The 72,089-nt window shown below is 46.6% G+C and overlaps 1 pseudogene; it reads left to right on the plus strand.

Moving 5' to 3' along the window:
* The first annotated feature begins 7,678 nt into the window (after positions 1-7,678).
* On the plus strand, positions 7,679-45,781 carry LOC146200922 (uncharacterized; annotated as a pseudogene).
* The last annotated feature ends 26,308 nt before the right edge of the window (positions 45,782-72,089 follow it).

Genomic DNA, 72,089 nt, shown 5'->3' on the forward strand with positions numbered 1-72,089 from the left:
AATATAGGAAAAGCTAAAAACACGCAGCTGAGATGCGCTAAATAGGCATCACTTCGCACCAGCTCTCAATTGGGTACTCTGATGATTGCATTATCTATTTCTCATTTTAAGTGTATTGCGAGGGGCAATTTACGTTTTATAGATAAAATTTTCAGTGAAGCTGGTAGATTTTAAAATTATGGAGCACTTTGAAAGGTAGCTGAAACGTTTAACTGAACGCCGTCTCAAACAGGTGTCGTTCTCCTTTGCAGTGATTAGTATTATGTGAATTTGTGCTCTGATGGTGCTGCGTTACAAGACTTGCAGAAGAGAGCTATTACGAGCTGGTTGGCACATGTTGAAGAAGGTAATAAAACCGCGAGGCAAGACGGGACACGTCAAGGACACACACATGCGCTAACTAGCAACCAAACAGTTTAATGCTACAGTGAGACTGCATATAGAGCAAACAATATGAGAAAACACGAAAAGGAAACCGCGCAACCACATTACAACTTTAAATGGTGCAACATCTGTAATTTAGATACTCATGTTCCTCGGGGATTAAGGTACCAACGGGCTGCTGATTAAGGTGTCTCCTTGCCTTGCTATATTGGAAGCATCATGAATGAGCAACTGGGTTTCATCTTTATGTGAGCGTTGATAGTGGATGCCGCTACCATCGCCTATATTACGCTTTCTTCTGCTTCACTGCCGCGTACACCTGTGTCCAGATCCCTCGAGGACAACACAAAAGCTACCTCTCGGTCCGCCAGGCGGCAGCCGGTTTCTGCTCCCACCTTTCCGTTAAAATGGCTGCCATCTCGTTGCAATTATTTGCCAATGCCTGCTTCAAGCATTTCTATGTTTATTTCTGCTACTTCTGACATTTTCTCCAAGCTTGAGTGCATGTGTTACTAAGTGCTTTATTTTACAAAGTCACGTGGCACTGCCGTGTCATTATGAATGGATAGCCACGTGGTATAGATACATAAGCCTATGTATATTGTTACTAACACGACGAAGCGGGCAGTGAAGCGGGCGGAGTGCTCGCGCTAGGCCCGCTGGCCATTAAAGCATATTTCGTCATAATGTCATCACGTCGTTCTGTTTATGTTAGGGTATGAAATTAGGGTGTTTCAGTGTAAAACAGCGGGTAAGGAACAAGTAATCACTGAAATTTCATAAAGTTAGCATATTAATCGGTTCGTCACAAACATATACATAATTCTAATCATTATAACCCGTCCGTGGAACATTGGATGCATCAAGAGTGTCAGTCTGAGTTGCGCCATTGGGCCCATGGGGCGACTGGCAGTAATTTTCGCGATGAAGTGCAAGCAAATCGAGGTGCTCTCACCTGAAATGGTCTCAACAATCGCAATGTGCGGGTAGATGGGATGTGGTCGAGCACCTTTAATGCCGAATGACACAATGAAGAAGTCGCAGGAGTCTGGCATGTTGACTAAGAGAAACTGGTGAACTCCAGTCTGGCAGAGGAGGCCGGTTAAATCTGCCAATGCCAACGGAGAAAGGCAAAATGTTACTGCTGAGTAATCTCGCGTTATTTTTTCTGCGCTTCCGGTACACAGGGATAGTGCCTTTGAGCGGCCCAGTTTAAAAACGACAGGTTGGGCATAGGGTCTATGTTATTATTAACGGGAACGCAGCAGCTATATACCCTCGACAATGCAATGTGTCCGGCTTTCTTACTATCGCAACTGAACTAGGTATCGTAGAATTGGCGTCATAGAGCCTCACATTATAATGAGTGCTGAAAGCGGCATTTTCGAGGATATTGGAGAGCGTCTGGGTAGTCTTAGTAAGTCCGGCATGATTGGGGGGGGACCTTGACCTTGGAAGCAAGAAACATCGAGAAAACAAGGCGATGGCAAAACGAGGGGGAAGATAAACGACTTCAGGGAAAGCAGAAATTTGTTAGAAAAAACGTAGTGGACAGAAAAGCAAAATAGAAAAAGCAGAAACAAATTGAAAAAGGGGAAATATACTTATAAAATGAAGTGAAAGGAACAGTGGGTAAAAATTTATCTCCGACAATTTAATATCACTTTAAGGGTATGACACGATAGCTTAGGGTACGGGACGACATATGAGGCCCACCGCGGCCTAGAAGTGGCGTTCCTGACTTCATGTGCAAGAGAACTGCAAGGTAACCTTTTATCACGCGTTATTAACCCATATGAGCAAAAGAGCTGCAGATCATCCCAACTTTATATGTCGTGGTCTCCTTATGTGGCAAAACAGTCGCAGAATCATTGCTCGGCTATGTGAGCTGCCGCCTGCCAGTGCACTGATTTTTCTCTCATAGCACCGACGCGGACGCAAGATATTCTGAGCAGCACGAGTTTTAAACCTATCAGGCTGAAACGACAAAGCGTTAACATGAACCAAAACATCTCACACCAAAACAACAGACACCCATTGATGCTAACAACTATAAGAAAAAAAATATTAAGGAAATAGAAAAAAACAAAACACGAAGCAATTTAGCGATGTTAAAAAAAGTGCAAGTACATGCACGACGACTAAGCGGCAAGGCAGTATGTCCACATGGCGGGGCATGTCCATGGCTCCCACAAATTCTGCGTAAGGTGCCTACGACTGCACAGTACTTGACAGAGACAGCAATTAAGTCTTCCGCATAATAATTTTAGGCCTACCTTTCTGCTTTTCACGTCTAAGTAATCAATCATAATTTGCAAATCGTTCCCTGTGTTCTCATCAAGTTAATGTCATCAACGAATCGTAGGTTAGTGAGGTATTCCCCATAGACCTTTATCCCTGTCTGGTTCCATCATATGCCCCTGAATACTTCCCCTAAGCAAGCTATTGATAGTACTGGTCAGATAAGCAAAAGGGTACAGCACACAAAAAGATAAGGACAAGAAGTGAATACCACAAGCGCTCAATTGCTGGCAGATACAAAAGATTTGAAGAGGAGCCGCAACCAGCTGGCACTTGAGATGGCCGAGGCGTTCTGTATAAAGAAAAGTGAAGTTTCCGCGAGTGACCCACCAATTAGATTGTGTTAGAATGAAGGCAGGTTTTTAGACTGCGCTTAGTGGGTGACTTGACAGGTTGAAGCTATTTAACTCACTTCTGGTGAAGGTGCTCACTTCTGGTCCTTGTCTTTTTTTACGCAGTACCCCTTTACTAATCATGATTGACGACTCGCCCAACAACGCTCTGTCTTAAAGTACTTGGCATATCGTGCCTTCTTGCCTAACTTTTTTCCTTTTGATGATTTTATTACTTTATTTATGCAGAACTTTGGTCCCTGTGCAGTCACTATAGATATCTTCCAGCGCTTTCACGTATGGACCATCTACGCCATGATTTCGCGATACCTGTATGACTGTACAGGTTTCGATTGAGTCAAATGATGTTTGCAATAAATGAATGTTATGTGTAGGGGTGGATTATAATCCGAGCATTTTCCTATCATCTGATTGATAGTATACCATAATCTATATATAGTATTGTATGCTTTCCGAAATCCGGCTTGATCCTTTGGTTGGTTGAAGTCTAAGGTTGCCCTCATTCTAATTTTCATTTTGTTTACCTTCGCTACGGCACCTTTTTGTGTGCGTTTTCACTCCCACTTTCCTACCTGCACTTACGGAGTGGTGGTGTGCAGGGCAGAAAGTGTGGCAGATTTGCGCCTTTACTTTCTAACATTTTCTAACACGCAACCCATAACGTGAATTTGACGAAATGAATATAATCGATAAGAACCCCAATCATTTCGTATGCTACTAATTAGACAAGAATTGTTCGACTTCAACAGCGTTCCACTAAGCTTCAAACTGCTCTCGGCTCGCCGAACGACTAATTCTTTAAAGCTTATGCCTTCTATTATTATCATCTAAAATTAGAAATCGCAGCCTAATTCTAAAGCCTTATTTCGTCCCTACGCGCGATTTTATTTAGTTGCTTCTAATACCTCAAAACATATAAGGCAGAAGGGTTTTTTACATGAGGGGTTGGCACGACAGGATTAAAAAAAATTGTTCAGTGGAGGTGTCAGCGCGAGGTGTAAGGTGTCAAGGATGATCTCAGCGCGAAATCACTCTAGTCGATGGCTGTCATTACAAAAAATCAGAGGGGTTAACGTTGCTGAACCCGATGTCGGACGACAGCGCTGTTGACATAAAACCTATTGTTGGTTTTTAGTTTTAGTTTACTTATTTTTTCATGCTGTAAGGATCACAAACATAGCCTTGTGACTGAACCTGGTGTGGCTTCAATGTTTATTAAAAAAACTGTAAACTGGTCTAGAGAAAAGGTAATACTTAGTACCTCTCCCATTCCAGTATCTGTCCCACTTCTGAGTGGGATTGATACTGACCCGTAAGTAAAAAGAGGTAGGGAGTGAAAGCAAGAAGAAAGAGCTGCCATAATTGATGATTCCGCAATAATTTTCACCAGCTGGGGATCTTTGATCTGCACTGACATTACATAACTACCACACCGTGTTTCGATGGAAAACACAAAGGTGACTGTATGCTGTATGATGTAAGTGCTCGTTAAAGGTCCCCAGATGGTCGAACTTATTACGTACTCGCGCTGGGCTACCGTAGGCTCACTCTCCTTTCGTTGTCCTCCCGTGTATGTAGTACAGTGCATGCGTGCGTATATACAAGTACCTATGTGTGTGGAAGACAATAAATTCCCTCTACTCCTTAGCTCCACTACAGAGTCTCATACATTACTTACGATTCAGCTTTGCCCCTACCTTACGGCAGGGGTCTGGTATCCTGACAGAACGCGCGAAACTTTATTTCACGTGGTAGTCTCTGTTGATATGCGATTATTTCGCGCTGTTGCCATACCAACCCCCATTTATAATTCTCGAAATGATGTCTCCTTGACGCAAGTGAGCATTACAGCTTACGCTCTAACTGGAGCCGAGAAGCGCTGTGGAGGAAAAACGACACCGGTAAGCCTCATGGAACCCGATATCCGGTAAAATCGGCGTAATGGCTGGAGTGCTAGGTGAGAAGGCGTAATAAAAATTATGAAATATAGTAGCAGATATTTTACGGCTCGCTTATAAGCGTGAAAGACAATCTTTAATTTTCAGATTAATGACGCTAGTACCGCGAGCTTAGTCAGTGAAAATAAATCAAGCTACAGGGTTTCCGGTTGATGGTTTCTTTCCGCGTGTCCTGAATGTTTGAACTTTTTGCCCAGCCATCTTCGTTCTCTTCCTTCATTCATAATGGGAGCGTAGCGCTTTGAAGGCAAGGAGAAAAAAGAGTGGACAGCACGTGCAGTGTCTTCAAAGCGCTGTATTTCCATCATGATTAACGAACTCACCGAGCAACCATTCTCATTTTCCTATTGTAAGGGACCGACGGGCACCAGATTAGCGCGGGTCCCGATGGAACGCTGAGGCGAAAGCTCTCGAAACGACAGGCGGGTCTTGACAAGAACGCTCTGTTCTTTTCTTTCCTTTTTTTGGGTACACCCGGTTGAACGCGCTGTCTCGACCACGCGGGGGCAGGTGAGACGCTCATTCATGAAGCGCCCAATGGAAGGACGTGACCCGAGGAGTTTTGCCTTACCTTTTTTGGTTATGAGAGAGAGGGTTTAGTCATCTTAAAGTTGAAGGGGGTGCTGGACATCAGAACCAACCAATACTGTCGATGTTTTGTGGTGATTGGTTGTGACGGAATTTAGGGCTGGACCTAAGGGAGTTAAACCAAGCGCGAGGGCACGATCCGGCGTTCCGGGAGAGGTTTTGATGCTCTGCATCGTCGGCTATGCCGAGGTGGGAATATTTCCCTTTTTGCCGGTTCCATCTTACATCTCTGTCGTAAATGTTGTCAATGTCTGCTGTGTGTATAAATATTCAGTTTTGTTTCTTCTCGTCAACCGCTGCCTTCAAGTCTTCACTCATACCGTCTATGACGGGACGCCTCTGGCGAAAAAAAAAAAACATCCGCTGAACCACATTACCGTCTCTGACGGCGCACCACTGGTGCACAGAGAAGGACCACCATTTGGGAACTTTACTGGAGCAGTCGACAGGATGTCTTTACGGGCCAAGTAGAGACAAAATAAGGCAGCGGAGAGGACGGAGGAGGTGCAGGCGGCGAGAAGCGGCAGCAAAGGAGACCAGAAGAGAGGTCGCAGCAGAGACTACAAGACGGACCAGGAACGCTGCACTGAAGCTGATCAGGAAGAAGCAGTGGGTCGAGTCCATAACTTGCTGATCACCAACGGGTGGAAGCAAGGCGTCGCCTCCCGCAGAAAAGGAGCCGGTGCCAGACGTCGGACGGCTAGCGGCCACCTATCGTGAGAGCGGAGCAACAGGAGGAGCAGCTACCTACAGGCGACAGCGGTGCTACACTGCAGTAGTAAGTCCTCTCCTCTCTTCGAACCGGCGCGAGTGCTACTGTCCGAATAAGGCTTTAGAGGTGCATGGAAACACGCTTCGCTTATGAGAATCCAGACAGGCGAAAACAGCAAGCAATGAGCGACGAAGAGAACAATGGGGCGCGAGACGCCGATCCAGGGGCGCGGCACCCAATCAGTACGGAGCCGGGCGCGCTGGGAAGCCAGATAGAGAGACAGATCGTGCTCGCCAGAGAGCAGCGGCTTGCCGCAGAACGACAAATTGAACTCGCAAAAATTCAGGCCATGCAGTGGAGAGGCGCTGGAGAGGGCTTGGATTCTACGGACGCGTGGGACGCGCACGCCGAGGTGAGACGCTTTTCAAAGCTACTCGCAGGAGCATTTCCAAAATTTCCGACGGACGCCGAGGAGTGGTTTGAGTCCACTGAGAACACGCTTCAGGTGTACGACGTCCCAAGAGGCCGATGGGGTCAAATAATTTTCCCATTGATAGCAGAAAAAGTACACTTTCTTTCTACGCGGCTGACACCATCTCAGCATAAACATTATGACGCGCTCAAAAGGATGGTGCTTGAAGAGCTAAAGCTTTCGACGGGCGAATGCCTAAACAGATTTCGAGGGTAAGAAAAGAGGGAAAATGAGGGGTGGAGACCTTTCGTCACATGCCTACAAAGTTACATTTGTACCTAGAGTCGCGAGGAGTCAAAACCCTAGAAGGGCTAACCAAATTGCTGGTGGCGGACCAGGTAAAATGTCATTTTTCAGACGAGGCGCTTAAGTACGTAATCCTTCAAGAAGGAAAGAGATGGGTGAAGGCACCCGAGATGGCTTCACTCCTACAAACGTTTGAAGAGGCTGAGGGCAAAAACAGCGCCGGGAAGAAATCGGAGCTGAGTAGAGGCCAGGGCGCTAGCGGAAGAGCAGTCACGCAATTGAGAGAACCAAGACGCTCTAAACCTCAGGTGCTGAACGCTAGATCTCGGTCCAAAGGCTGTTTTAGGTGCGGATCTACAGAACATCTAAAGGTTGCCCACATAACCAAAACCAAACCCATGAAAAGGCCCCCAACACGAACGGGGACAACCTTTCTGCAAGGGTCACAATGGCAGACGCATCAAGCGTGCGTAGTGAGCTCACACCTTTGACCCTTTATTGTAGGGACGAGAAAATCAGTGCTATTCTCGACACGGGGGCCGAGATTACAGTCGTAAGGGAGAGTGTTGTGCCAACCGGGTTGACGCAGCCCCACGGGTCGATAAACCTGGTTTCTTCCTTCGGTAAACAGGTAAAAGCTAAGCTCGCGCTGGTACCGCTAACTATGCGTAACGACACAGGGGTTTTTGCTGAGGTGGCGGAAGCCGTGCCAGTGCTCTGCGCCATCACTGATAAGCTGGTGGCGCAAACAGATTCTCTGTTGTCCCAAGAGGCGTGGGAATCCCTGAAGGAGGCAGGCGGATTCAAAGGAGTCGTAGCTCCCGGGGGCAAGGAAGCCACGACCTACACAGACGAAGCCGCGACTGATACAGAGGAAGCCGCGACCGGCATAGCGACGGAGGAGGCAGAGCGCACCACGGAGCAGACCGAAAGGGCCATAATTGCGGTAATTTCGGTACAACAGACAGAAGCAGACTCACAAGAGGTGGCACCGGCCGAGGTCACTGCGGGCGACACGGGGAAAAGCCAAGCGGAAATGTTTCGGGAGCAACAGCGAGCAGACGCAACTTTGGAAAGGGCATGGAAGGACGCGCATGCATGCAAGGGAGGTATGTCAGTATGGTAGAAGGGTTCCTTTATCACGCGGACAGGTTGATGGGACAACCAGTATCACAACTTGTTCTACCTAAATCTAAGCGGGAGGAGGTCCTACAGATGGCCCACGAATCGAGTTGGGGAGGTCACTTAGGATTTCGTAAGACTAAGGCTAGAATAAAATATAGTTTCTTTTGGCCAGGGATTGAGGAGGACGTGAGACGCCACTGCAATAGTTGCAGAGTTGCCAGATGAGATCGGACTTATGCAGGGCGGACAACATACCCATTCAACCACTGGTGAGACCCCGCTATCCGTTTGAACAGGTGAACGTCGACGTAATCGGGCCGCTTGAGCCTTCGTCGGGGAGGGGTCACAGGCATGCGTTGTGCATCATCGATCTGTGCACTCGCTGGCCTGAGGTGGTATACCTAGGCTCAATCAGCGCAAAAGCTACCGGCGACGCCCTCCTGACGGTGTTCAGCCGGACTGGTGTGCAGGAAATAGTCGTATCTGACTGCGGCACAAACTTCACCGCCGAGCTCACCAAAGTTTATCTGACAAGGCTAGGCTGTTCGCCGAGGTTTTCAACCCCAGGCCACCCGCAGAACAATGGGGCAGTTGAACGGTTCAACAGAACTTTTAAGAACATGCTTTATCATGTGATACAAAAGGAAGGTAGGAATTGGTACAGGTATGTCCCTTTTCTTCTGTGAGCCTACAGGGAAGTGCCCAACGATACTACGGGGGTGGCTCCCTTCCAGCTGCTTTACGGTCGACAACCGACAGGCCCGTTAGGTGTTATGAAGCGGGCGTGGACAGGCGAAGTAAACGTGCCCCCGACCCTTGCGACATCCCCCTCGGAGTACCTGAAGCAGTTGCAAACGCATTTAAGGCAAGCAGCCGAGACAGCTGAGTTGATTAGCGAGAAACAACAGAACGCGTATGCCCGCCAGTTTAATAAGCGGACTTCCAATAAAAGTTTCGAGGTGAGAGAAGAGGTGTTGGTCTTCGACGACCACTCACGGGGAAAATGCTCCCAAAATGGAAGGGGCCGGGAGCGGTTACGGGCCGGTATAGGGACCACTCATATTTTGTCGAAATGCCCGAAGGTAGCCGAAAGCTATTTCATGCCAGTAAGCTCCGGGCCTACCATAGTAGGGCAATGGCGTTGAGCGTCATGTTCGGGGAGGACGGTTCTTTCAGGGAGGTAGAATGCACACCTCGGCTGCCGGTTCGCCGAACAGATCCTAAGCTGTTCCCCGCGGACATGAGTGCCCACCTGCAGAGCAAAGTGCGAGAGCAGATCGTGAGGATATTCGGAGACTATCAAGACTTGTTTGACGGCAAGCCTGGAGTAGCCAATGTAAAGCAACATGACATCATCCTGGAAAGAGGCTTCACGCCAAAAGCATTGCGCATGTACCGGGTGCTAGCGAGCTTAAGAGGGGAAGCGGGCAAACAGGTAGATGAACTGCTGAGCCTTGGCTTAATCTCCCCGCTCGAAAGCCCACATGCTCATCCCGTCGTCTGCGTATCCAAACAAGATGGGAGCATACGGTTATGCGTGGACTTTCGCGTGTTGAACACGGGTACGGTGGCGGACGCCTACCCGATGAGTCCGCCACCGTACCCGAGAACTGATAATGCAAGTAGGCAGGGCACGTTTTATCACCCGTACCCCCGTACCGCGAGAACTGATAATGCAAGTAGGCAGGGCATGTTTTATCACGTTGCTCGACCTACGAAGGGGGTACAGGCAAATGCCGATGGCCCCCTCCGCCCAGCTCATAATAGCGTTCGTGTGTCACCGAGGACAGTTCGCGTGGAAAGTGATGCCCTTCGGGCTAAAGAACGCAGCGCGAACGTTTCAGAGGGCGATGGACAACCTCTTGCGCCCACATTCAGAGTACGCGTGCGCATACCTCGATGACATTGCGGTGTTCAGCGGAACGCTAGAGGAACACCTGCAACATCTACGCCAGGTTTTTGAGGCTCTAAGACAGGCCAACCTCAGGGTAAAGGTAGAAAAATGTCAGGTGGCGCGGGGTCGATACGCTACCTGGGACACATTGTCGGATCAGGGCGGCACGCGCCAGACCCCGATAAATCGGCTGCAATCAAAGGGCTGGAAGCCCCAATGGCTAAAAGAGAGCTGCGGAGTGTCCTCGGATTGTGCGGCTACTATCGGGAGTATGTGCGCAACTATGCTGAGGTGGCGAGGCCGTTGACAGAGCTCACGAGAAAAAAGGGGCCGAACAAAATTCCGTGGCCTGCGGAAGCCGAACGGGCGTTTCAGTGGCTCAAGGATGCGCTTTGTCAGGCCGCTGCTCTTGCGACGTCGGACCCGAGCAAGCCATTTTGGCTTTACACCGACGCCTCAGCGTTCGCCGCAGCGGTTTGCTTATCTCAGCGGGATGAAAACGGCGCAGAAGTCCCGATCGCGTTTGCGAATCACGTTTTCTCCGACGCAAACCAGCTGGTTTACGATCGAGAAGGAGGCATTTGCGGTCATTTGGGGATTAAAGAAGTTTGACGTCTGGCTCTTCGGCGCCCTGGTTACCGTGGTTTCTGACCACAATCCCCTTTCCTTTCTCTCGCTCAGCGCTCCGCTAGGAGCTAAGCTAACACGCTGGACACTAGCGTTACAAAGGTACAATGTAATGGTGCAGCACCGGAAAGGGCGCTCGCATGGTAACTCTGACGCATTGTCTCGGCTGCGTAATAGTTGCTGAAATTCGGACAGTGCCGCGCGGGCCAGGGCGGAGGCGGGGGAGGACCCCTTCTCACGGCAACAGTGAAGTGATCAAGAGACTCGAGGGTGCGAAACAAGTGAATGCATGTGGGAGTGGACGCAGTGGAGTTTCGTAGACTGTCCACGTATTCGTAGCTGTCATTGGGGCAGAGTTGTCCACGAATGTTGGTGTGAAGGGATCACTGTAGCCTTTTAGTTCTGTTTTTTTTTTTTTGTATGCTTGTGATCATGATACTTTGTTTTTTGTTGTGATGCTCCCACAATATGTGAGTATTGTTTGTCCGTATGTAGTGTTGGCGTTGTGGTCGCATTTGGGCAGTGAAGCTAGGTTCATCGGTCACTTGAAGGAATTAATTCTAAACGGCGCCCTCGGGCACCGTGTAGAATCTCAGAAGGGGCGTGTAAGGAAACGACGGGCACCAGATTAGCGCGGGCCCCGATGGAACGCTGTAGCGAACGCACTCGTGACGACAGGAGGGTCGTGACAAGAACGCTCTGTTCTTTTGTTTCTTTTTTTTGGGGGGGGTACATCGGGTTGAACGCGCTGTCTCGACCGCGCGGGGGCAGGTGAGACGCTCATTCATGAAGCGCCCAATCGAAGGACGTGACCCTAGGAGTTTTGCCTTTCCTTTTTTGCTTATGAGAGAGAGGGTTTAGTCATCCTAAAGTTGAAGGGGGCGCTGGACATCAGAACCAACCAACACGGTCGATGTTTTGTGGTGATTGGTTGTGACGGAATTTAGGGCTGGACCTAAGGGGGTTAAAACCAAGCCCGAGGGCACGATCCGGCGTTCCGGGAGAGGTTTTGATGCTCTGCATCGTCGGCTATGCCGAGGTGGGAATATTTCCCTTTTTGTCGGTTCCACCTTACATCTCTGTCGTAAATGCTGTAAATATTTGCTGTGTGTATAAATATTCAGTTTTTTTTCTTCTCGCCAACCCCTGCCTTCAAGTCTTCACCCATACCGTCTCTGACGGGACTCCTCTGGCGAAAAAAAAAAAACATCCGCTGAACCACATTACCGTCTCTGACGGCGCACCACTGGTGCACAGAGAAGAAGAACCACCATTTGGAAACTTTACTCCTATAGACTTATTTTTAGCCGCTATAAATAGTTTTGCCTCCATTTACTTGTTTTAGTTCGTTTCACTGATATTGTCTCTAAACACAATTATTAATAAATGATATGTTTGTATTCGTAGTCACATTGTATTCTTGCAAGCCAGGCTAGGTTTGTGAGCGAGGGGCAGAAAGAGAAACAGGGTGTTGGCCTGGAGAGAAACAGGAAGTTGACAGGGATCCCACGAGGGCTCTATCTTCCTCAGTACACAGGCACACTGCAAATGACACTTCACGCTGATGAGTGTCGCTTGTGGCGACACGTGCGTCCCACGGGAGCCAGCATGCTGGAAATTTGCGTTTACACTCAGTCTTTCAGATCACAAGGTTTCTCTTCCCCTTCGTCTTTAAAGATACGCGTTAAAAATTTCGTAGCGCACAGCAGAATCTGTATGCCGAAGGGCGAAAGCCTGACCGTTGCTGCTGTACACGGTACATCACGCGCCCCTTGTATTGATTTTGCTAACAATGCAGGGCTGGTGCCGTACAGTGGAAATTTTCTTTCCTTGGAACGCGTGCATTGAACGGTACGCCGTCGCGCCTGTCGGGCGGCGTTCCTTGGCGCGCGTCCGTTCTAAGTGTGGGATTGGCAATACAGAGCAGCGCAGCTGATCGTAGAGCCCCCTACGTTGTCATAAAGATGGCGATGACACATCTCGCGAAATGTACAGCATGTTGTACAATTAGAGACGCGCTGTAGAATGCTTCTCCCAGCTAAACCGTCGAATCCTCGCAGTTCAAATTTCGCACAGAAATGGCATTTTGTCGTTAGTATTGCCGTTAGTATAACATGGAGAAAATTGAGCATGCTGTAAAGAACGGGGGAAGCCTTAAAGCGGTAAAGAAGAAATTGGGCATAGGCAAAAACCAGATGTATGCGATAAGGGACAAAGCGGGCAACGTCATCACTAATATGGAAAATATAGTCAAAGTAGCCGTTCCAGACGTTCCACCAGTGACGAAGGACGAGGTCAAGAAAGCACTAGAAACTATGAAAAGGGGGAAATCAGCTGGAGAGGATCAGATAACTACAGATCTGCTGAAGGACGGGGGGGATATCGTGCTAGAAAAACTGGCCACCCTGTATACGCAGTGCCTGGTGTCATCGACGGTACCGAAACCATGGAAGAATGCAAACATTATCCTCACTCACAACAAAGGGGACTCTGAGGACCTTAAAAATTACAGACCAATCAGCCTACTGTCTGTTACGTATAAGGTATTTACTAAGGTAATCGCTAATAGAATCAGGACAACCTTAGACTGCAATCAAGCAAAGGATCAAGCAGGGTTTCGGAAACGGTACTCTACTACCGATCATATCCATACCATCAATCAGGTGATAGAAAAATGCTCGGAATATAACCAGCCCTTATGCATAGCATTCATTTATTACGAAAAAGCATTTGACTCAGTTGAAACCTCGGCGGTGATGCAGGCATTGCGAAATCAGGGGGTAGACGAGCCGTACGTGAAAGTGCTGGAAGATATATATAGTGGCTGCACAGCAACCATAGTTCTGCATAAGGAAAGTAACAAAATTCCTATAAAGAAAGGTGTTAGGCAAGGAGATACAATCTCTCCAGTACTACCCACGGCTTGTTTAGAGGAAGTATTCAGAGACTTGGAATGGGAGCAGTTAGGGATAAGGGTAGATGGAGAATACCTGAGTAATCTGCGATTTGCTGATGACATTGCCTTGCTAAGCAACTCGGGGGATGAACTGCAAATAATGATTGATGACCTAGACAGGAAAAGTAGAAAGGTAGGCTTGAAAATCAATATGCAGAAGATTAAGGTAATGTTCAACAGCTTCGGGAAGGAACAGCAGTTTGCATTAGGTAGCGAAATACTGGAAGTAGTGGACGAATATGTCTACTTAGGACAGGTAGTAACTGCAGATCCGGACCACGAAAAGGAAATAACAAGAAGAATAACATTGGGATGGAGCGCATTTGGCAAGCACTCGCAGATTATGACTAGCAGCTTACCGGTATCGCTCAAGAGGAAATTATACAACAGTTGCATCTTGCCTGTACTCACCTATGGGGCTGAAACGTGGAGGCTAACCAAGAGAGTTCTACTTAAATTGAGAACAACCAAGAGGGCTATGGAACGAAGAATGGTAGGGGTAACATTAAGAGATAGAAAGCGTGCAGATTGAGTCAGAGAAATAACTCAAGTTACCGACATTCCAGTAGAAATTAAGAAGAAGAAATGGACATGGGCAGGACATGTAGTGCGAAGAGAGGATAACCGATGGTCGCTGAGGGTAACAAACTGGATTCCAAGGGGAGGAAAGCGTAGCAGGGGGCGGCAGAAAGTTAGGTGGGCGGATGAGATTAAGAAGTTCGCAGGGGTCAAGTGGATGCAGCTTGCACAGAACCGGGTTAAGTGGAGAAATATGGGAAAGGCCTTTGCCCTGCAGTTGGTATAATCAGGCTGATGATGATGATGATGATGATGATTTTTCAATATCAAATTGGTAGGGGCACGTGCTTGATTCAATGAAAAGAAGTGGGATGTTCTTACTACATGCGGCGGCGGTGAAGCAACCATCGCAACGCTAACACCAGATTATTGAGGCTAGAACATTTGTAGCCAGATGCGACATCTTGTGCTGTTTCCCCCAACTCTGTAACAACAGAACAAAAGGCGACGGAAGGTTGTTGCACAAGATGGCGCCACCGGTGTTGTCGTTATGGCAATGGTTTCTTTTGATTTGCCGCCGCCGCGTACGGTAAAAACATCCTACTTCTTTTGATTGAATCAAGCAAGTACCCCCAAAAAAATTGGTATTAAAAATTTCTAAAGATAAAATGCCACTTCTGTGCGATGCGAAATTTGAAATGCGAGCATTCCGCGGTTTAGATGCGAGAATCATACTACAGCGCGCCTCTAATTGTGCACACGCTTTAGCGAACCAATCTCACGCACAGATCTCGCGTACGCGAGATTTTAACCATGAGCCAAGAAAAGCTTTCGCCTTAATAACAAAAACTTGCTTTTTTTTATTGCGAAAGCAATACAACACCAGGTTTCGAGCCTTCAGCGTAGCGTGGTTCGGTAGTTACGCTTTACAGCACGTGACTACTGACGTCATACCAGCGTGAGAGCTGGGCTACCAAGTCGGCTCTTCAGCGTAGCATGGCTCGTAGCCACGCCGGGCGTTTCGCGCTTCTCCCACTTCGTGCGCTGTAGTCTAACAGGTGGTGCGACGTCATAAGAGAGACGAAGATGGGCTACCAAGTCGGCTCTTCAGCGTGATGTGGCTCGTAACAACGCCGGACGTTTCGCGCTTCTCCCACTAGGTGTGCTGGGGTCTAACAGGTGGTAGAATCACCGGAGTGAGTGAGTGAGTGCGAAGACTTTATTTACACCGACATGGACCTCGGGGCAGGGGCTCCGCCAGGGGGAGGGTATCCTTGCCAGCTCTCCTGCGCCGTGGCCGCAGAAAAGGTCTTGGAGTAAGCCTTCTCCGCCAGGCGTAGGACGATCTTTTGTTCATCCACATTTGGGCTGCGGTGTAGGACTCCCAGGTAATTTGATCAAGGGGATCAGTTTTTTTAGCTCTCGGAAAATCGGGGCATTTTCCAGATTAGGTGATTTTGACTCAGAGGTACGTTGCAGAGATTGCAAGCCTCTGGGTCCCCTGTCAACTCATTATGGAGAGTAACATGAGGAAAGAAACGATTGGCCTGAAGTTTCCGCCAGGCCCTGCATTCCGAGGGAATCAGGGACCTATCTGGTGGTGGATAGATCCTTCTGTTTAGTCTGGGAGTCTCAGAGACCTCCTTGAAGGTGATGAGGGGGTCTTTGTCTCCGGGTAGCGGGGTCTCTATGGCCGCTCGGATGTACATCTCCAGCGAGGCAATGGGCAGCCTCATTGCCTGGTAGACCCTCGTGAGCTGGAACCCAGATGACTGAAACCTCCCGGTTTAGCGTGTGCTCTCTCAGTAGACTGGCCGCCTGCTAGGAAATTAGGCCTTTGTCGAAGTTCCTAACAGCCGCTTTATTGTCTGAAAGGATAGTTCTGGCTTTAGTGCCTGTACATGCTAGCGCTATCGCAGCCTCTTTAGCTATTAAAACCTATTAAAGCGTTACGCGTATTAATAGATCCAATTACTTTCTGGGAGTGGTTCCCATCTACCACTTCTATGACCGCGGCCCCTTCTAGCCCGCAGGCAGCATCGCAATAGGCTGAATCCTCTGGAGGGTCGTTTTTTAGTTTGCTTTGAATAAATTTTGCTCTATGCATTCTCCGTTCCTTGTCATGAATCAGGTGCATATTCTTAGGGATCGGCGCAATTTTGAATAGTCTCTGCGTCTCAAGCTCCAGGAGTTCAGCGACATAGGCTGGCTCACCTGACTGAAGCTGTAGTTCTTGCAGTAATTTTCGGCCCACTACAGTGGAGTTAAGCCGCCAAATCTGGGCCTCCCTGACCGCTTTAGCAATCTCTTCCCAGGTATTATGCATTCCCATAGCTAGAAGCTTCTCTGTCGACGAATTGGGGGGGATGCCTAAAGCCCTTTTGAACGACGTTCAGATTCTTTTCTCTAACTTCTCTACTTCACCAGGAGTGAGATTGAGAAAGGGGGTGGCATAAGCTATCCTGCTGATTACAAAGGCACGAAGCAGATTTATTAGGCAGCGTTCTCTGAGGCCTTTGTTCCTGTGAGAGATTCACCTGAATATCCCCGTTACCTGGTCGACATACGTGTGCAGCTTTTTCAGGATAGCGGTGGTTATCCTATTCTGCTGTAGGAAATACCCCAGGATCCTAATGGTGCTGACTCTCGGTACCTTGCTCCCTCTAGAATCACTGGAAATTTTTTTCAGAGTACCGCATTCCTTTTCGTCTTTCGTGTTTTGACCTTAGTCAGTGGCCAGTGAATTTTAGCCATGGTTCCTGACCAGACGATATGCCGTCAAACTATCGACTACACGGTTCTTTAAACCGGGCTCAGGTGGTCTCGAGTCCGGAATTCACGAAGGAGTGATTTCATTCGAGCGGACGCAGGCTTACACAGCACTGCGCTAACTCTGCCCCCACCCCTCCGTACACAGTAAACACGCAACATTATGGCGGAGCCTGCAAACACACTCTTCACTCACCCATTACCCTTGTTACGAACGCTGTGTTGCGAACGCTGTCCGCAAAAGAACGGTTGTCCGCGCGGAGGATGCTGGTACTACCGCACCGTTCTTTGAGGCGCTCACCGTTTCTGGGGCAGACACGTTCGGGGACAACGACGAAGGCGGCTGTCGCTAAACGAACTTTGTGTGAAGCAGACGCGTTTTAATGTGCTTCCTTTTAATAACCAGTACATTCAGTTGTTTGTTCATTCCTTTGCTTTTCTCCTTCAACGAGAACGTATTAACAAAACGATTAGGCATAACAATCCTATCGCAACACCATCCCTCCTTTCTCATTTCTGCCTGTACCCTATGCCCAGAGCCCTTTGCCTCTGCCCCAGTCAGCCGCTCCCAGTGCTCGGCGCTCCCCTCCCGCTAGGTATAGAGTACTTCAAGACCTGGGAAAACCATTCTGCACTCAAAGGACCCGGCCGTGGAGACAATCGCCACCGCACGGAATGTCAGTGTTATGAACCTTAGGGACATTAACAGTTGAGTTATGGTCGGGTCGTGCTGGGACCAGAGGCTTGTGGGCCCTTAACTCCTTGGTGTTATTAGTTTTTCTGTATGTCTGTCCTCTATCTGTCTGTTGTTCCTCAACGGAAGCGGCATAGTTGCCTGTCCTTTTTCTGTAGTCGATTCCAACACGAGGCGATGAGGTGAATGTTCGGGTAACAAGCACCGTGTGTCTCTAATTATTTTTCGCCTAGATGCGAGAACAGCGAAAAGGTTGTGTGTTGTTTAATATTGTGTAAATTTCCTGATAATAGCGGCATTATTATCTATTGGTCGAAGAGTGGTGAGAGAAATATTGACATACCCGATTAGGAGCGAAGGCGCGAGGCTTTCGGTAGGTGGCAGCCGTGAGGGCTGTTCACGTGGAATGTAGGACAGGTGGTGGCTAAGGGCCGTTGATTAGAGGAGTTAGGCCAACAAATTTAACACGGATGGTTTGGGTAGAGTCTGTATAATACTTGGCACCGAGTGAGCAAAAGCCAATGTTACGCAATCTTATTATTTGCATTTTGCTTATTAAATTCAGCACTGGAAACTTGTGTCACACGGAGTTTATCCATCCACGAATAACATCTACTGAGCCCAGCCAACCATCAGTCGCAAAATAAGCCCCACAGGGTTCATCACCATACCCACCGTCTCACTCGCATCACCATCAAGCCAGAGTAAAGCTTTTTCGCTGAATGAACAAGAGAAGGCAAGATGGAATACATCCGTTACCAGTCGCGAGACAAATGTCTGCCTGCGTGTGCAGATAGAGCAGCAATATCCTAGCACTGTCATATACTCGGTGTTTATGTTACTCGCGCAAGCGTGATTTAGACAAACAGAAATGATGAGCTAATCCAGTCGCAGAAACCGATGTTGCGTAAAAACAACAAATATGAATTTAAGTTTTGATCCGCGTACCGGTGTACTGACGTTTGGAATGGAAGGTCCACGCCGCAACGTTTTGAGAAAGGTAATCGCGGATGATAGCTAGACATCAGGTGCGGCGCGGGAGGCTATAGCGCCATCGCCTTTTTAGCCCCTGCGGAGCCGGTTGTGCTCGCTTTTTTTTCTTCTGCTGTTTGACTTATTCTTCCGCTTCGCACACCTGGTACTCTTTAATAACAAGTTAGCATTACAGGCCCCATCCACCGAATATCCGTTGCCGGCGCAGCGACCGAAAGGTCAGGAGATGGCGGGCGACATCTGGGAGCTGACGTGGCTGAGCCCTGAGAGAACGTAGGGTTGCCTGAATTTGCGTTCAGCCTCTCCTTTCATAACACGTTAAGCCGAAACACTGAGGCACGTAAATACGGCTTAGTTAGAAACACGCGGCTTGTATATGAGATAGCATATACGCTATCACGTTATGCCCTTACAGGCGGAGCCTATGTGTGCCCCAAACATTTTTGTACAGATACATACATCCACAACTATCCAACGTTTCCTGCCGCAATGTCATTCAGCTTTCCACGCCTAGACGCGGCAGCGGTGTATTTGAAGTACACAGACTGCCATGGAGCAGTCGTGCACTAAAACCAGTGCTACGGCTCCATTTTCGTGGCGTCCGAAGATTGCCAGCAATTATCGTTTTGTGTAGAATAGATTTTATTTCGACGGCCGGTGTCAGGTAGTAACTGCCACTTTCTCCAGTTTGCCTGATGATGAGAAAAAAAACTATAAACGTTTTTGGGCTCGGGGAATCTCTGACACTGCAGCGGGCTCATAGAAAGTTACATGTTTTAGCCTAGCATACAATGCCCCGTCTTCTACCTATCCTCCAGAGAATGCAAAATCACTCACGGAAGACGGTTCGACAGCCGATGCTGTTGGCGCCGGGGTATCTCAGAGTGCCTAAAGCATAGTTGCTTGTATTTGCCTACTAGCGTTTATATAACACCCTTCAGTTCAGCTCCAAAGAGCTGCAGATATTGTGTGACGGATTCTGGATCTGCTTTGAAGCATCGGCCATCCGGCACTGAAACTAGACACAGGCAAAACAGAAGTGATTTTGGTGATACCTGCAACAGAAATGCATTTAGATAATGATGGTTTATTTTTCTCTTCAGAAATGTACTTGCCGTATTTTTGCTTCTGGACACACAAAATTGTACACACTTATAAGTTCAATTTCAAAGGTAATATACCGCCTCCCTTAGTTTTTCTGATTTGCTTTCACAGTTGTTTTGCACAGCTACCTTGAATGAGTAGTAAAGTGCAGTATTTTACGCTACACTGTACTGTATTTGTAGCTAAGTGGTGCGTCCATTTAAACACGAAATATTCTTAAGGTACAGCCTTGGTGACAAGTTCACAAGCCAAAGGTTTTTTGTCTCAGCCACAAACTGAGGCCGTCATAGCGCAGTAAAGAATAAAGGGCTGTGAAATGTAATGAGCCAGTTTCTTGCTGTCATTAAAAATCATTTCCCAGCATAGTAAATGTCATTTTGACTTTATAGATGCCTTTATTGGTTCGTTTTGCGGCCGACAGAAAAATCCTTTAGCTTCAGGACTTTTGTCCAAGACATGCTAATAGCTCTGTCATCTTTCTTCGCGATGGAAGGAAGTGATTGCTGAACGCCAAAGCATGGTAATGTAACATGCAATAATGATTTTATCATACCGGTTTTTGTTGTCACTGTACGTCTTCTAATTTGTAACAACTTCCTCCCATCATTCTCAACACGATCGTTCGTTCTTTCTAACACTATTAGAGCAAGTGCTGCTCACTGGGGGCTGTTGAGCAATGAGGTACAATCAGTGAAAACTGCAAGAGGCACGCATCAGACGCGCTATGCTTAGCGCTCTTAGGTGTATTTAAAGCAGGCTGTTTGTGGTCTAGAGGGCAGCGACAAACGTACTCTAAGACGGTTTTTTGAATGATGGAAGATATAGATGGCGTGAAAGATCGCCTGCTAGGAGCACGTACGAGTAGCCCCGCCACTCATTGCGAGATAATTGTTTATATATTTTGCACCCTGCGGACGGCCAGCAGTGCTTTGACGCTATGCCTATCTCGCAGCCTGAAACACGGCAGGTGGATGTGACATTGACATTTGTTCCGCATGTGTGATGAGTGTTGTCTGCGGACGGCCAGCAGTGCTTTGACGCTATGCTTATCTCGCAGCCTGAAACACGGCAGGTGAATGTGTCATTGATATTTGTTCCGCATATGTGATGAGTGTTGTCTGCGGACGGCCAGCAGTGCTTTGACGCTATGCTTATCTCGCAGCCTGAAACACGGCAGGTAGATGTGACATCTATATTTGTTCCGCATATGTGATGAGTGTTGTCTGCGGACGGCCAGCAGTGCTTTGACGCTATGCCTATCTCGCAGCCTGAAACGCGGCAGGTGGATGTGACATTTATATTTGTTCCGCATATGTGATGAGTGTTGTCTGCGGACGGCCAGCAGTGCTTCGACGCTATGCTTATCTCGCAGCCTGAAACACGGCAGGTGGATGTGACATTGATATTTGTTCCGCATATGTGATGAGTGTTGTCTGCGGACGGCCAGCAGTGCTTTGACGCTATGCTTACCTCGCAGCCTGAAACGCGGCAGGTGAATGTGTCATTGATATTTGTTCCGCATATGTGATGAGTGTTGCCTGCGGACGGCCAGCAGTGCTTTGACGCTATGCTTATCTCGCAGCCTGAAACGCAGCAGGTGGATGTGACATCTATATTTGTTCCGCATATGTGATGAGTGTTGTCTGCGGACGGCCAGCAGTGCTTTGACGCTATGCTTATCTCGCAGCCTGAAACGCGGCAGGTGGATGTGACATTTATATTTGTTCCGCATATGTGATGAGTGTTGTCTGCGGACGGCCAGCAGTGCTTTGACGCTATGCTTATCTCGCAGCCTGAAACACGGCAGGTGGATGTGACATTTATATTTGTTCCGCATATTTGATGAGTGTTGTCTGCGGACGGCCAGCAGTGCTTTGACGCTATGCTTATCTCGCAGCCTGAAACACGGCAGGTGGATGTGACATTTATATTTGTTCCGCATATGTGATGAGTGTTGCCTGCGGACGACCAGCAGTGCTTTGACGCTATGCTTATCTCGCAGCCTGAAACGCGGCAGGTGGATGTGACATTTATATTTGTTCCGCATATGTGATGAGTGTTGTGTGCGGACGGCCAGCAGTGCTTTGACGCTATGTTTATCTCGCAGCCTGAAACGCGGCAGGTGAATGTGACATTGATATTTGTTCCGCATATGTGATGAGTGTTGTTTGGCATTTGCTCTCTATCTGCACCTTCAAAGGGAAGAGGTGAACGACCTCGTGCAATGAACATATTGCTCGCGAGTAAAGAGACACGTGCGCACTGGAAAGTATTAGTGCGATGAGTTTTAAAGAAAGCTCTCATATAGAAGCTTTTCCCATCGGCTACTAAAATGGTAACCGGAATGCTGGACAAAGTAATTTAAGGAGGGCCTTGGGTGCCCAGTGGAAGATTTTAAAAAGGGCTGTTTGTACAGGTTCAAAAACTATGTTTCGGAACGGGCTGAGCTTTGCGGGCTCCAAAGAACGAGTCGCACAAGCCAGACAGGTTATTGTCAAAAGCGTACTCTGGCCTAAAGTTCCCAATCATTCGGAATGGTAATACTTTTCTGGTCCAAGCGCAAAAAGCTGTAAATCACTAAATCAATTGAGTTTTACATTAGTGTCAAGTCCCGCGTTGTCATAATCGTCGCAAAAACAAATTGAAAACATCTCCACCTAGGACTAATACTGCGAAATCGCAATGTCAATATCCAGGAAGGTTACTCCAATCACATCGCGTGTCCTGTGTCTTTTTCTCTTGTGTGTGTCTTCCCGTGCGCTTTATCTTCAGTCAATTTACAATGCACCATCTAGCCCAACTTCAAGTTTTGTTAAACTTCCAATCACATCTACTAACGAAGAATTGTACAGGGCAACGAACTGGCGTAATTGCAGACATAATGAATACAACTCAATACCTCTGTTTTAGACGCGTGCGTTTTGCTGACATAAGGTTTGTGAATCCTCGCATATTTCTTTGAGCGAAATTAGACGAGAATTTTCAGAAAAGTCACGCATGACAAGACCGAGCACACACTACTTCCCGTAGTTTGGACAGAGCACGCGTGGCACACTGCGGATCCGCAGCAGCTGAAAATGCGATGATGCTGCATCGTGCATACTTACTCCTTTTGCTGTACGATGGATCATACGGCTTATCTGTATGTGGGAAAAAATGAACGTCATTCAATGTACTTCTTTGAAAGTACCCCCATTGTCGTGCTTGTTCTTCCGCAAAAAATAACCTAATAATTGCAGAACGGTTAAGATATATCCATTCGCAACTATTTGTGCGATGCAAATTTTTCTTGTAGCAATTGTTTTTCTAGAAGATTGCACTTTATGTTATCAGTCTGTCAGTCGTGACGGCACTTGATTACAAATACGCTGACTGGCGTGTCGTTCACGATGTCATGCGCAACGTCATTATACTCCAGTTCACTATTACAGCGTGGTGCAACGCCAACGTTGCGAAGCCGCAAGGTATACCCTTAACTGATGCCTTCAGGCGCTGTAATATCGATCATATACACAAGAGATCAAAAGACATCCACACCGGTGATACGCACACTACCAGCTAGCAATTTCTGGTATGAAGAACAATGAAACATTCTATTACAAAGGAAAGTAAGGGTAAAATAAGAAGAGGAAGAAAACACGAATAAAGTTTCAGAGAAAACATGTTAAAGCAACAGCAAAACGAAAACTATGTATAAACAATAAAAACATGCACCTCTTTTTTTTTCTTTTTTCCAGACTAAGCATTAGCACTTCCTTCCTGCTGAGCGCTACTGAAGGCACACTCACTCGCTCCCTATGCTGACCTGAAATAAAATTATCGATTGACTGAGCCAGCACCTTTACGTCCGCGAACCTGGCCGCACAATGCTTCACTCTTAGATATTGTTCAGTGCAATATTTTCCACATCAAGAGCAGTAGGTTGTTAACTTCTCCGGTGCCGACAATGCTTCACACGCACTCCCGCGCTCCCTTAGCCTCTTATCGTGGTAGCAGCTAATGTGCCCTACATACGCCATCGCGCTTGTCCGTGGAATCGTATATACCACTTAATCTCAGCAGTTGACGAAGCGCTCCACATGCAGCACGCCGCAGCCTTCATTGAGATCGGTCATTCTGTTTCACCTTCCTGCGTAGACCCTTTATCCTACTCGGTGCAGAAAGCACAGCCCCGACATTAATACGGCTCGCGATGTTCTTAAGAAGATGTGAAATTCGTGCGCGTAGAGCAGGACCACAACCTGTCTCCTCTGCCCAATCTTTTTATCCTATCTTGCCCGATGTCAAACAATCTTTAAACAGCTTTCAGCTGCAGATACAAAAATACTGTTAGGGATGCACTTCTAATCGACCACTCCATTTGTAGGTTAACACTCTCTCCCACCATGTGCAGTCGTGCCGCCGTGCAGGTGCGGCAGCGACTGCCGTAAACACGAGATAGCAAGCCCCTTCTTTACGAAGTTTGAATGGCCTTAGTAAGAACGCCTTTTGTCTCTCGTGTCCTGTATACCAACACGTATGATTTTCATGAGCACTAGCCTTGTATACAAATACTGTATCTGTGCGTTCTCGTGTAGCTCAAACATGAGCTCAAGGCCCGTATGTGCATTCGAGAACAGTGCCACAATGCTCTCAACCTTGGTCTCCGTATACACTCTCCATATACGGTAAGCAACCAAAAAAAGCATCTACATACCGGAATGCTTTAGCCACTCCAACTTCCTTCATATGGCTCAAAAGACTCCTGTCGCCCTTGGCAAGAAAGAGATCAATAAATATAGGAGCATTTAAAGACCTTAAGCAAATTCCATCTTTTTGCTCCAGAACACTTCCTTCAAATTCAACGTACAAGGAACGAAGGTATAGCATCAGCAGCCCTAAAAAACGACAGTGATCATTGCATTTTCATTTTGAAACTTCAGAGCTCCGTAACGTGCGATTGCTACTTCAACAGCGAGAATAGTCATCCGCTACGTGATGATGTAGAATAGATCTTTCGCAGCTGAGAAACACCTGATATATACTGCCCGTTGAAGGAGTTCAAACAGCTTATCTGAATTCGTCATCAGCAGCAAATGTTCTGAAGCAAAAAGATGGAATCTGTATAGGATCTTCAATTGCTTCTAATTGTGTGATCACTTCCTTAAATAGGGTGACAGGACACTTTTTAATCATATGAAGGAAGTTGGGATGGGCAAGGCATTCCGGCATGTAGAGGACTTTTTGGTTTGCCGGCCGTATGGAGAGTATACGGAGAGCAAGATTGGGAGCATTGTGGTACTCTTCCCGAATGTACACTCGTGCCTTGAGTTCACGTTAGCTGCTAGAGAACGTACACATATAGCATTTGGATATAAGGCTCGTATTTAATAAAGAACATAAGTGTTCGTATTGCAGGACAGGAGAGGCAAAAAGCATTCTCCCTTCGACTTAGGCCATACACAGTTGGTCAAGAGGGAGCTTGCTATCTCGTGTTTATGGCAGGCGCTGTCCATTTCCTGTCCAAACTTTATGGGAGAGAATGTTAACCTACAGATGGAGACGTTGAATAAAAGAGGATACCGTAAGAGTCGTTTGTAACCTGTAGATTAAAGCTGTTTAAGGATCATGCGACCTCAGGCAAGAGAGCGTAAAGACAGTGAGCAGAGGGGACAGGTTGTGGTCCTGCCCTACGTACACGAAATTTCCCATTGTCTTAAGGTGATTGAGAGCCGATTTAATTTAGTGTTGTGCTTTCTGCACCTAATAATTTAAAGAGTCTGTGCAGGACGATGAAAAGAATGAGTCAGCCCAAGGAAGGCTATGGCGTGCGAAATAAGGAGCGCTTCGTCAACTGCAGCAAATGAGTGGTGTATAACATTTATCTGATATGTGAGAACGCGTGTGTGAGGCTGACTGGCCGCTCCCTCAGTGAGAGGCTAAGGGAGCACAGGAATGCGTGTGAAGCATTGTCGGCTCCAAGGAACTTGGCAACCTACTGCTCTTGGTGTAGAAAAGGCACTGAACAAGATCCAAGGGTGAAGCACTGTGCGGCCAGGTTCGCGGACACAAAGGTGTTGGCTCGGTCAATAGATACTTTAAACAGAGAAGTTATCGAAGCCTTTAAAACTATTTGAGGAAAGGAAGGGGAGAGTGTGTGCGCCTTCAGTAGCGCTATGCCGGAGGGAAGTGATAATACTTGTTCTGAAAAGAGGCGAAGACGATAGGAGCATGTTTCCGTTGTTTAATTATAGTCTTTGTTTTATTGTTCATTCAATATCTTTCTCCGCATTTTCCTCTAACTTTTCTTCCTCTGCTTATTGTACCGGTGTGGATGTCTTGCTGTGATCTCTTGTGTATATGATGGACAATACAGTGCCAGAAGTCACCAGTTTCGTGTAACCAACAAGGCAACAAGACATTGTTCCCGACAACAACCTTGCACAGAAGTTTTAATCTCGAAAAACACCCCTTCTTATCACCCTGAACTTGAGAATATATGAAAGTTCTAGTGAGAGCAGGCAGTAAATTACACTACACACAATGCAGGCATGCGTAGCTCTTGTGAACATTCTATGAGCGCCTATGCTTGCCACTACTAACGTGGCGACAGTGTATGAAGGCATAGAGGACACGTTTCTTTAGGGCTACAGGGAAATGACAACAGAATGGACTGGCCCATCTCCAACGGGAAGAGTTATTCCCCTGATGCGACAAAACCGCACAACTCAGCGCGCTCTCTCAAAGCTCAGCTGGGGACAGAACGTCCCTCACCCCCTACATGCAACGCGCACCGACGTGCTAAACGTGAGTATTTCTGCGGCAATTGAAGCTAGGCGCATAATCTGGTCTATGAAACAGATTAATATATCGTTAACACGCAAAGTGATAAACAGCTCTACCGGCTGTTGGTAGACTTGCTATCTCGCGCAAGACACTACGAAATAAATTGTATAAACAAAACTTCGTAACATATGTCGAAATTCGATCCCGCGCTACTACTGAAAGCTGCGTTTGGGTGGCAGAAGCTGGTGCATGCGCGCGTCCGTGGGCGTGTGTGTTTGCGCGTACATGTGTGTGTGGGGGGGGGGGGGGAGAACTAGAGCTCCGAACAAAAGCTCCCGACGAGTCGCTCGTCGAGTATGTCACGGAGCAAGTGTAACGAGTAATCCGACAGAGCCACCCCACCTTCGCTCTTTACTTGCGGGGAAGTCGTTACAGGAACCTGAATGAGCTTGGCATGGAAGAGCGTCAAGTACAAGCTGAAATTCCAGCTGCTCGCGCGTACCGGCCCCCGCTACCCTCATTGGAATGTCTGGAGCTCAGCTGCGCCTGGAAGGGCAGTGCGCGCTCAAGGAATAAAAATGCTCGAACGTCATGTGTTTCAGATGAGGGCGCGTTTCCGGAAATCTCGGATAGCGCTCTTGATCTTTACTCGAACGGGAAGAGGATCATCGAAGCTGAGCGAGAGGATACGGGGTCAGCCTCACGTCGACCGCCCAATAGAGATTAACAAAAAAGGTCAAACGATCGCTCAAGGTTGGTTGGTTGGTTGGTTTGTGGGGTTTAACGTCCCAAAGCAACTCAGGCTATGAGAGACGCCGTAGTGGAGGACTCCGGAAATTTCGACCACCTGGGGTTCTTTAACGTGCGCTGACATCGCACAGCACACGGACGCCTTGCTTTTCGCCTCATACGGACGGACAGCATAGTGGTGGTACTGGCTAGACAGGCTCTCACGGATGATTGTACGCGAGAGCACCATCGTCTGCCTCAGGCTAGAGCCCGGAATCCCGGGTCATGCTTCACTTGTGGCCAAGTTGGTAACATGGCTCGTGCCTGCCCTGCGAGCTAGGTAAACGAGGTAAGCCGCCGGTAGCAGCGCCGGCAGCTGAAGCGGATCCGAGGAACGGAGCTGCAACATTGGCACCCTCACTGCTCAGGATCGGAACACCGACCACTACCCGGGCTCCGTTCATAGATCTTGCGAAGGCAGGGACTACGTTCCGAGCCCTGCTTGATACTGGGACTACGTTCCGAGCACTTCCCTAATCAGAGACGAAGTTGTTTCCCGCCTTCAACAGAGCGGCATTCGTGTGCGAAAGTGCCGCCTGCCCCTCCAGTTGACGAGCGGAGAAGTATGCTCCAGTGGTGATGTGCGCCTCGTCGCACGTTGGATTCAGCGCACCCGGCGACAATGTTTCATTCAACTGCTCGGACTCACGGTACCAGTTATTATCGACCGACATTTCTTGTACCGTACGGGAATCGTGGTTGATATCTGCAACGGTGGTTACCGGGAAAGCCTGTTCGCGCCACTCAAGTCGTTCGCCACAGCACCGACCGTGACGGCCGAAAGGACAGCTTCCAAGGTGTAAAAGAAGAATACTTCCCGAGGAAGCGGCGCTCCCCCTCAGCCACGGAATACAGCAGCTGAGGCCCGCCTCCATGCCGTGCGCGTGGATGCGGAAGAGCGTTTACGGGGTCTGCTGGCGAATGCCGACACCCTGACAGACTATGAGCGCGGGCGATGTTGATGGACCGCCCCGGCTGTACCAAGTTTATACAGCACCGCATTAAGATAGGAGAGGCGCAGCCTTGAACCTTAGACCGGTCAGCCAAGCCTAAAAGCAGGCGTCTGACGCAGGGCTGGAAGAAGTGATTGATGCGGGAATTGTTCACCTGCTCATCAAGCCCCTGGGGATTCCCAGTTGTGCTTGTCCCCAAAAATGATGGTAGCTCACGACTGGCGTGGACTACAGGCGGCTGAATGTGGTCACACAAAGGGATGCATACCCCTTTCGGAGCGTGGACGACATTATTTAGAACCTCGGAGCAGCGCGGTAGTTTTCTACTTTGGACGCTAGCAAAGGCTATCTCCAAGTAGAGATCCAACCGGGCGACGAGTGCAAAGCGGCGATCACCTGTCATAGGGGTCTCTACGAATTCGCTAGGATGCCCTTCAGTCAGTCCGAAAGTCCGAGCACATTTCAGCGGCTGAGCGACCCTGTACTGGGAGACGTCAAATGGCATCACTCCCTCGCCTAACTGGACGACCTCGTCATCTACTCCCGGACATTCGAGGAACACCTCGATCAGCTCCGAGACGTTCTGGGAAACCTCAGAACAGCAGGTCTCACACAGAACCCGCTAAGGCACAGCTGTGCAGAGCTGAAGTCAGTTTGCTTGGCTACCGTGTTCAGCGAGGACAAGTGTCTCCTGACCCTGACAAACTTCATCGCTATCCTGACATTCCTGGTGCCAGACGATGTAAAGGCCGTGCACCATTTTCTCGGCATGGTGGGCTACTATCGCCAATTCGTTCCCAACTGCATACGCCTGCAAGCCCCTCTAAAAAAATTAAGGAAAGCAGCCCCGTGGGAATGGGGAAAGGAGCAGCAATCGAGTTTTCGTCAGCTCTCGCAAGCCATCGCCGACACCGCGTAACAGAAACTCCTCGACCTAAACAGGCCCTATTTGATCCAGATAGATGCGTATAATTTCGGCGTGGGCGCAGTGCTTCTCCAAAAGGAGGACAAGAAACTGCGCCCCGTGGCATTCGCCAGCCGTGCACTGTGGCCGGTGGAGCTCAACTACTGAGTGACAAGAGAGAGAATGCCTCGCTGTCGTCTTCGCACTCCGAAAGTTCGAGATGTATGTTGAAGGAACAAGGTTCACGGTCGAAACCGATCACATGGCCTGGACATGGCTGACCCGCCTATGCGAGACGAGGCTCGCGCGCTGGGCACTGATGCTGCAGCGCTTCGATTTTGAGCTGCGCTATCGGAAAGGAGCCACAAACATGGTTGTAGACGCGCTGTCGTGCGCACCGGTGAAGGACCCGTCCCCAGCCGCGGGAGAGGAGGCGCGGCAACTTCCCGGCTCGTCGGGAAAGGAGGGCCGAAAGGAGAAATTCCTTCCTCCGGAGCATGCGCATCTCGTGAAAGCGAAAACGCCTATCGAGATTGCATTCAGCAGGGAAGACCTTATCAAAGCTCAACGGGAAGACTCGCATTGTCATGCGGTGGTCGCCAGTCTCGGTGAAGAGACGACCAACCGACGCCTCTTGTCAAAGAGCGCCCAGAATCCGCAGAGACCGCGGTAGGCACGAGTTCTAGTGCATCTGGTATTGCTGCGAGGTAGCTGGAGAAGTTCCGGTTTGACGCTGATGGAGCTTTGCGGAAATACGTGCCATGCAAGGAAGACTCAAACGAGTGCTTCAAAGGCGTCATCCCCAGCCAACTTGGCATGCTGCTTCACCACGACGCAGACGGTCATGGAAGTGCACCAAAGACATGAAAGAGACTATGTCGGTTCGCTACCTGGTCAGGAATGAAGGCTGGTGTATCTAAATATGTACAGACTTGCCACGTCGTCCAAGAAATGAAGGCGCGAGGTAGAAAACCGCCTGGTCTGTTCCAGTCGATCGTGAGCACAAAGCCATGGGAAACTATGGCGTGCGATCGAATCGCGCCGCTGCCGTGCAGCAAAAGAGTGCATCAATTTGTTTTAGTGATGACGTGCCACTCCAGTGGAATCGCTGAGCTCTACCAGCTGCGAAACGCCACAAAGAAAGAGAACCTGACGAAGCTCTCAGGATTGTTCTGCCGCTACCGGAGAGGCTGATCAGTGACAACGCCTCGTACTTCACGGCGTAAGTTCGTGATACGTGTGCCGCCATGGGCGTACGGCAGCAGCGAAGGACGTGTTATCACCCGTAGTCAAATGTGACCGAACGCTGCAATTGCGATGTGAAGCCACTGTTCTGGGCATGCGCTCGGACGCACGACTGGGATGAGCACCTCGACGCGATCATCTTTGCACTGCGAACATGCGAGAATCGTCTGCTTTCCTGATGTTCGGGAGCAAACTAAATACGCCAACTGACACCATTTCGACCAAAAGGCAGTATGCTTCATCAGGCGAAACGGCAATAGCCGATTACGCACGACGCATGCGTAACTTGATCGCTTGCAAAAGGAAGTGAGCGAGGCCAGCCAAAATCACACTACAGCCAGGGCTAGTCGGATGGCTGCCTATGATCGCGCACGTAGGTACGTGGAATTCCAGGTGGGAGACTTCGCTCCAAAGTGCAGCCATGTGCACAGCGATGCGAACCCCGTGCGGCAATTGTGCCTAAAAAGATTGGGCCGTTCATAGTTGCTGCGAAGCTATCGCAGCAGAACTGCAAGCTGAAAGATCCGAACAAGGGTCGACTCGTCAAGCCGATCCACCCCGGGTAGCGACAGCAATACTTCCAACAGGTAGTGATTGGCAGGACGGCAGCGCCGATTCCGCGAAGACGCGAGAAAAGGTCAGTGCCCCCACCTATCCCCAATGCTCACCAGTACAACACCCGCTCTAGGCGAAGACGACCATGACGCGGTGACTGGCCTCACAACAACGCGTTGCCCGCTAAGAAGAGCGGGCAAGTAAACAACCGGTTGTGAGGACGCGAGCTTGATATGAGAGGGTCGTATCTAGCAGTACTGTTGGTGCGTCCCCTCGACCCAAACAAAGGGGGGAGGAAAGGAAAGCGGACGGTGGTGAAGACGCCACCAAGCTGTGTCCCCTCTCCACCCACCTGCCGTAGGAACCTGGCGAAATGGCAGGGAACTATTGGCTAGGAGCGCCAAGGGAAAAGTAATCGAAAATCCGAAATGGGCATCCTAGGAGGCGCTGCGAAGAAAAGCGTCGTCGCCCAGCGTCCCCGCAGATGCCGTCGACACCGCAGGCATCGGGTAGTCAGCAGCAGCGACGCCGTGGGTGCCAGCGATGGTCACCGCTCTAGACTCCACACCTCAAGTCGCCACCGACCAGCCGCCAAGAAGCAGCTCCCGGCAACGGTTCTGGACAGCTGTAGAAGCAGCAGCTCCTGGCTGCAATGCTGTCTCGCGAGCGTCGGGTCGCCAGGGACACTTTTCTCGAGATGAGCGTTTCGGATATCGCCGCCATGTTTCCAGCAAGTGGCGTATGAGCGTGCGTGTGGCGTGTGTCTGTGACCGCGGTCGTCGCAGCTGCGTGACTGCATGGAGATACCGCCAGCGTACCGACGAGCAGTGCCATGTGCAACACGTACGATTTTCGTCAGCACTTGCACATTGTACTGAACTGTGATTATCACGAGCTTCGAAGCATGGGTCTTAATTCGCGCTCACGGCAGACACAGTAGCTGTGAAGCAGCGAACGGAAAGATTGCGGCGCTACCAACGCTCCAGGCTCTGGACGTCGCAAAACAGACGTGGCAGCGCTTTCAACTGTGACAGTGATGAAAGTGTACGGATGACGGGACTACCCGACCATTCCATCCAGCGACCTGGGCAGCGGCGTTGGAACGTTGGATGCAAGACAACAAGGCGGCAAGGAAGTCATTGCCGGCCTAACTTCTCTTAAATTCAGGTGACGTTCGGTCTTTAGGGAGGAGGAATGTAGCGATCGCGGAGAACCGCGCATCCCTCCGAAACACCGCGCGCCGTGGAGGACGAAGGGGACAAACGTATTCCTTTTCCTCCCAGGATGAGTAACCCAAAAGGGCTGCTCGATAGCACCGTGTTTCCCTCTTCCCTCGACGGGCGTAGGAGCGCACCGCTAGGCGTCGCAGACGCGACGCTCAATGGCCTAAAACGGACCAAGGGAAGATGCGCCGAGAGCGGCGGGAACCGGCTACTGCCGTGGAGAGACGACAGCGAGCGCGACAACGAGAAGGCGCAAGGTAAGCACCTCCCCGCTTTACTTCTTTGTTGTCGCTATCTTGACCCCATCAAAACGGATAGTGTCGTCAGCAACATCATCATCAGCGTTTTTGGGAAGACCCAATAAATATCTGGTCCCGGGCAACATTCCTGTTCTGTGTTGTATCGTACATCGCATTACTACTTTGCGGTCGTGAAAACGGCTGCCCGTGGTGTGCGATCGCTGGAGCTCGGAGTTCGCAGCCTAGAATTCAGAGGAGGCTCGACGGCCTGGTAAGTACCCCTTGTGTGTGTGTGTGCGTGTGTGTGTGTGTGTGTGTGTGTGTGTGTGTGTGTGTGTGTGTGTGTGTGTGTGTGTGTGTGTGTGTGTGTGTGTGTGTGTGTGTGTGTGTGTGTGTGTGTGTGTGTGTGTGTGTGTGTGTGTGTGTGTGTGTGTGTGTGTGTGTGTGTGTGTGTGTGTGTGTGTGTGTGTGTGTGTGTGTGTGTGTGTGTGTGTGTGTGTGTGTGTGTGTGTGTGTGTGTGCGTGTGTGTGTGAAGCGGGGTGTATACATACACCCCGCTTCACACACGCATACACACACATGCTTCATTAAAGGCCACATTTTATTTGCCTATGTTTCAACCGGAAAGCCGGTCTTCTTCAAGAGTGGTTTCTTTTCTTTTCTGCTGCCCTTTTTATAGGGGTTGGCAAGAGAAAAGATAAAACATAGTAAAAAAAAAACTGAAAACTGGACAAAAAATGTACATCAAGCAGCGAAAAGAGACCCGGAGGTATACAGAAAATGCAGAGTTCTGAGAAGTATCATATTCATGAGTGACCACTCTTTTACTGTCTCATTGACAGGCATGTCGCGCAGAGCTCATGTGGTCCGCAGGATGCGTGTCTGCGTAGCTGCCGCAGTTGAGGAATACGTGGCGTTGTCACTTCCACCGCGGAAGGACGGGGAAAGAAGCTTGATCCAAACACATAGGAAGAAGGCAAGATTTGAACTTGGGGGGGGGGGGGGGAGGACCTCATATATTAGAGTAACCAGAAGGGAGAAGTGGCTTCTAGGAATGAAAAAGTAAAATAATAGGGCGGAAGGGAGGTTCTCCTCCCATCCCATCCCAGTTCCCCCTGTAGCACTGACTCCGCACGCCAGCAAATTGTTGATGTACAACAAGTGTGATGTGACCAAAATGCTAACAAAGGGCACCTTTATGGCACTTCAGTGCGCAAGATATTCTATGAGGCTTGTCGCGCTGCTTCTCAGATGGACACTCGCCTGATGTTTGTGCAAAACGTTTTTTTTTTTAACGGGAGGAAAGCTCTTACAAGATTTAGGATTCATGAGGCCCCGAAACTTCACCGTGCGTTCATTCGCGACACCGCAGGATTGAATGCGGGATTGAATAGGGACATAACTGTGTGGCAAAAGGAAAAAAAAGACACAAGGAAACAATTCATAATGACATTATCTTCATTGGATCAGAGGCTAGCAGTGTGTGGTCACAATAATCTAAGACAATTTCTGGAACTTCGCTCCAATCGCTATCCGCAAATGAATCATTGCTTTCTCGAATGAAATACAGGTTGCTTAGCAGTGACATTTGAATCGAATTGTTGGGCATTATGGCCTCCTGATGATCTCCTATCACTGAAAATACGCTTCGTGAAGGAGACACTATGTCCTGATTATGGACGAGGCTCCAAATGTATCTGCCAAGAAGCAAGTGCCGATGTGCTCGTTTATAAGAACTTCCAATCACACAAACGGTTCTGAGAATTCTTTAACACTGCTGACACCACAGCGGCAAGCTTTTTGTTGTTCTCAAGGACGTTCCCTGCAGTTTTAACCTGAGCATTGGAAGCTGTTTTTGGCAGTGCTATGATGGCGCCGCAAACGTCAAAGGAACGCACAGTAGGCTGTCAGCCCTAGTACAACATAAATATCCGCGAGCGCCGCACACACACTGAATTGCGCAAATACTAAGGCTTGTGCTGCAGGATGTGTAGCAGAAAGTGGAAGTGCGTCACGACTTCCTAGACATATTATAAGAAATTATAAACATTGTTACACTCTTCCCAATATCTTTAAACGTTTTGGGGATATTTCACAAAGATGAGAGGCATGAGTTGGATGCTCAAGGCCACAACCGAGGTCGATTGTTCCACATTTTGGCTCCTGAACTTGTTTCGTCATGGCTTAGCATCTGGAGAACGGATCGACGCCTTAGCAAAAGCCAGCGGATTTTTGAAAATGCGGTCGAAATTCAACACATACGAGAACATAAAGGGGTAGAGACACCAAATTACAAGATTGTGCAAAGCTTGTCAAGCGCTTTCTTTGTGTTTGAAGATCATCATAGTCGAGTATTACACACAAGGAAGGTGTAGAAAATATTTTAATTATTTTTTAAGTCTGTGGAAATGCTCGCCTCCGCATTCTGGGCCCATCACTAGCGCATTGACGTTGACGTAGGTTTACTCAAAAAACCAGAATAAAGTTTTTTGTGACGTCATTGGACAGTTTTCTGACGTAAGACACGATGGTGCTAGTCGGCTCGTTTCGGCTGTGGTACGTAAACTACCCGTACGTATACCAGCGTGGCAGCGTTCTAACAGTTGTAACGCTCACTGTAGGAAAAATTTTGCTTGATGGCAATATTCACTAAAATTTGCTAATGCTGCCGCTGACGGCGTAGCAATAGTAGGCGGACGGCGTTTGTAACGGTCGGCGTAGCCAAGAACCCGGCAGTGCAGCAGTGGGGCAATGTATAGCACTTCTTGGCTCTGTACTAGAAAATACAAATGTCGTCAGGATCGCTGCTATACTCGTGCAACAGTAGTATGCCTGCACAAGTGCGGAGCCTTTGGCAACGGGGCCTCCTGCGGGTGCGCCAGGCGGCGAACTGCGCTGCTCCCTGCCTTCCCTACTCGTCGCTAGGCCTAGTCTGTTTCGCCGGACGGCACTTTGGAATGGGACATCGACTCAACGATGTAGTAAAGGTTCGTATTCGATCACCGCCTTACCATAGGAAGCGTATCTAATAATAAAATAAGCTTGTTAAATGTGTGTATGGCGACGGTCCTCAGTCTGCCTAATTTACTCTCCACAAGTAGCGCCGACGACTGTTCCGGGCAGTTTGCAGCATTGCTCGGTGCGAAGGGTCACGCGGGCGCTTCGTAGTGATTGTACGCGTGTTCTGCGATGTAAGCAACTGTTGATTTCCGTTCACTTTTGCCAAAACCGTACTCGATGACCATATTCAATCGCTAAAATTTGTGAATTTTTTTTCTACACTCACCAGATTAGCACATATGAAATGGGCGCACGAAAACGGTGCCTCGATTAGTGCGACTCAAACTATACACTCCCGAGTGTTTACACGCTCTCCTTCATAGTAAAACTTCTCTCGCTTTTTAATTTTTTCCAGCCACTCACATAGCGCAGGAATTTGGGCGAAGCGAGCGGCCGACATTGGCACTGCTACGAGCAACGAGTTGTCTGAGAGCGAGTTGGAGAACTGTTCGCAGGCGAAAACGGCGTATGTTTCCGAATAATTCGTGTTTTCGCAGCATGACAGGATCACCAAAACGACGCAAACATTATGGTTAAGGATGCATTTGACCAACTGTTTCCGCAGTGTAACTCCGCCATGAAAGCATATTGGTGGAGTCACCCTGCAAACAGAGCAGACGACGCGCCTACTTGTTGACGTCACAAATTTTCGGTTCACGGGACATTTCAGTGTTATCTGCTGTTTTTTTGAGGTCAAGTAAAAATATGGCAGCTATGAACCGAAACCGAAACAGCTGCTTTCTAAAAATACGATAATAATTTATGTAATGTGATTTCAGGCTTCTAGCACTGCGCTTTATGCGTACATAATCGCTGCGTACTATTTACAACGTAAAAGTACAGCACGAAAATTTAGTTTTCCTACCCCTGTAATGAACAGCCAGCTGAAATTACTATTTTAACGATAAGGAACCGTAAGCCGAGCGTAGCAGAATACATAACTGAGATGCACAAGTGGACTAGGCTATTTGGGAGGGTCTCAGTGACCTTAGGAAGCAAGGATTTGACTGGTTGGTTGCTTCACAGGAAGGGAAAGGCGCAGTATCTGTCATACTTGCTCTGTGGACACCTGAACCGCGCCGTAAGGGAAGGGAGGAAGGTGGGAGTGAAAGTGGAAAGAGAGAAAGGGGAGCCATAGTGGAGGGCTACGGAGTAATTTCGACCACCTGGGGAACTTTAACGTGCGCTGACATCACACAGCACACGGACGCCACTTCCTTTCGCCTCCATCGAAACGCAATTTTGCCGACTTTGGAAACAGGCACAAACAGAGACGCGTACAGAAGATTTGGATGCTAAAGCGAATTAAGCTACTGTGCCAACCGGATTGAAGACTTAACAATGGCATGATGATGAATCTGTGCCTCACGTAGTTCCATCGTCCGAGGAGATTTTCCTTCTGCGGTTCTGCGAGGTACTGGAGACAGTACATTCCTCGCTTAAACACAGGTATCTATCAAAAATGTCGCAGCACACGTCGCATATTGAGAGGTTTTTGACAGAAAATGGAGGCAGCACGTAGCTGTTGAAAACCTACGAAAAAGAAATTAGGCCTGAATGGCTCAACCTTACCTGAGTATGCTCACAGATGTAGAAAGGTAGCGCATTACACTCTTGAAAACATTTCAAGATGTTGTAGACGTTCTTTCGGTCGATATAACAGTGAGCAGCTGCGCGATCTTTTTTGCTCGAGTTAGCTAAGCTTGTCAAACTTGCTTTGACTATTTCATTCAAGTCATGCGGATCTGAGATCGTTTTCATGCATCATGACGTCAAAAAGTATTTGCGATCAACTATGGCAAAGGCGTAAAATTTATCATAAGCTTTTCCATCTCCCCTTCAAACTAAATTTGGTGACATCGCGGACATTTTTACCCCGCGATCTACTGTGCGGAGGAGCACAGTGTTATTGTGCGGTAGCCATTGGACGGTATGAAGGACAGCGAACATCATCGCAGAAAAAAAAAAAAAGTAGCATTCTTTACACTCTCCTGAACTAAAATTATCCACTCTTTTCAAATCGGCACTCAGTTCCCAGTTCGTCATTACAACCTCTGCTCCTGGATTCCTGTCTGCGTCTTCGTTCATTTTTCCGGAAGATGCAGCAAGAGTTCTCATTCAGTCTTTAAGCTATAAATTGTTATCGTATAGGGGAAATGTTAATGCATCCTATTGTGTCTTTGACACGAAGTGTTTAAATTCTGCTAATTTTGGAATGTTATTGCAGAAGGGTTTTTGTTGCCGATTTCTTTCTATTACTTTGACTAGGTACTTTATAAATGTCTCCGAAGACTTTATGTATATTTAAGTTTTTATCCTAATTCATTTTTAGCATATTAAAAATCATGTGGGTGTTTTTCTATTCTTAGCCCATTTACCAGGCCTAGGCAGGATACTTCAAAAAACTATCTTTGATACTGATATTCGATACCCTGAAAAATTAAATTTCCGATACCGATACAAGATCCAGAATTGAAACCGATTTTCGATACAGTTACTCGGTACTGTATCGGCGATACTTCGATACATCCCTAGAATCCCAACATAGTTTCGGTGATTAGCGACGTTAGTAAATTTACCGTGATTTCTGCAATCTTGAGTGCATTACTATGAAGTAGTTTTCCAGAAAGGGCTAAAACAAATCCGACAGCATGACGTTATTGAAGCTCCTCTGTCTGAGCAGCTAGCCTTGTAAAAACGTCACATTGTATTGAAGCCATTGTTGCAATGTAATGATCTCTTACACAAGCAGCCTAGCGAAAAACTTTCTTTAAGTAATGATTTTCATACGAACCTAACTGTGGGCACCTGGCTGTATATACTGTACATCTGAAACTTTTTCTGTTGCTTTTCATTTCATCAGACGCGTTACTTATCCGGCGGCCCCTGCGTTCTCTCTGTGCTAAAAGGAGCAACCTAGTGAGTTTGGAGAACACAGCAGTTATCTTGTCATTCGCGCGATAACAGAATTTTAAAGTTGTGCATATTGTTCAAAGCTCGAAGGAAAACAACCAAAACAAAATAGCTGCACGTTTTTATTATCCCGGAAAGAGCCTGATGTGAACGTACTAAAATATGAGGCAAAGGAGAAAGCCTCTCAGCATACGCACACGATCACGCCGCAGTGCTATGGATGAAGATGCCTTTTATCAATAGGTGAGAATGATTCAGCATCGCGTCGACTCAAGGATACTGATTGTAGTTAAGTAACTCAATTTCAATAGTATCACTGGCGAACTACGGCTGGTTGTAGATAAAAGATAGAAGTCTTTTTTTTTTTAGAGTGGCTCATATGCTGTCAATAAATTCGCATGTTTACTTTACAAAATGTTTAAAAAAACATTTGTTAGCCGACTGCATCGTGGCCGACTGAGGTATTAGAAGTTTGTGTTCTTGCCGCCAAGCAAAGCCGACACGCGGATCCCAGCGGTTTGGAAAAGGGTGAGACATAATTTACCGCGTTAAACAGTACACAGAGCACGCTGCTTGACGAGAATCAGATGCCGCAGACACGGACAGGAGTGCAGCAGTGTACATAGTTTGTACTACATGTTCGCCTTTCTTGCGTTGCCGCTTTGTTCTTTTCTTTGTGTGTCTGTTAACGGCTTAGCGGCTTTGTGATACACACTCAGTGCCCACAAGTAAAGAACCTCGTGAGCACCTACATAACATCGGCTCCTTTATTCTTAAAAGGAACCTGGAAATGTGGTTGATGCTGAGGGGACGGGGTATTTGGAGGGAACTCAGAGCAGAAGGGAACTCAGACGACACTAGAAGCCGAGCTGCCTCTGGGCTTGTGCAGAGTCGATCACACTTGTCTAAAGCGCTCTATCGGTGTTCTGTGGTTGAAGTAAAGTGAAACTTTGAGCTATATTCAGACGTTAAATGATAGCACTAGTGCTCTAGCATGACCTCAATGTCGTCAGAAGCGCTCAAGCACAAGAGCATGAACAAAGCAGCTGCGTTAAAATTCCACTTGATGTGCTGCGCGGCGAACCCTTTAATCGTCTAGACAAGTGTGATCGACCCTGTACTACCTAGTAGCCTGAGCTAGCGCCGTGAACCCAAACTCTCACAGCGGCTTCGATATTTGCAATTTTCCTAGGTTTCTTTAGAATCGAGTGTTGTTAAAATACACGATATACGAAAAATATATTTTCGATATTGATACTCCGATACTGTCATTTTCAGCACACAATGCGTAATACAGGTACACAAAATATATCTAAATATAGCGTCAAATATACATGTATCTTCGATACTGCACATGACTGCCATTTACTCCACTAAGACGAATAAAAGTGAATTTTGCATATTTAGAATCCCGATGTCTTGACATGGAGCGTGCGCTGATGAGTACGGGAAAGACGAATGAAAAACTAAGGCAATGGTATTCAGGCCTCAGCCCGACTCCCCCATCCGCAGGTTGAAACTCTGTGACTATGATTTGAGTCAAGAATTACTGACTTTCCAAAGCACGAATACTCCAGAAGTGTTGCTTACGAAACAAGGGATGTTTATTCGCCATTACTGTATCAGTTTAGTACTTAACGTATGGTCATTTCTATTTTCTTAGAAGCTACGGGAGCTGTTCAAGGCTGTCAGGCGGCAACACTTCATTTCGGTAATCTTTAAGCAAGGTTTCAGATGCCAAATAAGCAGCTTCTGAATACGGAACATTCAGAAGTGGCACAGGGTATTTCCTTTTTAAATGCAGCTTACCTAGTTAGGACTAAATGCTAACATCTACCGCAGACGTCCGCCTGAGTGAGTTCCGAACGAGTAGGATTTTTATCTAGTCTAGCCACGAGCTGCTCGTTTAACTGACCACAATATGAAATTAATAAAGAACACTGAAACTGCTACAGGAAGAGTGAGATATCTCCAAAACCAGAGTGCGCTTACACGTTGTTGACGTTGTTGACGTTGTTGACGTTGTTGACGTTGTTGGCATTGTTGGCGTTGCTGACGTCGTTGAAGCTTCAGTAAGCGCTGCAACAGTTGTAGAACTACTGGTAGCTATGGACGTCGTACTGGGATTCGTCCCCTTCGCACTCTCCGAAGAAGGTGCTGGGGTCCAAGGCGCGGTTAGAACTTGGCTGACCGCAGTTGACGGTGCGCTGTCGTGTGCCGCCAACAGAGCTTCCGTGATACCTTGCAAACAGTGCCACAAAATGAAAAACTAAAACTTGTCACATTCCTCACACCAAAGGAATGGACACGACTATGAATAAAATCACATTAATTCAGTGACTAGAAAACATCGAGAATAACGTTACACAAATGCTGATGACAGAAGCTATTATCCCTCATTTGGGTAGGCTACAGCATTCTCAACGAAATCGGGACACTGCAGTAAGTGCAAGGAAGAACGGAAATCTGAGCTAGTTGGTGCATTGCAAGATCAAAAAACATTAATTTTTGTGCAGGGGGACTTAATGGGGCAGGTTGGTGAAATTTTGAGGGTCTTTGATAGTTGCGGGCAGGGTTTGAAGTTTACTTTTGAGGTACCGAGCGCCAAGGGGTTGCAGTTTTTAGATTTAAGGTTAGTATTAAAGTTAGATCATGTATGCTGGGCTTTCCGGCAGCGTTCGGAGAAGCCGTTACTTAGTTACAAATCAGCCCACTCAAAATTGGTAAAATGTGGTATAGCTGTCGCGTGCTTGGGGTCTGCCCTTTCAAAATCGTGTGAGCATGAAATGATTAGTAGTTTTGGACAGCAGATTGACAGATTAAGATTGGCGGCATATCCGGATCAGGTAATCTCACTTGCCTGTAAAAAAATTTTAAGAAAACTAAAGTCGGTAGATAGATCTCAACCACAGGAGCAGGGCAGTAGAAAGAAGTACGCAGTCATCCCGTACGTACACCGGTTGTCGCATAGGTTAAGGAACATAGGATCAAGATATGGTGTTGATGTAGTATTTTCAGCCCCCAAAAAACTTGCCAAGATATGTGCCATAGTGGACAGAAGAATGAAGAATCAACAAAAAAGCGAGAGGAGGTCGTGTAAAATAAATCACCAGGTTAAGTTCGTACCATGTGCTGAAGGCGTGGTGTATGACATAGAATTTTCTTGCGGAAGGAGGTATATAGGCCAAACAGGTAAATGTATCAACACCCGGCTACGCCAACATAAGGCATCTTTGAAAAATGCCCCATCTTCGAACCTTGCCCTGCACTACAGGGACTGCCCTTTAAATAATGATCAGAGATATCCTGATAAAAAACTATGCACACCTCTTTTTAACAACACTAATGTAATCTACAGGCATAAGGATCAACTAACCAGGGAGTTATCGGAAGCCTATCACATCCATAAAAAAGGGGATAGTTGCGTGAGCACGCCATCGGTGCTTCTGCATGACACTGAGATTGTATATTTGGATTCCCATGATTAGACTGATGCTTGTTTGGGAGCGCATGCGTCCTGGTTCTTGAAGAAAAAAAGTGTATATTACCTGTGCTTTTTTCGAATAAACTTCAGTTGTTAGTCAGCGCTTGTCCGTTATTCTCCCTTCTCTGTTTGTCCCAAGTAGCCGCGCTGTTTTTTGATCTTTAAGTGCAAGGAATATCCTCAAATTATTTTGCCTGTGAGCGGCCCATTTACAAAATGTTTTTCACAACATCCGGCTATTTATATAAAACAACGAAATCTCCCCTAGAATCTGCCACACCCCCGAAGGAGGGGTGAGGAATAAATACAAGTCTACTTGTGAAAGCGTGGGCTTGGCCTATTCCACTGTTGTGTTCTCTCACATACTGGCCAGCTATCTGCTCTCACTCGTTACACCGAGCAAATAGACTCATAGCATATTATTATTGTGTTTATGTAAGTGTTAAGTGAACTAAGCTGGAGGAATCTGTGCATGCGTGGCCGTTAGTGTCTTGTGAGCACTTTAGAGGATCTGTTTCAACGTTTAGAAGAGGTAGCGCCCTAACAAGGCTGCACGCTGCTCGCGCGGCTCTGAAAAACTCCAGCGTCGCTCCCTCATTATTCGGTGCAATATTTCGCTCTAAGCGGCTGTAGTCGCTTTCATTTCGCACCGGATCGCTTATGCCTCGAAGTTATCAATACAACAATTTTTTTAGATAATTAGCAATTTTCGAGCTGTTAAATCTGACTACATCGTGCATACTCTCTCGCCTATGACAGCAATATTTTTGATTTTTTGTCGGCTGAAATACTGTTGTCTATTTTATTAACTTTCGTCGCTGAAAATGTAAAGCTGGTTATGAGCTGACCATTGGTAGGCAATAATACTAGAAGAAAATGTTTCTCCCACCGTAGCTTGAGTGATTTGACGTTGTGTCACTAAATGACGCCATGACACTCGAATGTGTCTCCACAGCAGGGAAAACCAAAAATGACGCGTTCGCATTGTTTACCTTTATGTAAGACACTAAAATAAGAACTATTTGTAATTGTACTTCATTCTACGTGCTATAATGGGTCTGCTGGAAAAGGTACAGCTAGTCTAGCATAACAGCAAGGAATATTTGAAAGCCAATTAGTCTGCTGTAATCTATCGCGTACCTCCCGAGGCAAGGATTATTCCTCGCGTGCAGCCCCTCACTACGAAACAAAGGCTTTAAATGCGCGCGTATTTATATTATTGTCGTAAATGCAGCGTCGTTATGCGGAGAAATGTTTGCAATATTTTCAGTTATGCTCGTACCGTTCATGGGCCCGTCTACCATCACCGTCACATTTTTTTTGTTGCACTAACCTCAAAACTGCCGACAGTAACTCGATACTGGGAAAACAGTATGGTAAAAGTGTCTACCTGCAATTTTCTGTGACAACCGTAATAAAGTTCGCCCTCCGGTAAGTCAGTGAAAGGTTACATAAGTCCGTAACGGTATGCTATAAGTGTCAAATAAAAGGATTACTTAAGGTTTTACATTTGCTCACTTTTGTTGATAAACTGCTGCTTGAACAGAATTAGGACAGGTATGCCATTTATTTCAATTACTGCTTGACCTAGCTCAGGTCGTTGAACCTGGCTCAAACAGCGCAGCAGTGTTAAATAATAAGCAATTAAGTGCAGTTACCGTATTCGGTAGCGACGAGGAAATGCCAGAGGAGCATTCATAATATATAATGAGCACAGCAACAGGAATATCAAATTGAAGTTCACGACGAACATTTATATCTGCTGAAACAAAAGTTGGTGCAAGAGCTGTACAAGCTTTAAAACAAATGAAGGAATATTTCTTGATTTATGCACGAAGCGATGTAATTGCACACCGAGCTCGAAAGGGCCATTTCGTAAGAGAATAATGATTTGTTCAAGGCAGCCGTGTTGCTTTTCTGGTGGCTGACTGTGGAGCGTATTGAGGCGGGAGAGCTTTCTTAGGGTAGAGTTTAATAATGTACTGATATTCAATTTATGGATGTTAACCGACTTAGAATTCCATCTCTGTATTTCTAATAATTCTACCGCTTTTAAAAGGCTACCCTAGACGGCTTAGTCTGTTGTTGCAGTAAGCGTAGATTCCTGGTATCATAGCTCATTATCGAGTCATAGAGCGATCATACAGACTTTGATGGGGAAACAGTGCCTGAACCAACGGCAGTAAAAAAGACCGGTCACCTCGCTTTGCACATAACGTAAGTGAAAAGTTCTTAGAGCACTGCATAATCCGCAGTGAACAAAGGCGAAAGCCTGTGCGTTGCTGCTGCACATGGTACAGGGCACCCCTCGTCGAACACAACGACCGTTTCGTTGAACGAATCAAAGTTCATCGCCGTTCTACGTTTGGGTTACAGGAAAGGAAAGGCACAGTATCTGTCACTCGCTGAAGCTCGCTAATGATGAATAACTTTATTAACACCCTTCAAGGAAAAGATTCCTCCCCTTCCAGCGGGCTAGAATCCCTTGAGATTTAGCGGTGTCCAAGGCCAGATGGATGATTTTTGTTTGGACTTCTTTGTTCTGGCTGATCAATAAAGCCTCTCAGGACTCCAAATTCATGCCTGGTTCATTGTTGGTTTCTGGTGGCACCGACCTGCTTTTCGAGCAGTACAGCATCAAGCAGATCCATGAAATCGAACAGAGTATTACAGCTGACACCGAGAAGAAGAAAGATCTGCGACTGATGGTTGGAGAGCGCTACAGATATTTGATTGAGGCTGCCGATACTATTGGAAAAATGCCGCGCACTTCGGCCAACGTGAAGCAGTACATGACACAACTGATGGAGCAATGCCAGAGCTTGCAGGACAAGCCTTAAGCACCAGTGGCCGCCCGGTCTGAACACTCGGCACTATCCCATCACTACACTGTCCTTGCTCTAGTGAAGCTTCTTGTGGACCTCCCCTCTAAGCTTTCGAGTGAAGCGGAACAAGAGTTCTAGGGTCGTGCGGCATGCTTCCAGTGCTTGGGACAGCACGTGGTCTGGCACCTGCAGCTGGGCACTGGCCTGGAGCCGTGGTAGGTACTGGTTGCACGTCAAGAGACCTCCCTCGCTTCCCTCGGACAGTGTCTGCTCCAGGGTTTCTGGAGGAGGTTGCTATCCTTGGAGCTGCCTCTATCCTTGGAGGACTCAGTGGAGTCGGTCACTGGGCTTGCACTGCTCCTGAACTTGTCCCCTACCCGAATTACTCACCCAGTAACTGCAGCACCGCTTGGGCCTGGTGGACCAACTCCTGGGATCAGACAGTGTTGCCACTAGAGAGCAGCTGTGCGATCTCGCCAACCTGTTGGTGTCCACCCTTCAGCGTGTGCAAGCTGCCTACCTAACTTCCCAGCCAAGTGCACTGGAGTCACGCATATCTGAGGTCACCAGAAACACCACCTGTAATCTGGTGAGCTTCTCAGAGAGTCCATTGTTTCTTTATGCTCCTGCACCCGTACGAGAATTTCAAGTGCAAGTTAACATTGACCCTCCACAGCTGAAAAGTCTTCAGCAAGGATGTCGCCAGTTTGTAAAGAACATGCAGAAGAAGAGTGTGGGGAGGGTTGTGTCTCGCCTGGCTGAGCTCCACTCGCTGCATGCGCTTGCTCAACTAGGTGCCAACATCAGGGAACGCCTGCCAAAGGAGGACACAGAACTGGGAACATTAGTTCTGGGAGAACGACTTTCATCGTGGGACCACTTTTTTTCTGCCATTTGGGTAATCGCATTACAGAGCTGGTAGCCTACAGCGTAATGCTGCCATGGACTCTTGCCTATGTTCTTTGAGTTCCATGAAGGATACCTCCAAGGGCTCCGTACTTGAGCAGCCATGTGTATCATACCTGCAATTTCGTTACAGTGTTTGCACCGAGGGCCCTGTATCGCCGGATGCCATCTTCTTAGTGCGAGTGGGTTGGGAAAAACCCCCTGCTGCAACTTTCTCCATATAACCTCTTCTTTTTTGCTTATACTTTTGCCTGGTCAAGGCAGTGTCTGCCTTTCTGATCTGTAATGATTGAGAATATCATGGTATGTTTTCACCTCTTCGCTCTGAAGGGGCTCTCTGCTCAACGAGACCGCACTGGTAACCCGGTATATAAGTCCTCGGGATAGTACGTGCGCTGTCTCGTTTCCTCGCAGGCACTCGTGGGCCGGAGTCCAGTTGAGGTTAATCAGCTCTGTAGGTGGCGGTCCTGCAGCCAGAATTTTAACTGCTTCGGCAGATACCCTGCCTGTGTTGTAGTTTTAAATAGCCGATTGGGCGACGATTACAATCACCTTATATTCTGTTGTATTAGGGCCAGCGCAATGGCCACCTCCTCAGCCGCTGTTGCGTCCCTCTGTCGAATGCTGCAGCACGAGACCCGGTCCTCGTCCTCCCTGTTTGCTAGGGTTAGGGAACCCGTTCTGCGTTCGTATTCCGCCGCGTCCGTGTAAACCACGTCCTGTCTATCTGCTACGTTTTTTCTGAAGAGCTTTCTCTCTGTCTTTCCTTCTGCGCGCATGGTGTACCGGGTTCATGTTCCTTGGAAGTGGTGAGATTTTTATTTTGTTCCTTTTGTCCGTTGCGATATTCTCAGTCAGTTTTAGGTTAGCTCGAGGTTCGAAGCCTAGCTTTTCTAGTATTTTTAATCCCAATCGGCTGCGTAGGCGTCTTTGCTGCTGTGCTATTTTGGTAGCCTGAAAGATCTCGTCTTAGTGTTTGAAATCCCCATGTTGAGAATTTTCTGCGTGGATGTATACGAAGGGAGGCCCAGGGCGGTTTTGGCACCTTTTCTAATTAGAATTTCAATCTTATTCTGTTCTGCTTTTGCCAGCAGTATGTATGGTGCATCCATGTTACCCCTGCGAACTCCTTAATCTCATCCGCCCACCTAACTTTCTGCCGCCCCCTGCTACGCTTTCCTTCCCTTGGAATCCAGTTTGTTACCCTCAGCGACCATCGGTTATCCTCTCTTCGCACTACATGTCCTGTCCATGTGCATTTCTTCTTCTTAATTTCCACTAGAATGTCGGTAACTTGAGTTATTTCTCTGACCCACTCTGCACGCTTTCTATCTCTTAATGTTACACCTACCATTTTCCGTTCCATAGCCCTCTGGGTTGTCCGTAGAACTCTCTTGGTTAGCCTCCACGTTTCAGCCCCATAGGTGAGTACAGGCAAGAGGCAACTGTTGTATACTTTCCTCTTGAGCGATACCGGTAAGCTGCTAGTCATAATCTGCGAGTGCTTGCCAAATGCCCTCCATCCCAATCTTATTCTTCTTGTTATTTCCTTTTCACGTGGATGCAGCTAGCACAGAACCGGGTTAAGTGGAGAAATATGGGAGAGGCCTTCGCCCTGCAGTGGGTATAATCAGGCTGATGATGATGATGATGATGATGATGATGATGATGTATGGTGCCACGTATGTGATCCTACTGATTACAAATGAATTAATTAGTCTCAATAGGTTCGCCTCTTTCATTCCCGCGTGTTTGTTTGCTATTCGCTTGATTAGCCGACACGTCTGGCCTACAGTCGATTCGAGGTTTTGTATCGTTTCGGTGTTCTTTTCGTTTGACTGGTTCCGAAAACCGAGCACTCTAATCATTTCTACCCAGGGTATTTTGTCCCCATTTACCGTTAGCGTTATCCTGTGTTCCTTGGGCTTTCGTTGTCTATTTTGTCGGCCAGGGAAGAGCGCGTCCGGTTTCTCGGGAGAGTATTGCAGTTCTATTTGGTTTTTGTACGACTCTATTCCCTCAATCGCTGTTTGGAGCGTGTTTGCAATGTGCTCATCACTACCTCTGGTACCTCAGAGGGCGAGATCGTCCGCGCATATTGCGTAGTTGAATCCTTCTATACCTGCCAGTTTCTTCGGTAGGTCAATGAGTGCAATGCTGAAGAGTGTTGGTGATAAGACTGAACCATGGGCAGTACCTTTTTTACCCAGTCTTGTTCCTTTCTCTTCCTTTTTTTTCTAAGCAAATAACTCTTCTATTTGGAAGTCTTTGACGTAATTTTACGACTTTCTACCTACATTTAGAGATTCTAGGCATTGTAGTATGGCTGAGCGGTCAACATTATCTGTCGAAATCTTTGGCTACATCTAGACCGACTATTACTCTTATATGTAACGTTTGATTGTCATACATTTGCCCTTTAAGTTGAAGCATGACGTCACATGCAGAAAGATGTGCCCTGAATCCGATCATCGTGTTTGGGTGAAGTTCCTGTTCTTCAAGGGATCTGTCTATTCTCGTTTAATTATGTGCTCCTATAATTTACATGCACATGAGGTAAGCGAAATGTGCCTCATGTTTTCTAGACTTAGTTTCCTGCTTGGCTTCGGAATAAAGATTAGGTTGGCCTCTTTCCAAGCCGGTGGGATTTAGCCCTTCTCCCAACTTTCCTGCATATAGGATGTTATCTATTGATGCATCATCCAAATTCCATAGCATGCGATTATTGATTCTGCTGAACCTGCCGCCGTTTTCGTTTTAAGCATGTTTATTTCGGTTCTTATCTCTCCGATCGTGATTGGCTCGTCCAGAATGGGATTCTGTGGGCCCTTGTACTCGGGCAAGGGTGTGGGGGACGTCCATCTCAAGTACCTGTCCCTCACTTCAGAGATCAGTTGGTCACTAGTGCCTTCGTATTTATGTACGAGTTTCTGTAGTTGTTGGCGTGCCTCATGTGTTGTCTTATCCGGGTCTAAAAGATGTCTAAGCCTTTTCCATGTGTTAGCTTTGCTCATTCCGCAATCCATCTGCTCGCAGATGTTACCCCAGTTTTGCCTAATTAAGTACAGCGCATGCTCCTCAATATCTCTGTTCTGTTTGGCCAGGAGCTTGTGTACGTTCCTGTTCCCCCTTTTCTGGGCAAGCTTTGCTTCTAGCTCCCTTTTCTTGCGCCACAGACCTATCAAGTTCTTGTCGACCACTTTTATTGCTTCGTCTACTTCCACCTCTTCGGTGGCTTCTTTAACTGCCGCAAGAATGACTGTGCCCCAAAATGCCATATCTGTAATTTCATCTCCTGTATGAAGGTTCTGCCTGAATAGGTCACAGTGTACAGCTGAGAACTTTTTGGGTTTCGGCTCGGGCGGTCCATTTTCTATCACGATCTCAATACTTTTGTGGTCGCTTCCTAGCTCCTCCCCGTGTTACACATCTCGCCTTGATTAGGCCTCCGATAAGTGTTGAGTCGGGTGTAGCGTCCCTACTCACGCTATTTCCCCGTCTTGTTGGTTTCATAGAGTCAGTGATTAAAGTTAGCTCATTCTGCAAAATGCTGTCTCAGAGTTAACTCCCCTTAATGTGCGTAATTTTGTAGGAAATCTCGCCGACGCCATATTTTGACACTGCTTACACACTTCTGATCACTATCACGCATTTATTCGGCTCGTGTGGCGACAAACACATCCCCTTTAGATAGGCATGACGTCACATCCCTTGTATGTCGACATTTGTCTTGTATGACTATTTCGACGTCTGTTTGATTTTACTTTTGGCTCTAATTAATTAACTACTCATTCTATAAACATGATTTTTTCTCCTGCATCCTCACATCATCCTCTACCAAACACAGCCATACGTTTGATCCAACTCTTCTGAGAACGTCAAAACGGCAGTGGACACGTTCTGTACACAAGACCCGGCCGGCATTGCTCGCATAGGCTTTAGTGTTAACCTTCCTTGCAGTGTTGGCTGCCAGCGCATGGCAGAGACAGCAGGTAGAGAAATGAAGGGCGCTTTGATACATCACTGTGTGGTTTTTCGCGGTATAAAAACATTACCACTTCAGGGCAAATATTTCACGTTGGCAAAGAAGTAACTTCATGTGAGCAAATAAGCAGGGAAATAGCCTATACGAAAACAGGTGAGAGGCACCAATGAGTGGCTCCTGCAATTGCAGTCGACTACACAAATGAAACTAATGCCAGTCGCAAATCGCTTTATACGTTCACCGTGAACAGCATATAGATTAAAAATACTGGTGAAGTAGTACATAAACCAGCCCAGCGAGCGCTCTTGGCTTGCGAGCATGCAGGTCATAGTCAGCTCCGTATGCCACCCAGTCTACCTGTATGACGCTGTTTTGCAATACAACATATGAAGCCAAGCACAAGGCGCAATGCGCTATTAGTGTTCCCAGACTTCGCGAAGTGGTCGCCGATTTGTTTACTTAAAGGATTGATAGAAAATATGCAAATCTGACCGCGGCTTTATTACCACTTTCAAGGGGGGAAGAAAAAATGGATCTTCACGTGCGGGCGGCTCAAATACGCCATAGCCAACAGATATATTTCAAAACACCAACGCCACCAGAGTCTGCGTAAATTATGAGTTTAGCCTAGGTTTTAGCTTCCACTATCCGTTCATACGCTTTGTTCCTTGAATGGGAATTCCGAAATTCTGTCAAGCCACTCTTTTGTTTTCAACAGGTAGTCAAGGAACCCGGCAAGCTATACACAATTTACTATACTCTAGCATTTCTTAATTGGCCTCGTACTTACCGAACACATCTGTTGTGGTGTGAGCACCTGCGAGCGAATAATTCAAGAAGTCAGCGTCATTTTCGAACGAAAATGCTCCTCCACAAATGTTTAATAAAATATTGTGGATTTCGAGCCCAATTTTTATTGTCAGGAATATTTTATTACGCCTAACTTGAAAATACTTCAGCGTTCAAACACAGAAGTCAAGAAGAGGGCTTTGTCGGGCTGGTTGGTTCATGCTCAACGGAAGGAAGAAACAGCTCAAACGAACGGGACGTGTAGAAAGGCGATACAGACACATGAGCTGACTAACAACCAAATGCTTTATTGCGACACAAGGAGCAATAGCAAAGAGCCAAAGCGCATAAGCAAAATCAATTGCGACACAATCATGCTTTTGATATCACACAGCAACTATCAAAACCGTCCTCGATTGAGATACGTAAGTTCTTGCGGGAATAGAGCAACGGACCGTTGGCTGGCACACTTGTCACCAAGTTCGTGAATGTGAAAAGCCTCAGATATGAGGCGTGAGGTCAGATCTTTATATTTGGCGATAATTGCGGTTTGGTGTAAAAACGCCTCACAGTCCTTGCAAGCTGTGGAATGGATGACTGTTATTTCGGCATGACTGGTTTTCTTTGTCTTTGGCATGTTCGCGTAGTCTATCATTAACGCACCGTCCAATTTCTCCGATGTAAAATTGGCCGCATGAGAGTGGAATCTTGTAAACAACACCACAACAAAAGTGCACAAATTTATTTCGGCGTATCTTTTCACATGTCGTCTTTCTAATTTCTTGATTGACTTACTTGCACAACCCTCCCTAACTTACTCCTGGAGGAAAAAAGAAGCGTCACGCCGGCTTTTCTGACAATCTCTTTCAGGTTGTGTGAACTTTATGCACATACGGTATGCACGCCATGTTCTTATAATTTGAATCGCGTGAAACCTTCTGAATCCTGCTTTCCGATAGTATTGAGTCGGCTACGCTGAAAGGATCTTAGTCGGGTAGCCTGCAGTGGTGAGCCAAGTGATCTGTGCGTTAAAGCTGGTTTGAGTTTTGTGTATGCATGACCTATACAAGGCTACTTTCATGCAGGCTTTTACTATCCCGCGCTTAACAATCTGAGTGAGCCGATTAGAAGGACGCATGAAGCTGCCAGATGCATAAAGGAATGAGTGGCATTCCTTACCAGGGAGGTGAAGAAAGGAAGCCACCGCCGTCTCACTGCTGCAGTATCGGCCCTCAGAGACGCGGGCATCAAGCTCCTACAGTCGGACAAGGAGGGCAGTTTTGTAGTCGTGGCTAAAGTCGTCTACAAAGAGAAGGCTCAAGCCGCTGTCCAAGCCATCGTCAAGGAAATGAAACCAGTGAAACCATCCAAAGTACAGGAGCAGGCAGTGCAGCTTTGTGAACGCGCTGGCCTATCGAGACTATCCTCATCTGTGAAGACATCCAAGGCATCTGCCTAACCATCTTCTTCAGTGCGAAGACACACAAATAAGGCTCTTTTCCGTGTCATTGTCTCCGAACGAGGTACTTGGCAGCGCGAGCCAGCGGTATTCCTGCAGAAGTGACTGTCGCATCTAGACGTTGGACCCTTTCCTCATCATAAAGCCTCAATTATTTTTTGAGTTCCTACAAAGTGAGTGTCCAGCCTATGTCAGCGCTTTTTTGGTAGATGATAAGGACTTGTACTATTCCCTACCGCAAAGAGCAGTGATCGCCGAAATAAGTGATTGCATTGATTGTAATTGTATCACAAGGTTCCAGAATTTCTGTGGTATGAATGTTGCCGTGTTTCTAGAAATTCTTCGCTTTTATTTACAGTCCACGTTCGCTAGAGTGGATAGCAGGCTTTTCATCCTAAAACAAAGGGGTTTTGCGTAGGATCCAGCCTCGCTCCAGTTCTTAGTGATCTGTTTTTAGCCTCGTGCGATAGACCACTTCAAGCCAAGCTTGACCATGACACCATTGTTAAAGTTATGCGTTACGTTGACGACTTTTTGCTCTTTTATCGCAAAGACGACGTCCAACAACCTGTTGTTCAGATTTTTGACACCTTCAGCACTGAACGTAATGACTTACAATTGACCACAGAATTTCCTACTGACAACGAACTTAGGGTTTTAGATCTATAACGTGTGCTATCGGACGACCATGTGTGTTGGATGTACTCTCCACGCTCCCAGAAGATCCTCCTGCCCTTCCAATCGGCTCACATGAAGATTGTTAAGCGCGGGATAGTAAAAACCTGCATGAAAGCAGCCTTCTGTAGGTCATGCATACACAAAACTCAGACCAGCTTTGACGCACATATCACTAGCCTCACCACGGCAGGCCACCTGACTAAGATCCTTTCAAGCGTAGCAGAGTCAATACTGTCAGAAAGCAGGATTCAGAAGGTCTCACGCGATTCAAATTATAAGAACATGGCGTACATACCGTATGTGCATAAAGTTTCGCGCAACCTAAGAACGATTGTCAGCAAAGCCGGCGTGAAGCTTCTTTTTTCCTCCAGGAATAAGTTAAGAGGGTTGTGCAAGTAATTCAATCAAGAAATTAGAAAGAAGGCATGTGAAAAGAAACACCGGAAGAAATTTGTGCACTTTTGTTGTGGTGTTGTTTACAAGATTCCACTCTCATGCGGCCGATTTTATATCGGGGAAACTGGACGATGCGTTAATGATAGACTACGCGAACACGCCAAAGACATAGAAAACCAGTCATGCCGAAATAACAGTCATCCGTTCCACCTCTTGCAAGGACTGTGAGACGTTTTTTAAACCAGACCACAATTATCGCCAAATATAAAACTCTGAGCTCACGCCTCATATCTGAGGCTTTCAACATTCACGAACTTGGTGCCATGTGCGTCAGCCAATTGTCCGTTGCTCTATTCCCACAAGAGCTTACGTATCTCAATCGTGGATGGTTTTGATAGTTTCTGTGTGATACCAGAACCATTAGTGTGTCGCAATTAATTTTTCTTATACGCTTTGGCTCTTTGCTATATATTGCTCCTTGTGTCGCAATAAACCATTTGGTTGTTATTCAGCTTATGTGTCTGTCTCGCCTTTGTACACGTCCCGTCCGTTCGAGCTGCTTCTTCCTTCCGTTCAAACACTGAAGTCTGCACTCTGAACACCCTAAAACTCCTGTAGCTGGCCACGACAGAATCGGTTTTCAAAAAGAAACATTTGGAATTCTGCTGCTTAATTTGGAAACAAAGCTTTCAATTCATCAATAACAATATACTTGCGTGACAGTTCTGTGCTTAGTGTGATCGAATTAAACGAATATGTTTCAACCCATAGGGACACAGGTAATGTTTAAAGCTATAAGTAATTATTAAGCCAATAAAGTTTATAATTACACTTGATCAGCACAGAATTGCGGCTGTACCTAACACCGAGTTTATGACCACCAAGCTAAATTCAGTTTTCAATAAAAATCTTCTCTACACGCTGCAGCGCGAGGAAATATCGGGGTTTTTCCACGAAAAAAAACCTAGGGAAAAAGATGCTCTGGAAGTTGACTTCACGTGCAATGTCCAAAAGCGACTAGATTTTGCACCTACCGAGTCCATTTATTTATTTATTTAGTACATACTGTAGACACTTTTCCGGGTCCAAGCAGGACAGGCATATATTGTTAAGAAAACTCAAAACATACAGAACACAAACGAAATATGCATAAAATGAGGAAACAAGTTTTGCGAGACTATGGCATTGCCATAACATGGTTCCAATCGGATATTGTCCGCGGAAAAAAACGGATATTTCAAATAGTCAGTTTTCGCAAATAGGGCGTCAATGAGTGAATGTGATGATGTCGGGTACGCCGTGTGGATAGAGGGGATATGTACTGCGAAGGATGTAAGGCTAACATATGGCTAACTAAAGAATGAACAAACTCAAGGCGATATTTTCCTCTTCGCGTTTCAGGTGATTCATTATTATTAGCCGCCATGATCTAACTAGGGGAGTCGGTGATTTTAAATGTCGAATAGATAAACCTAATAGCTTATCTTTGAACTCTTTCTAGTTTATAGATGTTAAGTTTAGTAAATGGGTCTTATACAACCGAGGCCTAATCAAGCTTTGGCCTGATTTAGGCGTTATAAGTCAACAGTTTTACGTGAGAAGGAGAATTTCTTAGTTTATGCCTCAGAAAACAGCTTTTTAAATGCAGAGGAGCATATGTTATCTATATGTGAGTTCCAGGAAAGATTGCTTGTTATTGTTACAGCTCGATATTTGTAGCTATTAACCTGCTTTAGTGTTGATGATCCGAGGGTATACACGTGGTTAATCGGGTTCTTCTTATGTTGGTTGGTTGGTTGGTTGGTTTGTGGGGTTTAACGTCCCAAAGCAACTCAGGCTATGAGAGACGCCGTAGTGTATTTGCATTGAAACTGTTATTTTAGTGTTAAGAACCATGGAAAACTCACTGCACCAATCAAGAACATTTTCAAAAAACCGGTTAAGTTCATTCTGATCGTTAGTAAACGCAATTTGACGGAATACGACACAATCATCAGCAAACAAGCGAATAGGCGTTCCTGGAGTAACCACATTAACAATATCATTGAAGTAAATCTGAAAAAGCAAATGCCCCAAGACGCTTCCTTGGGGCACCCAGAGGTGACTGGGAGACAACTGGAGCTGCACCCCCCCATTGACTGAAACAAATTACATTCTATTGGTGAGGTAATCTACAATCCTTAATATTAAAATGTCTGGAAAATAAATGTTTTTTAATGAGTTAGAGTTTTCTGTGGTGAACTTCATCAAATGCTTTGCTAAAATCCATGAATATGATGTCTATTTGACCATTAATATCCAGTGTTTTAGCAAATGTACGTACGATTGTAACCATCTGTGCTGTTTTTGCAAAATCAAATGGTTTGCCAGTATTTAAATTATGTGAATAGACTTTACTAAAGCAGAAGAATATAACGTTTACCGATCTCTATCTTGGATCACAAAAATAGATCATTTTGTTTGAGCGTCATTTTTCAGAATTCTTTGCAAATATTGACTACACTGTCCATGACCAGTTGTAGAAACGTTTGTAACTCAACCATTCTGGTCTATATATATAAGCGCAGAATTACATCTTAATATTTGCAGTTCTAACAAATACGACTGCCTTTTTTACAGCAGGTCAACGCCTGAACGACAAAATTAGGTTCCTCCCCTTTTCCGGATGTTGTTTTTCAGCACAGCATCCCATATTTATAGAAAAATAAATCTTTTTTTTTCCGCTAGTTGAAAATGAAACAAGAATAACATCTTCCCTGGTGTTAGGTTTAGGCTCAGTAATAGAACTAGTGAAACGCTAGGTACCCTAACTGCATTGATACTCGCTCCAAGAAAATTTGCTCGCCATGCGGTCCGCTGCAAAAGAAATCCCTCCGTGATGGCAGCAACTGCGACACTCTTTACGTCCTCCCTATCGTTACGTCCTCATCTCATTGGTCATGGCTCTTTTGTACAAATGGAGTAGGTAATGCCAAGGTTCAAGCCTTCTCCCTTATTTAGTGATATCCTACTGCTATGCTGAAGAAAACGCATATCTTCGCAAGAGTATAAAGTTAGGGCAGTGGCTAGATTCGCTAACTAACCTGCAGTAGCAATCCAGATCAAGGAGGACACAAGTGGTAGCAGCAGCAGGAGGCAGCTCATGAGCATGCAGAGAATCCTGTCCCGCGTGTCTTTGTCTTCTTTTCGCTCCTGGCTCCTGCGCACAGGTTGGCCATAATGCTCTTGACCGGCGGTTCTACTGAGCGTTTCGCCTCTAACTCTCTCAGGGGTGTTGTTAACTGCTGGAAATCATGCACCCAGAAAAGTGTTTCAAATTGGCACAGTATACCAAATTTTTATTTCAGGTGTAATAGTTCCGATCGACAGCAACTGAAGCGACACGTCGAAAAGATAGGCGAAGTAGAGCTGAAGCCCGGTTGACACTTGAGACCTGTTTCAAACAATACTCAGTCACTCTCTACTGAATCATCGCATTCTGTCGTGACGTTCAAATAAACACCTTACATAGAAAATATTTAGTGACAGTTCTTCGCGCCGCCTGGGTTTTAAAATTCAGCGCCGCAATTTGTCAATGCACATGCCATAGGCTTGCGTCTGTTCACAGCTTGCACGGTTACGGCGAACTAGGGAATGAAAAAAAGTAGTTTTAAGGCAAAAGCCCTTCTAGGCTCATGGTAAATATCTCGCGTCTTTGAGACATGTCTGAGAGATTCCGAGAAATGTGTTTCACGAGATCTGTCAGGAAAATTCCTTGAGATTACTCAAGATATGTCAGAGGCAATTGGTTCTAAGGACGAAGTCGAAGGAAATAAAATCAAATTACAACGAGTACGCAAACAAACAATATATAGGAAAAAGAGAAGTGGACAGAACACAAAGAAGAGAAGACCGAGAGTCTTTCGCCATTAAACATTTTAGCGAAGCTAAGTGGAATCCAGTAATTTTTTACCTTGCAGCGATCCCGAACTGCATAAAACCCTGTCGTTCGTTTACAATAATAATAACAATAATAATGATTATTTGCATCCAATAGATCACACAAGAATGTAGGTGAATGCCAGGAAGCAGGCTCCCCGCATGGCCCGTATTATTTCTCACGCGGGTTTCCACTCAGCAGACCTCCTTCACTCCAGAGCAAGGCGTGACCAAGGGACACGACTGGAGGGGAGTCGGAAAACCCCCCGAAATTTTCCGTTCACTGCATCTTCGCCTTCATCATGAAGCCCCTTTCCATTTTTACACCGCAGAATAAAGTGTAGAAACGATAACAAAAAGAGTGTCATTTTTCACAGCAATGCTTTTAGTGCAGAATAACACTTTTTCTTGGTCGACAGTTCTTTGTGAAAGTCCGAACACCGTTCTTTATTTTCTGCTTCAGTAATAATTCAATAATTTAATAGTACCTTTGCGCTCTCTGCTGTCAATATATTGTTACAGGGAGGTATGTGTTAAGATTTTCGCTGCTGCGATGGGCAGAACTCGGCGCATAGACATCAAGGGCCGTTGGGCATCCACAACGTCTGCGTCGCCGTCTTCGGGAACAGCTATTCATTTTCCCGCGCTCCTCGGTCGTTGTCGTCATCTGCGAGTACACCACTTTGTCGCCCACGCGTTTCCCGGTAACACTATCCCCCTTGGCAAAATGAAACGTGCCGCTGCGTGTTAGGCAAGCGGTGTAGAGTGGGAATAATAGTGCTTGACGCGGGCTACATGCACTATTTGTGAAGTTGGTGTAGCGGACGGTGACTTTGGGCGGAGCGGTGTAATCTCATATGTTACATCGGTCACTGGGCGCAATACACGATAAAGGCCTGTGTATTGCGGCAGACGTGTTTCGCACAGCACTACACGGAGGGACGGGAGCCAGAGCAATACCAGAGATCCGGGAGGATAATGAACATCACGGTGGTGAGCGTCGTAGCGGCGTTTTTGAGCTTCTTGGGAGGCAGAGAGCTTGTGACGAGCAATTTGCCAGGCGGCATCGGCTAGGGCGATGGTATGGCCGGCATAAGTAGTTACGTGGCCATCTGCGGGAAGCAAAGTGTCGAAGGCCACTAAGCGGTCTCTTCAAAAGAGAAGATAGAATGGAGAGTACCCAGCAGTATCATGGCTCCAAAAGTTGTATGCGAAGGCGACAAATGGCAAGCTAATGTCACAGTCGCAGTGACCGTCGGAGACACATGGCGAGCATGTCGGTGAGTGTTTGGTTAAGACGTTCCGTAAGGCCGTTCATGTGAGGGTGATAGGCCGTCATGAATTTGTAATAAACGGAGCCCGAAGTATTTCTTCAACAACGCGGGAAAGGAAGCAGAAGCCACGGTCGGTAAGTAGTTGATGGGGAGCGCCATGGTGAAGTATGACGTGCAGAAGGAAGTAGCAACGTCAGTGGCGCAGCTGGTTGGAATACCACGAACGCTCACGTACTGCGTGGCATAATCAGTGACCACCGAGATCCATTTGTTTTTTGAAGAAGACTCTGGGAAGGACCCTACAAGGTCAAGGTCAAAAAGAGAAAACGGCTCAGTCGGGATGAAAATCGGCTGAATGTGTCCGTGAGCAAGAACAGGAGGTTGCATCAGCGTTGACAGAGGTCCCGAGCAGCTACATAACGTTGGGCGGAGTAAAAGAGGCCAGGCCACAAGAAACGCCGACGCACGTGGTTGTATGTGTGTCACAGGTCAAGATGACTAGCTGTAGGAACGTGACGCATTTTTTGAGAACAGCCGAGCGTAGGTGTTGGGGGTCGAGCAGCAAGTGCAGAGCGCCATCAGGTCCCCTGTTGCGGCGGTACAGCGTGTTCTCATGCAGCAAAAACATGGCGAAGGAAGAGTCACGGCTATCTGTGCGGAGGCGGTCGATGAGAGAGCTGAGGATTCGGTCCAAGCGCTGTTCTTCAGCGATGTGGGAGAAATCTGATATAGAGAATACGCAGGGGTCCGACTCACGGTTTGTAGGGGAAGGGGAATCGATGGGATAATGTGACAGGCAGTCTGCATCCCGGTGGAGCTGACCAGATTTGTGCACAACGAAAAAATGTATATTCCTGCAAGCGTAGTGCCTAGCCGCCCAAGCGGCCAGCAGGATCCTTGTGGGAAGACAGCCAACAGAAGGCGTGGTGGTCGGTAATAACAGTGAAGGGTCCGCCTAACAAGTAGTGTCGGAATTTTCCAATGGCCCAAACGAGAGTCAGGCATTCCCATTCCGTAATTGAACAGTTCTGCTCCGCTGAAGACAGGAGGCGACTGGTGTGCGCAGTTACGCAGTGTTGGCCGCATTGTCGCTGTACAAAAATGGCACCAATCCCGTAGCCACTGGCTTAGGTACGAAGTTCCGTCGGGGAAGACCGGTTGAAATGGGTCAACACAGAAGGATTGGTGAGAACAGCGATCAGGCTGTAGAATGCGTTAGCCTGCTCTGGTCCCCAAGAAAAAGGAACGCTGTTCGTCAACAGGTTGGTGAGAGGGCGAGCGTGATAATTAGCAGGAACACGGCACCGAGCGTTTGTCTCCCAGCATGGCCGTACTAAGCCAGCAACTGATGTGGTAAGTGACAGCCTGCATACTTACACGCCACAGCGACAGGCCCGGTAGCGCTTATACTAACACACAGCGTGACGACGGACACAAAGTGGGATGCGTCGTTGTCGCGCTGTGTGCATCTAAGAAATTAGTACCAACAAGCCCAGCAAATGGATTTAACGAGAAAGGGCGAAGATGTCCCACACTACTGTGGCCGCTATGATGCTTAAACATTCCATGAATTGAACTGAAAGCGGACATGTCACAAAATGAATGCCACAACTGCGGGGTGCAACACTGCGTATACAAACCCACAGTACGCATAAGTATTAGAAGTATCGTATTTAAAATTATCATGTGTGAAATGAGCAGCACATGCTCATCCGTCAGCCTATAGCTATGCTTGGTCATATCAGTTGCTGGCTGTAGAAAACGGAACCATTGCAGGCTGCTTTATGTCAGCATGTGTAGACAAGAGGCCACTCATAAAGCCAAGGATAACGCCTACGCACGTTTGCCTCTCCCAATACACTGAGTGGAAAGAATGTTTAAGTTTTATGCTTGCCACCCAGCTATCCGCGAGGATCATCATGCTAACAGCGATTTCGCGTATTGTGCTAAAATGCATCGACACTTAAAGCGGTTTTGTTTTCTGTCATAATTTTTTCGCAGTGTCAAAAGTGCTTTCTTTTCAAACTGGGTACAGAGCTCAGACCAATATATTCATTAGCCCACTAGTAGCTTCTAATTCGTCGGAAGTAAGCAGACCGGAACATTTTCTTGGTAGCGTTGCACGCCCAAAGTACTGTTTGTTTAATTGACAACGAATTCACGAAGTTGTTCCTAATGTTCGCTGACGTTGAATCCAATCGTGAACCATCTAGTGAGGAACACTCTTCGACCAGAAAAGCATTGATTCATTTTGGCTTAAAAATATATGGAAAAACCCTTTAACGAAAAACAGAGAATTTAGCCGGCGTTGATGTTTCGCTGACATGCTACTCTGTGTGCGAAGGGGATAGGGGAGGGAATGATTGAAAAAGAATGGTGAGGAGAATGAAAGAAATGAAGGGGGAGATAAAATGGGGCCATTAAACGCTTTGCATTTTTTACGAAAATAAAAGTCTCTAGGCACGAATAAAATATGAAGGCGATTATTATAGCTATGGAGGCGCTACAGAAGAGCAGGAAGCAGATATTTAAGATCGCTTTGAAGAAGTCAAAGAAACCGGAAGGACAGCCATTGTACAAATAATTCATACGGATAAATCAGTAGGAATAATTCAGTGCGGCAACCCAAGCAGTGTTTTCAAAATTATCAGTTTTTGAACACATCAAATTTCTTACAGCTCCTATTCACAACGCAGAAAATCGTTTTTCAAAATATTAAGCACAGGTATATTACAAAAGCAAAAACTAGGAAACGAAAAGAACATTTCGACCAGCCTGTCACGCCAAAATATAGCAATCTATGTCGTCCGGGATGCGGCCACAAAACCAAGCGTGCGCGCATTTGTTAGCTAAACTGGCGGCTGTAAGTTACAGCTGGAATCACTGATTGTCTGAAATGACCAAAAGCAAGCTAAAACTTTAATTCTAAAGAAAGAGCCATCCTTTACAGATCTTTTTCAGTTCTAGAGCTGCGCCTCCAAAAGCGGCCGCGCTTTGCTCTGAGATGGCGCTGCGGTCAAAGTTTGCGCCAAGTTGGCTGCGCGCCGGCAGCGCTGCCAAACGCACTAGCTGCAGCCGTCTATTTGTTGCTTTTCTTCCAAATTTTGGGGGTTTTTTTTTCTGTGTCTGTGCCTTCTCGCACATGTTACCCGTTACCCTGCAGTTCAGTGTGAGCGCCGACATTGTCCATGAATTATTAGACATGGGCTGCCGGACGTTATTGCTCGAGCACAAAAATTTGAAAATGATTACTCATAGGGTGTGTGGTGTATATCACCTATCTCTTTTAGAATGTGTTAGGACTGAGAAACCATATTTCTATGAGATGATAAATAAACAGCGCTTAAGACTAGGATGAAGAGCAAGAAGCAAACAGGACGGGCGCTGACTCGCAACTGAAGTTTATTGAAAAAACCGACAATCTCAAAACCCAAGCCAAGCCGCACTAAACCACACATTAAGCAAAAAACCAAGTCATGATGACCCAGCACACATACCATGTTCAAGAAACTCAACCTCATTATCTATTAAAGCGATTTCCGGTTCACTAATAGAATTTTCACCTAATCGCATGATATGCCTGGCCTCAATGATTTCCCGGTTAATCCTTGGTATGTGTGCTGGGTCATCATGACTTGGTTTTTTGTTTAATGTGTGGGTTAGTGCAGCTTGGCTAGGGTTTTTATATTGTGTGTTTTTTCAATAAACTTCATTTGCGAGTCAGAGCCCGTCCTGTTTGCTTCTTGACCTGCGTCCACGGCTGTGCGCTGTTTTTTCATCATGTCACCGTACCAACTTGGCCAAATGTCTCTTCTATTTCTGTGAGTTGGAGCCATAATATTCTAGCAGGCACCGGTGTAACAGGAAGAAGAGATACTTCTCTACACTGCCCAATGGCCGTTTGTCTTGCAATCGGAAGAGAACGATGCCTCGGAGAGACAAATTGTTGGGAACATGAAGGTTGTTCAACGCGCACTTCTAGGAAGGGAATATTGTGAAATTCTATTAATATGCAATCACCAAAGCAGCGGTCAAAATCCAGTTGTCGGCATGTTGTCCTGATGAAGTTTATAGCATATTTCCTAATTATCTATTGTACAAAAAAGCGGCAAACTTACACGCACCCCGAGTAAATCAGATGAATGGAATTTAATGAATTAACGGGGAAAAAATAGCACTTATTTGTTACCTAGGGATCGGCAGGTCTGGATGAAAATGGTCACTGAGAGTTTTTTTTTTTTTCATGGCAGTGATATTACTGAGAGCTAGTGCCAGGGTCCACGAAGTCGTATGAGTAGCGGAATATCTGCCCATGGATAACTGGTGTCGACGTTACCCCTATGGATCTGGCAATTACTTCGCTAAGAGACGTAGACACGTAGAGATGATTGTTCATGGTTTGCAAAATATGCAAAGCCTGTTGGAACTCGAACAGTGGAGGGGCTGTGTACCTGAAGCAGAGAGAATTTTTGAATTAGGGATAACAGGTGTGGTGTTTGAAAATGGCGAGGGCTCTGAAACGAAAAAGCGCAATGTATTAACCCATGAAACTTGAACGTGCGCCTTGCAGCCACTCATTTGACGAAGAGGCTGGCTGATTCGGGCCGCTTTAGCCGGCAGCAAAACCGCAAAAAGGTAGCCAACTCAGGGAAGAGGTGAAGAAAGCGCCAAAAACTCTTATGAAAGCATTCAAGGCCTGCTAGGTTATGATATATGACAATGAATCCTATCCTTTCTATCCATTATTAGGGCCACAGTCCTTTAAACGCATCAAGCCTCGGGTGCAGACATCAACGGTCCAATAGTGATGGGTCGCTCTGGAGCGAGCCGGATCTTCGGACCCGCTCCTTTCAAAGAGCGGGTGAGCCATTTGGCTCCGCAATGTATGGAGCCGGATCCGCCGGAGCCGTCAAATCTTTCGGTTCTAGAGAGCTGGTTGCTGGTTCTCTCGTTCAGTGAACTTTTCCATCACAGATGGGTGCGACTTCCGCGCCTTCTATTAGCGATGCGAGAAAGCAACCTCCTGCCCTTTTTCGCAAGATTCGCAATAATGTACTCACCCTCGGCTGTCTTTTGAGCGGAGTACGCCGTTGTTTTGGAACGCGAGTGAGGTGGTTCTTTTGCTTTGGTTCTGTGGAGGAAGATCTGCTAGATGACTGGATTGGATTGCAAAACATTTATTTCGTTGCTCAGGCAGGTCTGAGGAGACACGTACTAGATGGCCGCTAGTCCATGGCTGGCGGCCACCTCCTTAGCCCGCTCGATCGCCCGTATAGCAAGATCTTCGGGTCCAGCTGACAAGCACGGGAGAAGGGAGCAGTATTAATTCCACCTGCGGCGGATCATTTGCGCAGTTCCAGAGAATGTGGTCGTAAGTCGCTTTTTTGCCGCATTTTCTGCAGTTTGGGTTGTAGTGGCCTGGGTACATCAGGGCAAGTACCGCCGGATTTAGGAGGGAGCGTGTTTATAGTCGGCGCCAGGTAACTTCCTGCGTTTTTAATAAGGATTTGTGAGGAGGCTGATATTGGCGCCTTTCCAGCCTGAAGTGGTGGGTAATATCATGAAAAGATGTTAACCCGTCCCCCGTGAAATTCGGGTTGGAGAGTGTGCTCACTGCTTGATAGGGCGGTTCTTTTAAAAAGCCGGTTCTCTCTCGTTCGTGAGCCTTGTTTGTCGGAGCCGGGTGAGGTTTTTCAAAACGCAAGGCGAAAAGCAACTATACCGCCCTTCCTTGTCAGTGTCACAACGAAACCATTTCCTTCGTATCTTCCCGCGGGTACCGCGGGCGCACTGTTGCTGGTGCGCGCACGCTTTCCTTTGTCTTGTAGTTTTGTGGTTTCATTTGATGCCGACGAGTGGGGACCGGTACTCGTACTCGGCTGCTGTGTAAAGTGGTTCGTGGTAATCCGCTTTGGCTCTGTATGCGTAATATGGCGTGACACCCGATGCCACTGAAGGGAGCTTTATTTGCAAAGAATGGCCCTCGATGCCCTCGAGCCAGGCGTCAGGGGATTGAGGCCAATGTTGTACTCCACGCGTGCTTGGTACGCGGTGTTGCTTAGTGTGCGGAGCGGAGCCATGCTCCGGAGAGGAGAAAAGCAGAGCGAAGTGGTCCGAATGTTCCGCGTTCTTTCGTAGCACCTTCCTCAGTCGTCTCAACAGGCAAAAACTGCAACTGCAATCATAACTGCAGGCCGAAACTGATGCTAAATGTCACCGTTTGCTGTGCCACGTGAGGGCCGAAATTGATTTTACTTTTTATTACTAATAATATGTATATATATATAATATATATCAAAGATCCGGCCTCTCCTGAGCGACCCACTCCCCTCTACAGACGTAAGTTAACCAGTGAACTGCTCAAGTGAGCCGGCTTGCCCGTCTCTACGGTCAGAGGCTTCACACGTACGTCTGATATAATATTTTCGTGGTGGCGCGTCTCTGTTTGCTAAAACAATAATGATGAAGAAAACGTTCATTTTAATAGAACGCGATGAAATAGGAGTGAGCATAGCGAGCACGTACTCGCTTCTAAAGCAGCGCACCTATTTTACGTGGGAAAATCTGAATACGCAAATGATACTTAACTGCCACTTAAGATGCCTCTCACACATACGCCCGATGCTTATCACTTTTTTGCTTTAGATTTACCATTTTTACACACTCATACTCAGCGTCAGCAAACATCGGCTTTCCATTCTGAGCAGTACACTTCTTGACGTAGTTTTCGTTTTCTTCAACTATCTCAGTTATTTAATAAACATTTGCACACTGAGTTTCTTTATTTACCATCATCAAGCATTTGCTTTCAATCTCAGTATTCAGACATTTTGCAAACATTTTAACTTTTTTTATTTCTTTAATTCCCCGTTCAATTTGTTTTAGTGGTTACATTAACTGGTAATTTTTTATTACAAACCAATCGGTCATCAATCACTAGAACTATGAATTACCACTGTAGGGTATCTTTTAGGCAGTCTCCGAATATTTGCGACGTGCGATGGGGACTACGACTTCTAAGCCGACGACTTTTCCAACAAAGAAATCGTGTAATCAATCGCTTAACCCCTGGCGCAACTGGCAAGATTGAATCCCCTTTAAATGTTGGAGCCCGTCAGTGTTTGCACGTGTATGTACATGCAGATGTGCGCACGCACACGCTCGATGCACACGCTCGAAATTGACTGTTCTGCCCAAAGCGACAATAATCGCAGACGCTCCTTATTTTTCTAAACAGCAATCACCTTAACGTCATGGAACACAAGTCCGTAAACATATAAAGCGCGAGAAACGCTTCAGCACAGTTAGCAAGCACAGTGGAACGCAGCACTTCTGTAGCAGACGACGCTCTACCCTGGCGCAAAGGCCGACGACAGCGCCGCGGTGGCGGGAACAGCGGCGAGCTGTCTACTCTCTACGGGTGCGCCGAGGAAATACGGAACTGCAAAGCATCTATAAACGTTGGGAACAGCAGAACGAATATAAATGGCAGCACATCCTGTGGCATTACGCACCCAAGTTGCCCGTAGAAATCTGGACTGCAGCCACGAAGTGAGAAATTTTAAATTTTGCTTTGCGTTCCGATAACCGAAGTGGACTTACTATCAAAGTGTGCGAATCCGAGGGCGAATTCAAGGTCGCCAAAAAAAATATGAATATGTCACGGTTGAGCTTAAACTCGTTTGAAAGAGTTAACGGCTCCTGTCAGGGCTTTCATTCGAAAATACTGGTTCACGTAATGCATTTTGCTGGTCGACTCATCAGTAATAGCCTAATCTGTCCCTCTTATCTCACATATAGTCATTGGCATACAATAATAAGCCTAATGGTTAGTTTCCAAAGTCCTTCACGAGTTGCGCTGCTTATCCGTCACTGCAAGTATTCCAGACTTTCGCAGCGGCGAATTTTTTTTTTCTGCTCCTGTCAATTTCTGCTACTGTGACCTGAAGCATTACATAATTTATATATATCGAAAGCCAAATCGCGCTGCGGCTATTCTGAGAGAAGCTAAAGTATACACGCACCAGATTCCTCCTACAAAAAAAAAAAAAACGCCAAATCACGAGATTCAATGATGAGCCAAGCTTCATTGTGGATATGCTGAACCGACCGGTCAATTACTTCCACAGAGGGACTAGCTGCAGTTTCGCATTTGTTTTTGGCTAGCCTGCCTTTGCTTTTTCAGGTGATTTAATATGCGTAAATGCAGAGGAATCTTGCCCCAAGGAGACAATAAGCGCTGCCCACCTCTACATTCTACCAGAACCGCTCTCTTACAAAACCTTTTATCGGCTGAATTCGCGGGACTTTAATGCGATCTCCCTTCGGGTTCTATGTCGCAGTAAATCCGGAGGCGCCATCGTTGTCACTGGCTGCGAGTGAAAAATACAGTTTGAGAACTAAAAGTTAGGAACAGGTTGGCATGTTCGAATTCACGTTAAATTGATCAACACAAATCCTATAAACTAGCGAAAATAACTTAGCGGAACTGACAATTGAGGTAATGTTTAGGGCAGGGAGGCAGTAGCCAGACCCAAGACATTCGGGATACGAGACAGACATTGCGCTTTTAGGCTACAAAGGCTCGTTTGTGCAAGCTTGATAAAGGTAGGCATGTAGTGAACGCGCTGTACGAAAGATGCACGAAAACACAAGCGCGTTCTGCTCTTAAAGGCAAATATCATTTGCAGGCTCCCATTCATTGTTTAAAGCATCCCCTATGGAATTAGCTACGCCGGTGTGCTACACCGTAAGGATGACGAGCCTCAAGACGTGTACAGCTGTAAATGAGCAAAACGCGGCATAACGATTGCTTATAGCATTCTCTGTTGCCTACGCTTCATAAAGCTTAAGCGGCTTGTATAATCCTAGCAATGTGTACAGACACGACTCTCAAGAAGTACCACATAGACCATTAAGTGTTATTGCTATGCGTTAGGAACACCTTGTTTCATTGTAAATCTCACACTTCACGCTCATCATATCCATCTGTAATTTGCACTCAAGTACGCAGTACTGCTTTAAGCAATTGGACTATTAGAGAATTACGCAATAATGAACTCCATTTGTTGCCTGTACTTAAACGCGAAAGGCGACAGTCAGAAAATTCACATTTGCATGTCCACATCGTTTTAAATAGTTCAGTACCGAAATATACAACATGAATAACAAACGACTTTTGACTGCGAACAGTGCGCTCTCTGTCGTATTAAATGTCGACCTGGAACGAGTAAATACAATCCGCAGCTTGTTTTACTTTTTAATTCGAACAATCGTCCGAACAAAAATTATTGAGATAGTCCGAAGTTTTCTCGTAGCGTGTTGGCAGTGGATCCTCTCTTTTTTTTTAAAAACGATGCAAACGCGGTGTCAAAACGAATTCACGACACAATGACTGGTTGCTAACACACGGCCACTAGATGACACAGCCAGCTCCACTCCCGGATGTACTTATCAACTCCGCCACCAGGGGCGTGGCCGTTGTTTTGTTGGGGATGCAATAGGTATGAGGTATTGAGGGGTATTTGGAAAGGAATTATGGTGCCCGGGCTTACTTTCGGAAATGCGGTTTTGTGCCTAAAATCAGAGGTACAGTCGACATTAGAAACAAATCAGAGATCCGTTGGATGATTAGCACTAGGTGCCCACGGCAAAACTACAAATGAGGCGGTACAAGAAGATATGGGCTGGGCATCTTTCGAAGTACGGGAAGCTCAGAGTAAAATATTATATGAGGAACGCCTGAGAAAATTGGACAGTAACAGATGGGCAGCTAAGGTATTTAGATACCTGTACCTAAAAAGCGTTGACTCACAATGGAGGAAAAGAACTAGGAAACTAACTAGTAAGTATGCGAGTAACAAGGACAGAGAGATAATGAACATTAAGCAACAGGTGAAAAACACAGAAGGTAAAAATTGGATAAATTCGATTAAAAAAAAATAGAGTGTGGAATTATACCGAAAGTTGAAAATGCAGATCAGAAAGGAAGATTTCTTTGATAACTCAAGAGGAAGTGCCCTACTTTTTGAAGCTAGATCAGGGTGCCTTAGAACACGCAGCTACAAAAAGAAGTTTAACAATGGAGATGACGCATGTGCTGTATGTGGAAACTCCAGTGAAACAATTGACCATATTATACTCGAATGCAATGGTATCCATCCGGAAGTTGATGCAGGCGCAATCACTGTTCCTAAAGCTCTGGGGTTTAGAGATAACAGTGGCCGGGTGAATAAACCGGTGGTGGAAGCTAGCAAAAAACGACTGGAAGATTGTTGGCTTAAAAGCAGAAAGGTGGCATAATGTTAGTAATGTAGAAAAAAAAATTCAATAAATAGAATGATAGAGTTAACCAATCTAAAACAATAAATAAAATATAGGGAGAAAAATGATCATGATAGCAACTGCTACCACACCGTTTCAAAGCGGACGCTCCTATATTCCATACATTCGTCAAGGATATAAACAATCCAGCCCAACGCCACTTTATTACATAAAGATTTTGCGTTAGTCACTCGACAAGCTACTGGCGAAGGTTGGGTCACAGAACAGATCTCAGAAATATTAGCCGTCCCAACTTGATATGCAAAACAAAATTCAAAAGACTTATGCGAAGTACAGAATGATTTGGTCACAAGATTGCCTTCGCATACAGCAATTCCCTATGACATTATCAAAAAAGCCAAGCACATTTTTCGAAAGACCACGGTGTTTTCACTACTTTCTGCTAATCATCAGAATATTGAAGCATTATCACATAGAATGGATGACTCGTCATTTAGTATTACGATGTATTTAGGAACAAAGGCACACGTAGTGAACTTCATGCTATTATAAACAGCGCCTTTGGAAAATTATTCGTGTTTCTACGTTTGGTTAACTGGTTATAAGCTTTATAATCACAAAAGGACTCAGGCCATGAGGATCGACGTAGTGGCTCCAGAAATTTCACCACCTGCGGCTCTGGTTCCTAAGCATGCGTGGACATCGCACACTACATCAGTGCCTTGCTTGATCAACAGCGCCTTGACCAATCAAGCTCCCTAACCACTGAGCGACCGCGTTCGCACGTATGCATAAATAATTCAAAAAATGTTGCCGCTGCAGGGTCTCACGTGTCTACAGCAATTTCGATGACGTCGCCTGACACGTCTCCTGCGCAAAGAAGCAACGAATGCATGTAAATATAGCGAGAATAATTAACCAAGGCCAATGTTTATTGCTTCCTGATGCAAATAACATTTTCCCAGCTCAAACAAGATTAACAGCATTTTGTGGCAAGAGAAAACTTGCGGGGTTGTTTGAACAAGACGTTTTCTAAATTATTACAGATATGCAAATGCACAGATGCTTGCGTCAACAACATATCCGTCAGTTCTCGTCCTTGAGTACAACAAAAATTCTGCTCTCCTCAGCATTAAAACCAGTCGCATTGAATACTAGTCAAAGGTAGTGTTCTGGAGGTAGTAATTAATTGAAACAGGCTCGAGGCATAACGAGGTGGCGCACTACTTGGTGGGAACCTGCCATAACACTGCAGACCTTGAATGAAGGTTTTGAGATAACATTGCTGGTACGCTGTCCCTGCTGTGGCATTCGGTCAGCAAATCAAAGCAGGAATCTATACACCGTGAATACCAAAAGCCCAGTGCTGTCACTAAATCATATCAGTACCCCGATTGGATATTTACGGTTATCCGACCGCATCCTTACACGCAAATTCACATTCGCTAGGAGGCAGTCTGCTTGCGTTGCAAATTCATTTCAGGGTCAAAATAAATTCGATGACTTACTCCGCACACGAGTAAAACATTCGAAACGTACATACCGGGGTAAAGGCCTTCCACTGAACTGCTTATCATCTTGCTTTTTTCGACGATTGTTGTTCTTCCTGTTTTCCTCTTCTTTCACTCTTGCGCCAGCCTTCTCTGGCAGAATGCAGAATGGTTTGATTAAAATAGCGATGGTTTTTGTTGCAGAGGTGACTAAACTGGGGCCTGACTGTAAACATTTATTCACACAAAAGAAATGACAAGGAGAAATTATGAGACGCCCGGATTTCGTTAAGGTCGGCAATTATAACGCTACAGCCTTTCAAATTACCTCCCTAAAAGAAGATATTGAAATCCCATAGAGAAATATATCAAATCCAGCTTTCATCTCGAAATTTTATAAAATTTGCCTGAGATGCTCGACTGAAGATGTCGAGAATGAAGCCTAATTCTAAATTTCATACAGAAACCAACATCTATTTGAGGCATAAGGGGATAAACAACAAAAATTCTAGGGGACACTTCGGACCACTAAAGTGCGATGAGGCGAAAGCCATTATAGAGCGGTGAATCGTAACCCTCCACAACGCACCTCTATCTCCCCTCTCTTCTTTCACTCCCACCTTCCTCTCCTCCTTTACGGCGTGGTACATGTGGGCGCGTGGTACATGTGTCCGCGGAGAAGTGCGATAGATAATGCGCCTTTTCCATCCTGTAAATCAATTTGAAATGCCGCTTATGTCTGCTGTATTCTCCTAGACATCTCGGTCTGCTTCTGTTTGCTGTGTGGTGTGGTGTTCCAGGAAGCGCTAAATAAAAGGCGCCGCACGGACGCCTGGATCGGACGCCAGGTGGGGTCAGCTTCGTACGTGCACGAATCGCCTGATGACGTCATGGCCAGTCGTGACGGTATATGGCCTGCCTCTTGTCGAACACAACCAGCATTCCATTGAACGCATGAAAGTTAAATAAATTGGTTCACAGGAAGGGAAAGGCGCAGTAACTTTCACACTTGCTCTGTGGACACCCGAACCGCGCCGTAGGGGAAGGGAGGAGGGTGGGAATGAAAGTGGAAAGAGAGAAAGAGGAGCCGTAGTGGAGGGCTACGGAGTAATTTCGACCACCTGGGGATCTTTAACGTGCGCTGACATCGCACAGCACACGACGCCTCTTCATGAAAGTTCACGGGCGTTCCATAATTCGTTTACGGGAAATTAAACGCGCACTATCCGTCTCTCGCGGAATTCCGCTACCCGCCCTGTACAAGGGGAATGATGTTTATGTGCAAAATCTGATAATAAATTTGGCAATAAAGGAAAAAAAAACGATGAACTTTTCACGATCCGCGGCGTGGCGCAGTTGGTAAAGCGCTCGGCTGGGTATCCAAGGTATGGGGGCTTGACTCCCTGTGGAGACAAGATTTATTTATTTATTTATTTATTTATTTATTTATTTATTTATTTATTTATTTTTAACTATCTCCCTCAAAAGCGTGACACCCACTACCGACAGCTCCTTCTGACAATTACGAGGCATTAAAGGCTTTCGCCTTAAAATAATAAAAAGAAAATTACGACAGCGTCATTGTTAAAATTACTGCCATTGTTGACATGGCTTTTTCAGCTCCGAAGATACTGCGTGCTGTATGCTGGCAAGCGAGACAAAAACCAAAGTCTGCAATTGCACAACAAAATACAGGATGGAAAATCAATTATCAAAGTCGCCTTTCGTTCCGCCCTGTAATGTCGCAGAGGCGTGCAGAATACCAGGCACTTGTGGATAGATTCATGTCGGACATAGTGGATGATGTATGAACATTCCTCTATATCAGCACGCCAGCCCACTACATCAGCAAACCAAGAGAACGTACGAACAAAAATATACCGCCTGTAGGACCCGAACATAAAACCGCTGAATATCCGAAAGACCTCAACTTTATTAGGTTATTACGTGGCATGCAAACTACTCCAAAGAGTGTTCGCAGCGCCACCCTATTATCTGATTATTTTAACGAAGACTTCGAATCTGACTGTCTTATCCTGATAGCTAGTGTAAGTGGGTTCCCGCTAGATAAGGTTCTACGGGTCATCAGGTTACACAGGACGTTCCACATCAGCCGCTGTAGAGGATGGGGCACTGCCCAGCACTCTCAAGGATAGGTTATATAGTATAGGTGGCGTCAACAGCTCTGAGCCGACTAGAATAGTCTCCCACTGCTCCAGAGGAGAGACTGGTAGTAGATCTGCCGGTGGCGGCGCTTTT

The sequence above is a fragment of the Amblyomma maculatum genome, chromosome 2, assembly GCF_055883805.1.
Source record: "Amblyomma maculatum isolate TAMU_Amacu chromosome 2, ASM5588380v1, whole genome shotgun sequence".
NCBI lineage: Eukaryota > Metazoa > Arthropoda > Arachnida > Ixodida > Ixodidae > Amblyomma > Amblyomma maculatum.